Source organism: Echinococcus granulosus (assembly GCF_000524195.1).
Source record: "Echinococcus granulosus chromosome Unknown EG_S00008, whole genome shotgun sequence".
Taxonomy (NCBI): Eukaryota; Metazoa; Platyhelminthes; class Cestoda; order Cyclophyllidea; family Taeniidae; genus Echinococcus; species Echinococcus granulosus.
The window spans coordinates 665156-736076 of NW_020170388.1; the positions used below are offsets into that span (position 1 = coordinate 665156).

Below are 70921 nucleotides of genomic sequence, written 5' to 3' on the forward strand. Positions count from 1 at the left end.
AGGAAGAAGGTACTTGTGCAATCGTTTGTCATGTTTATGCCTTGTGCAAGTTTTAAAACCTAGTATTTGGCTCCTTTGCGGTCCACGTTGCTCACAAAGAAAGTGCAATTCCGCTCTACCTCTTTAAGCGAACCCCTTTCTCTTCCAAGGTTGCAAAAACACAGGCAAAATAACATTTTTCCATCTTTTACCCTGTTTTCATAAAGTATAACTAGCACATCACCTCTTGTATGCTTTTATGCCTATCATTAGTGAAAAAACAAATGCACACTGAACGTATTTTGGATTCGAAAGCTGGATATCCAATAGTTGATTTGAAACTTGCATGTGAAGTAAAAACCGATGTTACTAAAATGCATGTCAGGGACAAAGTGGAACCTCTAATTTGTAATACTTAATAATGGGCGTGACAGAGGCAGTAAAGCACCCATTGAGAGGTGGCAGATGCGTTCTGCTTTACAACAGTACTTTCTGTGCGTACCGGGTGTCAATCCAGTACAGTTTAGGTCAGTACACCCCAGCTCAGTCCAGTCAAGTCAAATCAAGTCAAATCCAGACCTGTTAATTAAACTGGCGTACAATGATAAAGGTGAGTGGGTTCATGGAACAGTGTGAGAGGTGTAAGATGTAGAACCCAAAATCATTCACATCAGCGGTGGACAACAATCACCGTAAGTTGATAAGATACACATCATGATTAAGATACTCGGGAGGTATCAACTTTTCAAAGACAACTCTATTCCTGTCAGTGCTGATCTAATTTGCGGTGAGTCTCAGCCCACAGCCTTGAGTAGTCACTCTTACGAGCATTTGATCCAAGTGCAGAAAGCCTCATCTTGGCCATCCAACAGATGCAACATCATCACTTACAAATTTGGGCATTGCCACAACACAATGGTCAGGGTGTCCTACGACAATCCAGAGGTACCAGCAAATTCCCACTGGCTAAGTTGCTTTCCAGGTATCAGCTGAAGACTGGAATGAGTGCATATACTAACGTAGAGGCAGGGAATCCACGTGTAAGAATACAATGTATTGATACCTCTTAAATTAATACTTTCCCGTTATAAGCTTGAACCCCTGACTTTGCTCGAATACTACTCGTGCGTATGTGTGATACCAAGATAGCATCAAAGGCTAAAGAAGTGTGTAAAATTCAGACCACCTTTGCAACATTAACAGATAAGAAATACATATTTGGTTTTGTTCTTACTCTTATGCTTCATTCCGTCGTGTTTCATAAGCAAAGTAGAGGCATTTCCCGACGCTGATGGAGAAGGAAAATTTAAGACACACAGACATTGGATCATGACACCATATCTTGCACATTAGAAAATAATTTAGCAAACACCCCAAATAAAATTGGGCAATAAGTTTGTAAATTTTGTCATATTAATCATCTGTTTATATTAATCTTTAGATTCACCTAAATACGTCACCCTCCAGATAAATAAAGTGGTTAAGGATATTAATCTCTATTACTTCTTCATATTTCCTCTCTATAAAGTCACCTCCCTCAGTAAAGAACTAGATCTCTGCTTCGAATGTCGAAAATGGCATTAAGGCTATTTATATGAGGCTCTAATTTCCGCAAGGTAGCTGTCATGATGTGTCGGTTACCCGAGAAAGCAGGAATCTAGTCCTACCATATGATTAAATTACCTCCTGAGGGTACTTTCGGGATCAGCATTATGTGAAAAACATGCAGCAATATTTACTTAATTATAATGAGTGGAAGACTTTGGCCTACTTTCGACTACTTTTCCTCTTATTAGAGTCACTACTTTGGCCGATAGGCTGTTTCAACATCAAAGGCGTCGACCAGTGTTGCCTGCTCCCTCCTGGCCCGTACCAATTTTCCGAGCCGCTTACAAGACTATTTTACCACTTCTTATTATTGTAACATCCTCATAAATAATTAAAAGGCGGTATATTTCATTATATGGCATAATGGAACTTACCGAGAACCAGTTTGCCTAAGGAAGCGCAACTTGTCTCTTGAATACACAGCCAGTTTGGACGACAGCATCCCCATTACTTCTATACAACTGAAGGACCTGAATACTCCATGTCCAAATGTTCATTTGTTCATTTACTGTCGCTACTAATAGAACAACGCTTAACATTTAGCCTGCAGACACTGGGAATCGCTTTTTCATTTTATGTTACCCGATGCTCAGGCAATGAGGTTAATATCTTATCAAAGTATTATCATTTGTTAACTTCTCCTTCGGTTCGACCTTCACTCAACGAGTTTCCTTTGTGATAACGCTACCACTTTAAGCATTATTGGCAACAATTTACCACTTTTATCCTAATGAAGGCAAGATCAAATCAAACGAATGTGATTAGCTCACTTACAAGCAACATTATTGAAAAATTAAATCGTAAACGCCGCAAAAGGAACAAAAAAGATTACAGGTATGTATGGAGTACGAGATAACGAAACTGTGATAAAGCTTGACTTCTGAAACGCTACAATAGCTCAATTGTCTTCAAGGCCATAGTAGGCATTATGACAAAAAACATTTGCTGTCATGCTCAACAATAAATTTAAGGGATTATTTAAAATAGGAAGAAATCCCTAAAACCGCCCGCTTTTATGAAAGAAACTTTTGGCCCAAGTTATAACAAGTACCATCAGAAATTATTATGAAAGACAACATTACAATCGAAACTTGTTCATCAAATTTAATTCCAGCTAATAAAGTGATAAAAGTAATAGTAGATAGTTGAGAGATAAGTATGTAACGGGATATGCAAATACCTGTAGACCCAACAGTAAGCGACAAAAACCGCGAAATTAGGTGCAAAATAGTCTTAAATAAAAATGAGAACCTACAGCAAATTTAGGTTTGTGAAGGCACAATACCCAAGAAGTCGCCACCTCAACCATTAAAATGCGACTGCATTACTAGGAGGAAATATGCTTCTAATAAGGCAGCTGAACAAAATAACTTCCATGGCTCTCCCACGGTTTTATTACCCTGAATTGCTTACACGATTTTACTCGTCAGTTAAGTCCTTTGCCCTGCAGTCCTTACACCGATGGCATAAAACTCTTCCCATTTTATCTACCATGTCAGTTTTCCAGTCCCTCTTACTCTAAATATAAAGTTACCTATGCCTGGCGGATCTACTAACAGCCTCAGGGTGGACTTATACTGTTCGATTTGGACGGATGCTCAATTCGCGACAACGAGATGCTAAGGGCAGGATTGGGAAGAGAATGGCGGTGGCAGGAATTCCAACCTGAAGCCCACATTAGAATCCCTAATAAGGTAGTTGGACATGATCAGAGGTTTGTAGAATCCACTTCCGTCCACGAAAATTAAAGCCTCAGGCAGTTGAACCACACAGTCACTTTCAATCTCTGTGGTATTTTCATGATATTTAAAGCCTAGGTTCTGCAAATAAGGCAAGAAAATTTGATTTTATTTTCCAGCCTTCAAATTAACATGATAGATATTCTACGAAAAATTATTTATCTTGTTGCAAAGTTTACAAGTAAACCACATATGAAACCTAAATACATGATTTGTATGAAAGGCAGATTTCTAAGTATTGACGTTACATGGATTTTAGATTTTTCTTGCAATTTGCTTATATAACAGTTTTAGTTTTTAATTAACTAATTCCAAAAATATCCAAATGACGCAATTTTACACCTTTTTGTATTTAAAGTAATAAGTTTCTCTCGGATGCTATGAAAGATCAGAGTCCAGTCATGGTTCTGCTACTCACTTCTGAAAATGAAATTAAAATCAAATCATTTGAGGGTACCACAGCCGAAGGTAGGCCAGTCACAGAGATGTAACTATGCGCCTGCTTGATAAAGTAATTGCGATTATTCATGGATTTCAAAGGATGTATGAGACACTTATGAGTCCTAAAACTCCTCCCCCCCCCTGTGTCACACATTCGTGACATGTATTTTTTGTCTAATTGCAATTACAGATTACACTAAGTCGTGCTTCTCATACAAAATAGTTACTTAAAACTACTGAAATGGACGGAGAATTCTTGTGGTCTCTGGATAATTCCAGGCGTTGGTCCTTAAGCAGTGCGACATTTGTGGGCTGTGGTGGCCGATTTTTCTCTGAGGTGCTAGCAGCTAATTCATTGTTAGAAAGACAGGTGGAACCAACCCAAATGAGGTGGCTTCACTGTAAAGTACCCACAAATTCACGCCTTATTTAGATTTAAATTGTTCAGCTATTTCGAAAGTTTGGATTGGATATGATAGCCGAATAATTGACTAATGTACGATGAGTGGGGTAACAACTACAGCTTCACCCACTTTCTCAAACGAAGAAACTATGGCATGGTGTGATGACCGTGCTGGAATCACACTCCTTGCCACTCGGAGTGATTCACGGATTCATTAAGGCTGACATGCTCAACTCAGCAGAAATTCAGTGAGTCACATCCTAGCACTCCAGTAACCTTAAAGTAACTTCTTTACAAAACAAACCCTCATCATGGATTGCGATTGTAAAAGGGTACAGCTCACCAGATAGAGAATTAGAGTCACTCGCCCTGTTAGAATGAACGAGGCAGATAGTGATTCATGGGTGCGAAAACACCTTAATGGCGTATTTAATAATCAGTCGATTAAATTTTAAAGTCGGTAGCTGGGGCTGTGGAAAATAAAGCTTAATGAAGTGAAGTAAACTAAGTTATCAGATGATGCAGTAGATTAGTAGCATTTGACTAGGATTTATAAAAACCAATTTTAAATTTAATTGGTGTCTGAGCAATTCATCACGCGTCTCATATCAGAATCCAGTTACGAATAACGTGTTTGCTGTTAAAAACCTCTCCTGAAAATTAACCTCTGCAAACTAAAATGTTTAGCTGCAATGATAATTTTTTGAAGCGTTTTAAGACGAGTCGTGTTTATACTGACAAGAATACCCACCCATCCCATCCCATATCCAGTTTGTACCCATCCATCCTTTCATTCATTATTCCTAGGTATTAAAGACACAAATTTGTATTTACAGCTCAAATTTCATCCACGTATGGCGCATTTTAGGTGATTAGAAATGAAATGTGAAGGAAAAAAGAAGCCTAAGCTTCCTTATGGTTTAATATACATTGTTTTAATAATAGTTTCGAAGCATTTTTTCACCAATTATACAAATAATTTTCCACCATTTACCGGAATGACCATTTCAAGTGGCGCTCAAAGACTAAGACGACTTAATTACCCTCAATTCAAAAAGATCTTTCACCCATGTAATCGTTTTGAGCTCAGCAATTCTAAAGTATGTCACACGATCTGATGCAGTCAGCATTCATAAACAGGAGAAGAATGCATACCACCACTTCATAGATAAGAATTGGTTTTAGACAAAAAAGTTGCCCAAGTGTCACATATATGTAACGCTTGTGATTAACAGTTTATGTAACTTGTCATCCTTTAGCAAGTTTAACAGGCAAAACACAAAAGCGGGTTTGCCGACTTTGAGTTATTTCGATCAAATCATTTCAGGAGCATTTGATAAGTGATAATACCAGCTTAAGTATTCAGTCTTTATTTATATATCCAGTGATTTTTTTGCACAGAACAAAGAATGTTTTACTAAAAAGCCACAGAGTACTTATAAATTGCTATCGAATAGGATTTGATAGGAGGAAGAGGAAGATGACTTTGAGAGCAGACCCGAGTTAGTCACAATGAGGTTTTGGGACACGAGGGCTCCCGCTTCCACTGAACAAAGGATTATAAAGTTCTTCCACGAAGAAGGTACCGGTCAGCAGCCAGTTCCCCGAAGTAGTGGTAAGTAATAAACAAACTTGCTTTTTGCCATTAAATTAAACAATTCTACTACTGGAAAGATCCCCTAACTCCCTCATTTAAATCATCCTCAAGCACGCTCTCCAAGCCCCTCCTTTAGATTTAGGTAACTACTGGTCTTCGACGAGGTCCGACCAGTATTAAATGAATAAAGAAATCATGCTGAAACATGTCCATTTCAACTATATACTTAGTAAGCTGTCAGTAAATTAAACAATTTTGATAATTTCCTATCCGCAACAACATTAAAACCAAATCATATAAATAATATCTTCCAAATCACTTTAGTAGAATGGAAAAATTATTGACATAATTTGTTAAGTTATTAAAAATGTACAAAGTTTTCTTTACTTGAGTCTTTAAGGAATTTTCAAAATTTAGCTTATTAGTTATTCTACTACAATTTAGCAACCATCAGCGCATCTGTAACACTAATTTTTTGGTGGGGTCTACGTTTTGGTCACACAGGCACTTAAGGCTCCAGCTACTGTAATTCTACCCACAGTTATAGCCTGCAGATCATGCTAGAAGCCTCAGCCTTTCCCTACCTTAGTAATATATCTCCTGCCATAATCGTTTTGCTTCTTCCAACTGCAGAGAAGATTTGCGGCGCTACACAGACTTATCGCCCCACGTAGTGTTCACTTCGGACATATCCATCATTTAGGAATCGTTTTTTTATCAAGTGTGTAGATTCTATTCCCTCGTTTCGATTTTAATGACTTTCTAACCATCACCCACTTTTAAATAAACCAATTAGGTTCCTGTTAGCGAGGGGAAAATGTTTTCTTCCAAAATATTTCGGTTCTCTGTTTTTTGTAAGCTCTCATTGAAATCAGTACAAAGGATGGCACTGTATAGGGGTTAAAAATTTTTAATAAAACGCATTAAGATAATGCCAACTGGAGTGATTTATTAAAGCAGTTGTAGATGGGCTATAGTCATTTCGATGTGACCGTGTTCTCACATACTCAAGAACCATTAAAGTTAATTCCAAACTGTTTCTTTTTACAAAATTCATATTTCACTTATTAAAGCCGAGAAACATCCATTTAAAGGATTTTTTCGCTCAAAACGTTGTAATAACTTGAAAATTCGAAAAAATAATTCTATTGTTCGATTGTATATCAATGATGGTAGTTTGTCTTGTAAATAAGAATAGTACATATTGTACCGCAGTGGCTTGATTTTAGAGGACTTCCATTTGAATATGCGGATAAGGGAACGTGGTAGTTTTCCGCTTATCCAAAGGAGCACACACGTAATACACTATAAACGGAAAATTCTTACGATAAATTCTTTGAGTTTCCAGTTCTGGCGATACCCCGGACTATCTCAGAAATATGCTTATTAATAGAACAGGGGTTTGTTTTTAATAAGCAGGTGATCTCTGTGTTCTGATCGACTCAAATGGGATCTCATCGGGATCAAAGATGGAAGTTATCTCATCAATTCGTCGCAGCAGCAAAACCCGAATACATACCTAGAAGCACTAAGCAAAGTGTAAAGAATGTGCTCAGTTATATCCACAAGAAATATGAGGAAGCGTTTTGCATCAGTAAAAATTTTAATTAAGCAGCTGTCTTGTTTTTACTTATTAAAGCAGGTAGCATCAATGACATTAAATTATCTGAATGGTGGTAACGTCCAGTTCCCGCAGAATAGTCGGTGGAGAGATCAGAAATTGAATATAAGACTCACACAAGCTTATTCAATTTTGCAACAGCTTTTTTGTGGATAAATGTGATCCCGCAACAAACTCTAAAGTTTCGTGCTAGTACAGTGTTCATCTCACCAATCGCTTTAAAGAATAGGCGAGTAGGAAAGCAAATGAGTGGGAAAAGTTTGTTGACCTTAATGATGACAATTTGCAATTCATGCAGTTAATTGAAGTTGAACTTATGAAAGTAAACTTATTGAAACTTGACACTTGTTTTTTTGTTTTCTTGCAACAGTGATAATGGCGAGGTATACTCGAGCTCCCAATATATCGACAAGAATTATAAAAATCAAAGCAAAAAGTCAGGTAAAGTATACATTGGTGAATATCTACTAGTGGAACAAAACAATTTAAAACTTTGGTATAAAGGGTTGTTTGGTGTTGATTTGCTGGTCTAATTAGAACTTACCTTCTGTGGGTGTGGTAAAAAATCACCCTGTTTTCAACATCAACGTCATTATCGTGGTCGAGTGCACTTTTGTCGTACCTAATTCATGAAAAAAGGGTAAGTCCAGCCCAGAGGCTCGATCCCCAAAAAAGGGGAGAACATTAGGAAGAGAGAAGAGTTGTTGCATTCTTCCGGTTTTGATAAAACATTGGAATCGCAAAATGCTCAGGCAGCGATGATGGTCGGTTGTTTCTAAAGGGGAACTTACTTCACGGTATACGGGGTAGAGGAGATTGTCTTTCTTACATTACAACAAAGTTTTAGTTGATAAATCAGCACTATTTTTGAACCCATTCTATTACTTCCCTTTAACGGGATGGTGTAAAATATTGTTTGTTCCAAATCTGGCTCCCAAAATGGGCTTAGTAATTTCAGTGAGCTACAGATTCACGAGGTCTCTTATTGCAAAGGGAGGAGGAAGCCGCTTTTATCTTTAGGATTAAATACTTACATGGTCAACCAACAGTGAAACCCATTCAAATTTCCAATTGTATTTTACACTGAAGAAAAATAATTTTGCAGTGTTTTTACTTATTAGGTTAATTTCGCCAAAACTGACCTGAGCAGGGCATCTGCCTCATTGAATTACCCGTACTAACATTTGGAGTGGCCATTTTTATTCTAGGGGGAAATTCAACTCGTAGTCATGGTTGATGGAACAATTGCAAGGCGAGAAGATATTACTTCATCCTCAAAGCAAACACCGTTACAAGGATGCCTGCTGCTAAATATTCTGACTACAAAGAAAAGATTGTTTTTGCATGACACATTAATTTTGGGTGAAAAATCGTGCTATTTACTTGGAAGAATAATGGTACGCGTAACTGTGCTTCTAGGGAGAAATACATACGCATGATCTAGAACCAACATTGAAATGATGTTGAAAAAGTTTTTTTTTCTGTAAAAATAACCTAAGTACAGCTGAAAGCAAAGTGGAAGACCAAGCGATTTTGTATTAGTAAAGGTAGTAATTCGTCGAAATGTCTGTCAGGTATTTTTGGCCAATGATTTGCCTGTAGTGTATTAATCAGACTGCTTTGCCACTCTACCTCCCTTGGTATAGACTTCCCATTTCATCGCATATGAGCAATGGTAAGGGAGGACGTTTTGTAGAAACGCCTTTTTAAATAACTACAAATATGACACACATCTGTATGCTCATATCATGTGGAGTACGAACTCCTCTACCTGCTCTAATTCCAGTGCATTCTCCACCACTGTCTTATGAGGTAAAAAGGCATCAAAACAACAACTGCATCTCACGCATTAGGCAAACTGAGAATGTTGAGGTTGTATACAGACGCAGGTTTGATGCACATTACATCACCAAAGTACTAGGTCTTCAAGTTTAGCCTTTGATCCCCTGCAAGACTCCTTCACATGTTCACTTCGAGTGTGTTTTAAAGGAATTGCAGTCCGGTTGGACCTCATGCTGTCGGAATGATAGGAGACTCGTTCACAATATGGGGCCAAGTACAGTAGGTGACGTGTCCCCTCGAATGCACTGGAGGTTTTATTTTGAGTTCAGCGGGAAGCACAATCTGCAGAAGGTAATTAGAGCGCGCAGATGAGAATCTAACTGAACAGTTTTAAAGCAGTTAAGTGCATTTCATAACGTTTCAATGTTTACGGTCTCAATGAGAATTTACTTCCGAATGCTAAGTGTGCATGGATTAATCTATAGTTGATGCAGTTTCACTCGTTGGTAATCAGAATATGTGCAACCATGTGATTAAAACTGCGCTACTTTTGGTCAAAACCCAGGCATTAGCGCGTATTTGAAGCAGATATCATTAACAATCAGGTAAGACTAATATCAAAATGATTTCCGTTGAAGTGCAATCAATGTGAAGGCAAAAATAGGGGTTCGGTGTAGGTATGCTGGTTAGACGTTGATGTGGTGGAGAAGATCTCCTCCATGCTACTGCCATATACTTGCTGAAACTGAAGTTCTGGTCTCTACAGGTAAACAGCTTTTGCACAACTATTTACTGAACACAGAATGAAGTTCGTTACGTTGTTGAGTCTCGGTGGCATAACTGAATTGGTGCCGTTGGTACCAAGTCGACAGAGATAAATTTGACTGTACTTCTTCGAAAGTCCAAGTTAGTGGATAAGTGATTCTTGAGAACCTCCTCATCATCGCTTTGTTGCTATTTCAATGATTCGCATGCTTTTTTTGTTATGATTTCAATTCCTTCGTCGAGTTGGTCATGCAGGAGATGTGCTGCGAAAACACGTGGCTCAGGCAACGTTAGCCAAGGTAATCCGCAAACGCTCACCAAGTCTATTCGTGTGCGCAACAGTTTACTATGTACTTGTTGCGTTCCTTGTTACAAACAACTTCTCCTCTCTCAAGCACAGGCATGTTGTCATAAGGTGACCTCACGATAAGCTGGTAATGCCCTTTCTGCCTGGAAGTCAAGGGGTATCTGATAACGATTTACAGGAAAGTCAGTTACCTTAATTTTGTGGGTCCCGAAGGAATTCGTGACATCGCCAATTGTCTGTTGCCCATTCTCAGGGCAGAAAGTGCGGAAAAATGCCAGTTTCCAGCAGAGGCATTTTCTAACTATAGTCTCGACTGCACAATATTAGAGACGCACTGCTTCATACTGCATCAAGAATGAGGGAGGATTAAAGAGTGGATTATATGGGGAAATCGTTAAAACAATCCACCAAAGAGGTGAAAGACAAATCGGAGGTGTAAAGCTTGTCCATCGGAGTCCTTCCTGTCCATTCATGTTGTGTGAATAACGTCTCATAATATTGCAGGCAACGGCTGTGAATACTGTCAGAATACCATATGAGACAGATGGAATGAGAACCACGTAGCATTGCAGCTTGGGTAAAGGATGGTGTTGCAACTTTCCTCATATTTGGAGCTTATAAAAATAAATAAACTTCCAAATAAATGTGAACCCATTGTTTTCTTTTTACGATGAGGGACATAACTGAGGAATAAATAATGCTGATTTATTTCCTCTGCTTTCGCAAATGAACCAAATGTCAATCTCATTTAACTGAAGAGATTGCATGATAAATGGGGTCTATGAGCACCTTGTTGGCCCATATACAATTCTTCTAAAAGCTCAATCCAATGAATTTAGTATTAAAGAAGTGGGCAACACATCTCACTGTATTTTTTGACTTTCTACGCAGATTCACGGGTAACTGATGTCACAAAATCGACTAAAGTTTTGACAAGATATGCGAAATTTTATCCGTCTTAATAAAGATTAGCTTTTAAAGTTGTATGACAGAGAGGAAAATTTATTAAATGGATGAATTTAAATGTTGGGTTTTATTAACCTAATGCTGTTGGTGAGATTATCTACATCTTTGCCATCTTTTCTCACTTGATTGCTCCCAGAGTTACACACCTGTTGGTAATGATGAATAAGATGCCACTCGTCAGCTTCGACTACTTTAAGTATAATTAATATAAATGGAACAGTTGTTAGGGATTCACATTGTCACCATCATCATTCACTAATGCCACCTTCTTTGTGTTTGTTCTTGCAAAATTTCACTTGTAAAATGAGGCGACAATTTGCAAGTTTTATTATTTTATTATCCCTTCTTCACAGTAGTTTCGTGTTTATTTAACCTTAGATGATTCGTGAGGCAAGTGCTTCGGTTGTGGTGCACGGAAGCAATCATTTGTCAACCGTTTCGGCTAGATTTTGGCCTCTCGTACCGATGAAATCACTTCCTCAGAACAAGTTAATTGGCGAACACATAGGAGAACATCCCACTAATTAAGCAGCTTGTTCTACTACATGTGTTACTGGGCTTTACCTCGCTTTGTGGAGGCAGATAGCCACGTGCTATTTGGATATTTATACTGCTTACCCTTGTCATTCCCTTCTTATTTATCACCTAGTAACTGCCTTTTTTTCTGAGGAGCAAGCCACGACCCCCTCATACTATATTTGTATCTAATAATTATTGTTGATGCACCTTCTACTGAAGTGTTTTTTTTTGATTCGCTTACGAGATAAAAACTGCAACCATAATTCCTTAATCGGTTTACTTCTCTTTTCTCCTGACTGACCGTTGGCGTGGCGGCCAAATCGCGAAAGGTTGGAAGGGTTTGCCAATTCTGCTTTACGATGGTGACTTACCGCGTTTTACATGTCACGCTGCTGTGCCTGATATTAAACATTGCCTATCCTCAATCCCCTTCATTCAAGCAAATACGGTTTCATTCGGATTTGTGCCCCATATCATCTACTAAGTGAAGTCTCCTCTTTGAACTTGCGGGAAAACAAACCTCGATACAAGATGCAGAAAGTACTAATCATATATCTATAATAGCGACGACACAAAAATATGTAGTTTCTTTAAAAGTGAGCGAGAAGGCCTCAATAATCACTTTGGGAAAGGTGTGGTTATAAATAGTCGGACAGAACACTTTTAGCAAAAGTGGATTTTGATTTGTATAAATCATTGAATGGGAACAAATTTCCTGCAAATCTAACTTTCGACTAGAGATAAGATAGCCTAACTTCCAATAAGCAAGAACTGAAAAAAAATGATAATCTACTTAAATAACTTTTGCCATTTGATAAGCAGTTTGTCTTGCTAAGAGGTTTAACAATGGTTGTTTATAATGTTGCCTTTGTTTAAACAACTGAACATCATGTAAAGGAGGCAAACATAATAAATAGATTTCTCAAAACAAATCCACCATTTCTTATAGTTTGTACAAGGAAAATGAAACCGTGATGCTATGAAATAAATAAATAAAAAGGCTTAATGGTAAATATATTTTCCCAAAAAAATAGATAGTCATTGCTAATGTGCTGTTCCTAAGGCAACATAACAGTGCGATCTAAAGCGACTTTTTCCATTTTTATGATATTTTTATGGACATCTAGCAGGACGGTTGTCAACTTTATCAGATAGGCGTCGTTGCACGGTGTATTGACCTAGACACATGGCGAGGCTTGTGACCTCATTATGTTGGCGTCACTTTTCCTTATAGCACAAGTGAATACCACTTCGAATTGCCAAAATCATCTAAATTTCTCTTCGTCCGTAGCAGAGTCGAATGCATTAATTCATCTGTAAAAATGTGAAAATGCGATTTAATAAATATTTCAATTCAGTAAAGACTTAAATAAAGGTTTAAGTAAATCTGTCGAATTATTGCCATGTTTCAATAACTTGTTTCGCGGGGAGAGATATTTTAAAAACAGGCCTTCATTTTCGGTGTTAAAACCATCCGAAAAATCATTTATCTACTTTTGATACTGATAATTTCCGCCTGCCTATATGATGGGTTTAAAAGTGGAAAGCGTTTTTTGTAAAAGAACGAATTCAGCTCCTTTAGGTTTGTCTGCTTTACAAGTATGGGCTCTATAACGTAGAAAAGATGGCTAATGGGGTGGTGTTGTCAAAAATAAGTAAGCAGAATAGTTAAATTATTAACAGTCAGGAAATAAAACTCTAAGTCAACAGCGTAGAAGCTAAATCTGCTGTGACTCTGGTAAATAAATAGACACTCCAAATGTCTTGTTTCAGCGTCGTTCTCGCCATCCCCCAGAATCATTTTAATTAGACTTTTACAACAGCGTTTCTTGAAAGGGTGTTCTTCAGCAAAGATAATATCTGATGTAGATATGACAATGGGTTGCATGATTTTCGGTGGATGAGGTCATTTGCCACTTCCTATTTGCAAATCACAACACTGGAATACATCCGGTGGATGTTTAGATGTTCTTGATGTTAAACGATAACCACTCTTTGTATTCCAGCCATTCTTTCGATAAATCTTTGTGCTCGACACAGCAGCACATCGAGTAAAACCCATTTATGCACACTTATAGAGTATGGTCTTTCATGTAGCAGAACAGTCTTTTTGTGCAAGCCCTTTCTACCTTTCCTTTGGGTATGATATAAGAATGTCAACGGCAACTCGAGATGTAAGCAATGGCTCTTCAAATAATGCGGTATACTTAGGATGACCATCGCTATGCGATGCCACAGTTTGATACCTTGTTTAATTACATGTTTAACCATCTGGACTATCCCGTATCTGTGGTTTGTATATCTGCTAAATTTATGACTCTGCCACCATGATCATTGTCCCTCCTCTCTGCTATACGCTAATTACAATCATTTCTCCATGCCATACCATTTAAAAGAAAATTCGTGATTTTATATGAACCCCATAACAATGTTTAACAAAAACCATCAATCTTACCCCCACTCTGTCCCTTTCAACCATTTTCAAAGAGTAAAATGAAGGAAAGAAGAAATTAGACTTTTATCAGTAGGAAGGTAGAGCAACTCCGTCTCAATCACCAGATTCCCTTTGCGATATTTCTTCAGATGTTGACTTTTGCTTTTTTTTGGCATCAGGATTGGACATTCAAATAGCAAACAGTATCAACAGTGGAGCAACAAGGTTTTTCATTAACTTCCATAGCCAAAACATTTTTCACGGCAAGTTTTACTGCAATTCTGTTTCATATTTGGAGAGAACCACGGATAGGGATTGTGATTACTTTAAAGGATAAAATAAGTGAAGGTTTACATAGTAAATAACTTTTATTTTAGAAACTATGGAAGGTTATCTAGCCACCTAACAGTTGGGAATGCTATCAACTCCTAAACTTGAAAATTCATTCCTTATTTAGTTTGAGGCCCGTAGCATAAGAATTTCCTGGGGTCACGATTTAAAATTCAAGCATGAAAATCCAACTTTAAGAAGCGAATCAAAAAATCGTATATCATTTCCACAAAAAACCCTTTCTTTACTTATTAAGTAGTAATCTGGTGGCAATGGCACGAAATCACCGCTAATTTGGCTGAAGATAGTAATTTCGTATAATCCTGTTTATTTGGTACAATTCTACTCGAATATTTTTTTACATGGGCAGAGTGACTGTGCTTGCCTCTTCCTTCTTCAAATTATCCACGTGGTGGGTGATCGATAAAAGGTCATTCAAACATCTGACTACCTCAACTCGGACAATGGCCTCCACTATACAGCGGCTAACCCGATGACAATGGCAGCACCACCAGGTCCAGGAAAACCCTTTCTCTTAACGCGGAGGGCCAACAATCCAGGCTACAACCTACAGTCACCTCGAGCGCATAACACATTTCAACTAGCACCGGTAAAGGAGTTTGCTTTTGCCACTCACTGTGGGGAGATTCGTGATATCATTCAAGCTACTTTGGACGAAGCACTGGCAGACAGTCGGCCTGACTTGCAACAAGTACTCATGGACGCGTTGGGCAAGATTAGGACGGATCTTCTGCAAATTCAGGCACTGTTCTTTCCGCGTCATCGCATTGTGGTTCATGGGATAATCGGTGGTGTAGTGCATAATCAGCCTTCGCTCATCTATGGTAGTCAATGTCTGGGCGAGCATGAATGTGGTGACGATGGAGTCAGTGTTTCAGTTAGGAGTCATGACAAATTTATCTGTGTCAGTGTGTACGGTTTTTATCAGAGTTAGATCTTATCAACTTACCTATTGCGATGTTATTCCTCATACACGTGATGAAATATAATAGGATTTGTGTATTCAAAACGTATCGCCATTTTAAACATTGATGAATTAATTTAGTTACCACTAGTAGGACAACAGCATTGTCGACTTTATTGGTGAGGTAGATTAGGGAATAATTCCTCAATTTTTGAATGCTTTCACGATACTTCTTTAGATTAGGGAAAATTTGAATACGTCCTATCAGTAGATGACTTTAAAAGATTTCATTAAGAAGAAAAAGTTTTATATCGAATCTGACAAATAAGGAACAGATGACTTTAGCCATTTTTGCCTGATGTTTGCATAATTCAAAGTATAAATAAATGGTTTTCTAAAAAGTTACAATAAAACAACATCTTGAGGGGCAAGTTATTTCATTTGTATACTTTGTCTGCCATTTAATGGGGCTGTAACAGTCTAGCAGCTAGCCTTAAAATCTGTGCTTGTTAAACTACAGAACTAATTTGCCTTCAACCAGTTCATATACTACATTTTCCCTGTCAATAGCTAGCAAAATGATAAAAACCATAAAATACCACTCATACGATGAAAAGTGTATTTGGGGTTCAATGTCGACTACGTAGGTTCAAAATCTTAGGAACTGAAACAAAGAATTCAATTGCATACTGTGATGGAAAAAACCGCTTTTGGTGCAAATAACTAACTTTTTCGCTTAATTGCAGGGTGAGATCTAGTTTAACCAAAGCCTCATCATCTATCATCATTTTCCAAAACGATAGACCTCTATAGCCAAAAGGGTATTAAGTTCTACCCTACTATCGGAGGATCTTTTAGGACACAGCACTTGGTTTAAGTTACCCTATTCTTAAGTAATCTCGATGTGGACAGAGATTTTATAACTAACAAATAAAGAGTTAAAGGAGTAATGTATTCATAATGCATGTGTACAACCCATTGTTTACTAATAAAATCTTAAACCGGTGGTTATGCTTTTCTCTAAGCCAGTTGTTTGCCAGTTTAAATGTCCAGCCCTAAGTAATGTAATCAGCTAAGCATTCCAGCCGCCAATGCATATCCCAAACCACTGCCATGCAGAAAATGGTCGTTACAATTAATAAACAATAGTAAATTTTTAGCAAAATCAGTCCCGTACACCTATAAATTTTTCATAATTAATGTAGGGCGAGTGTGATGTAAACTGAGACCCATTTCTGGGAGCTCATTGGATGTATGAAGGCTTCCACTAGCACTGTCCTTCTTAACTTCCAACGATTTTGCAGCTGCCTTCTCTGCGGGTAGCAGGTTGAACGACAGGCGTGGCACCCTTTCCATGGTGACGTCAAAGAAGGGATTCTGCTCCCAGTAGTTTTGCACATTCGCTAGAGTCTTCTCATCCATCAGAGGATACTTTAGGGTTGCCTGTGCCCGCAACACGTTAAGCACTGTATTTGGGTACTCTCGGTTAGCTATGTTGATCTCACTGAAGGCTCTCAGAATATCCATGTAGAGTACACTTGGAAGGAGTCGCCAGATATTTTCATCGTACATTCCCAGAACTTCTGCTTTAGCGGCCAACTTCTCTGCCTCCTCCTGAATTTCACTTAAGTTAGTGACGAGTGAGTCGAGAATTTGGAAAAGAAGAAGGCGTGCCATTTCCCTTCGGCGGAAGATTCGAAAAGTGAAGAATCGAATGAGTTCTGGCAGAGGAATGCTAAAAAGCACATCGGCCAGTGTGTAGTAAATTACTCCAATTAAGCGATGGGAAATTTCACAGTAATTGTAAGTCAAGGGTGGTGGATGAAAAATTACTAGGGATTTTTTAATGCTTTCACGTTCTTCGTGAATTTGTCGAGCCTCTCGATATGCCGTAATATTCTTCTCCCTAGGTATGAGAGCTCGTGACATTAAGCGTATTAAGGTGTCTATTAGTACTTCAGCTCCTCTCCTCATACTGAAATGTAACCGCCTGGATAAGATTGCGATCGTAAAGCAGCATTCCTGTGCCAATTCCTGACATTCCAGCAAAAGGCAACTGGCCAATGCATCATTCAATCTCTCCGAATTTGTCTTCATCCATTCTATAAATTGAGGAATCAAACGTTCGTTTGCCGATACCTTACACAAAGTGTGAAGTGATTCAACTTTCTCAAGGAAGTTAATATCCTTATCGCAAGGAGTGTCACAGGTCACGCGACCAAGGGTTTCATTGAGGAGTTTCTCAGTTAGAAGTACGTCTGCTTTCATGGATTTGGGAACAAATACAACTCGGCGCAGAAATGCTGATAATGGAAGACCATCGACGGACGTAAGGTGCTCTAAAACGGAATTGGATTCTTGCTTTTGCAAGGCTTCTACAAAGTCTTCCCGATGTAGGGTGTATCTAATGGGAGGCTGACATTGTCCCTCATGAGTTGATGAGAGTTCAGTGACATTTTCTTGACTTAGTCTGAACGACATTGGCTCTTAACTACACGTCACGCGACCGTGTGCGCGGTCAGACGCACAATGAAAATCTTGGGGCCTATCGATTAAAAGAGGGTGTTTGAATTTAAATTCTCGGTTGTGACGCATTTTCATTAAAATGTGGGTTTTTAGATGTAAACCTTATGAAAAGCAACTTACTTAACCATCATTATACCTTAATACGGAGATAACCAAAAAGAATTTGAAACCAATTACCTTTGGGCTGGCATTCTGCTCTTTTTAACAACAGAAGGCCACAGAGATACATTCAATTGGAAGTTTATATAGAAGTTGGCATATTGGGCTGACGTTTTCGTTAAGAAATTCGCCGCTCATAAAAGCTGAAAGATGATATTAGATCAGAACTAGATGGAATGGATAAGGTATAAAATAATGCAGTGTCGTCCTTGTAAGCTAGGTAAGTAACCGAGTAGGTGTATTTCTATAGCTTGTGTTCTAAAATGAAATCATACCAGCAAACTGCACACAAATTACAGGGACTCTTTTGTCCTATTAACACTGTGAACCAGTAAGTATCTGTTGCTCGAAGGAAACTTTCATGCATGAAAGCTGCCAGTTGTGACTGGATATCCTTAATCAGTCGTATTCTTCGTTTCAGCAAAAGCCTTGGCTACTAATCCTATCATTTCTGTTTATCTCTCACTGACTGAGAAAGCCTTACAATCAAACTTTGTCAAAGAATCTTGCTTTCACTTATGGTAGTATAGTCTATTTTTGTAAAGAACATCGTCATGAATATAATGTGCCAGACGATGAAATTTAAGACCACAATTTCCAAATGAAAAGCCCGTTAAAAGCAGGTAAATTCCTCTACATTTTAAGCAAGTAAGACCCGTGGAAATTTACTTTATCATCCCATTTGTTGTTTTACCTAAAAATGTGCAAATCAAAATCTAGGCATTGTGCAAGAACTGGCTCGTTGGCTGTCACAAGTTTGGCTAACATTATTCCACTGATTAGGGTCTCAGATATCAGATCTTTTAAAGATAATTGTTTCTGTTGCCATACTTTCCTAGAATTCTTTATAGAAATGATTATGAATTGTTTTAAGGCCTATAATTTTCCTTCCTATTTTTCCTGGCTGACTTATTTTAAATAAGTAGTAATTAACTTTTATCCACATAAATGGAAAGTTCAAATCTTTGAATAGCCTTATTCAGAAGCAACTTGTACGCAATTACTCGTTAATACACCTAAGGGCAAACAAGTGCCTTTAATTACTTTATAGCCTCTACCTCTTCAATTCTCCATGATGACCTCCCGTATATGCTAGTTTCTTTGACTTAAAAGGTATCATTTTCAAAGGCGAGATGCATGGCTAAATGGAGCATCTTTGCTAACTAACAAGCCAGTATTTTGGAAACAAGTAAGCTTACATCACTCAAAAAGTTAATTTATTTTAGAGATGATGTATTTTTTTATTTCTTGGCATATAATTTACAGCAATAACCTTTGTATCATGCAATTATTTTTTTCTGTTTAAGATGCTAACGTAAAATCTACCTGAATTTGTTTGGAAAACCCCTTCTCTCATTTCAGACACACTTTCTTAATCACAGTTGAGAAAAAAATAGGAAAGTGGGCCAGAAGTTTAAGGTTTGGCGAATGTTTTGGGTGCATCCTATTTTTGGACAATTTTAAAGGATAAACACTTTGCATTGAGATAGTGATACATCCGTTTTCTATTTTACTGATTGAAATCGCGGAAAGAGAATGTTATAACACTATGCCCGGATAGTGCTTTTTACTGTATCAATCCAACCCATTGCCTTATTTTTTAGGAAAAGCCATTTTTTTGGTCACATGGAATTGCAAAGTGTGTGGACTTTAAACTACTGAAATTTCATGCTATAACGACAAAGTAGTTTTATTAAATTGATGATTCTATCAAGTATGACTTGCATTCACTAGCATTTTGTTCTGTTAATTTATGCATTCTAGACCTCTTTTAATTTGAAAATTTTGTGATGGTTTACTATTCACTTATCTGCCCGTTTAATCATACAAATTATTCGTTCTCTGCGTTTCGTGTTTACGACATGGTGATGTAGTCTTTCGGTCAAGCCTAAAGTCTCTCAGCCTTTCTTTTGTACTGGTTTAGCTTACTGTTACCTCTAAGAAGACTCGTGGCCTTGGTTCCACAATGTCTTCTACAGCCATACTTCACTTGATCATATTACAGGCTGTCTAACTACGAAGTCTGAAAAAAAGTAAAAATAAAATAAATAAATAAAATTACATCAAGACACAAACTTATACTAGAATAAATTACGAAAGTTTGACACAGAGCAATTAATCTCGTGGAGTTGATTTATCACAATGACTCCGCCTGTTCCGACCACACAAAGGCTGACAAGTTAACATTATTTGTATCAAGTGCATGGTGCCTGGTGCATTAGTGGACACACTTATCCGCAGAATGCACCAAAAGACGGACAGATCCAGAACAATTCCCGGAATGTAAATGGGTACGTGCGAGAAATGCTACTCTGGCGGTGGATTATGATACAAGGATGTGATATTTAAGAATTGTGTTTAACACCAACCCCAGCATTTTGTTTGTTACGTTAGGAACCAAGTTTTCTGATCACTAAAAGGTTTTTTAACATAGATCGAATGAAAGTTCGTGCATCAAAGACTGTATTCGGGTAATGATGACCACGCTGCTCGAGTTATGCCTTAGAATTTCTTGGTTATTTATCCACATTTTTGTTAAATGGCATAAGCACTTGGGACTTTAAATAGCGATTGTACTGGACGCAAGTGCAGTTTTTAGTATGGTACTATGCATTACTGGAGTGAATCCACAATTTTTTAGCATTCACCTTCAGCTATTTAGTTCAAACCTTAATTTCTATATGTGATACAATTTAAAGGTGTTCAAGAAAATGAGAACGTGTTCTAAATTACTTGGCTTGTTTCTACTTAAATCCTCTTTTCCTGCATTATCTATTCAAGTTTTGTCTCGGCGAACTTAAACGATAGTGAATAGTCTTACGTCTTACGTTCTTACGTGCTTAAGAACCATGACCTAAAAGATAGAAAATAACTTTAAAATATCAGGCTCATTTGTAAATCACTTTCGAGACAAAAAAATGGGATTCCATAGTTCAACATTGCAAAATTTGTTTTTGACGGTACTTTCTTTAATGCTTGTGTTAGAATTTCTGCTTCTGTTTTGGATTGCCAACTTGAATATTCACGTACCAAAGGAGTCTCGTGCTTTTGTCATTCACTTTTGCGACACAGATTTTCAGTTATTTGCAAACCTGTAATTACTTGTCGAGAGATAAAACGCTTATTTACCGGGTCATTAGCCCAAAGAAGGAATAATTTTAAGTCAACGAATAGCCTTCACAAAATTTGCCAAAGAGCAAAGGCAGATTAAAGTGGTAAGAATTCAGATTTTCCTATTTTAAAGACAAGGAAATGCAAGTTTGGTTTCTGAGATCCACATCAAAGCGATGAGGTGTATCTTTATAATCTTCATATCAACTAATCGGGGTGAATAAGAGGAAAGTAGAATGCGGCGACATCAAAATAAGTAACTATCTCTTGCTTCACCACATTCAACGCATATTTGTAACCAATGCAAAAAATAAATTTGACAAATAAAAAACCAACTTTGAATCTAATTCAGAAAAAAACATTTAAAGCTCACAACAACTGTCTTAAACGTTCACATATTTGCATTCCTTCCTATACCGGGGTGATCGTTTTTTGTTCAGGAGATTTATGAAGCAATAGTAAGTATGTCAGATTCTAATCTGGAAATACATAACACGTATTTATTCGCAGGAAAGTTTTTATTGCTTCAGGGTTTAAAAGAGGAAAAATAAAAGGCAGCCAATCAATTTCTTGTGACACATAAGGGAAAAAAATAATAATGGAGAGCTCCTAAACTACTTTGCACATTGTATTGATCCCTTTCATAGTCTATAGTTCTGTTTCAATGAAATTTAGACTTGAATTGAGCTCTACCCTTGAAAATTCCCAAAAGCCAAGAAAGAACATTCCTAGCCACTATCGTTCCCTCACATATTAATTTCCCTTTTGCCCATTGCAGTTAGTATGTGAATGGTTAATGCTAACATCGTGCGAATTTGGAAGATTTTACTTGGAAGAATATCATTAAGAAGTAAGAAAGATTAAGATGAGGATAGAAATGAGCTAAATACAACACTTACATGAACGGCAAGTACAGACCTTTGAAAACGAAGCTGTGAGCGTCTAAGTAGTTTGCGACGGGTTAGATACAAAGCAGATTATGCAAGGGTAACCGATGCTATGTACGTTTGCTTAAGGAATACTCCGGTAAAAAAACCAATCTTCGCCACACGTTAGATGGGTAGTAAACAGTCCTATCCTTACATTTGAAAGAGGTGAAGTTAAGCAAATGGGTATATGTTAAAGCATATTATTGCCCACTGAATCATGACATGAGTGGAACCCACTTGATCTGTAGCCTCCACCACGATACTCCGTCCTCACTTAATGCAGGCGTACATCAACTGTTTTATAACCACGTTAAGCAGCATACTACCGAATGTTATTCTTGAAGAGTTAATCTCGATTAATTTTTATCAAAGGTAAGATGAAGTTTTTAATTATAAACAAGAAGAAACCATTTTCCTGAACGTGATACATTCATCTTTGAGTGACTAAGCACCAGAACCACATTTCAACGAGTCATATGATCTTAAGCAGCACACTTTTTGCCATTGCTCCTGCAGTAATAGTCACAGATGGATTTCACAATGTCCTTTATGCAGCAAACAGTATCAAATCACATCCATGGGGTTCAAATGACATCTAACAAAATGAGAACTGTTTTATGGCAGGAAAATAGTGTTGGGGGATGCGATAAGGCATAGGGTGTTGATTGCCTGAGATAGTTCCTGTGCATTTCATGATATATTTATATGAACAATCTTGTATATCTACCAATTACAGCGAGTCATTTTAGCGAGCAAAGCTAACAATTACAAAAATACTTTGGCTACATGATCTGTTGAGGGAAAATGCAAATGTAAAGGAAATCTAACCCTTTAGTACTTATGGAATTATCAAGTAATGTCACAAAATGACAGTTTAAATGTGAGACAAGGTAATAAGCTGACAAAGTGCAGGTGCAAGTGCAGCTGGTAAGCAAATTTTATCTTTCCACAATCACCATGATTCTATTAAAACTTGACTTGCGGAATAAAAGTACATTCAAAGCCCTTGAATAAACTTGCCCATGAGGGGTTCTACAACCAATGGCGTTTCTACAGACATAAATTAAGATCAAACCGCCGAAGTAAATGTCTTTAATGTTTAATTATTGTTGCATTGAAAGTTAGTAAACTCAAATTTTTTTTTTAGGGATTCGTATTTGTTTAAATTTTCGGGATATAAATTCAGTTAAACTGCCTCTAATTAGTGGAAGAAAAGCATCTCATTTTACCAAAAATCCTATTCGAGGAATGTGCTGCTGTGAGCTCCGAACCTGGAGATCACAATCATTATGCAGAAATAGTTTTGCGGCTGGAAAATTACTTTCACATGGAGGGAAAAATTACTGTTGCAAGTGAAGCCTCAGCGCCTTGTACTTTTGCCTAGCAGTTGTCCAGCCTGTGGGATAAACATAAGCATTTGCGTTACCAGGTTAAATATGCTCGCCTTTTGCGCTGTATTCTGGAAATACATTTATAATCCTGTCAAAATAATTTGGCTGTCATTGTTAGCAGATTTTTTATTTAATAATGCAACGCTTTTGTACAGCGCCAAAATTAGTGTATGTAATAATCGTAACATTATTTATACTCCTTTGTTTCCCTGCCTTTCTATAATTCGGCCATACAGATACTGCAATCTTACCAATTTCCATTGTTTTCGTTTGCCTAGTTTGAACAGTTTATTTACTGAGCCATGCAAGAGGAAAATGTTGTAAAATTTGGGTTTTTTAGAAGAATTTAATCCCTGCTTTTTAGGCATAGTAAAGGTAAAAGTGCAGGAGCCTCTGACTTGCAACACTATCATGGAGTTTCGTGGTGTCCAGATAATAAAACAGATTCTTATAGATATAAAAACTGTAGAAGCTTCCCGAAACATATATACTAAACTGAGAACAAAAGTATATTCATTTGTCAATTCTGCTTGCCTTTTTTGATGAATCTAAGAGTTGGAAGTTAAAAGCACCAGGAATATGCAATTATGTAAGACGTTTGCTTGATTTATTGCTTTTGAGTATATTTAGGGTAGAAAATTAATGCCGTATAGTTACGTAAGCTCCTTGTGGCATCTACAGCAATTTATAATACTTTATCGTCTTAGGATAGCACCATTCCTCTGTAATATTTTACATACCAGATAACGACAAAGCTCAATGGATTACTCATTTTTATAACAACTTCTCCTCATTTATTTAAAACAAGGAGTTTGAAAAGTTTTGGCGCATTAAAACCGCGCTATTTTGCTCAAGTTAAAATAAATGGGTCTTTAAAAAAATTAAAATATACTAGAGTTATTTATCTTGCCTTACGGCTACGTTATGGGCCATATTTTTATTCGAACTACAGAAGTTGACAATAACTCAAGTTTTAGGTGAGGAGTAGGCGAATATTTTTGCAGATAATGTATATTGTAAAAAAGCTGAGGGCTATATCTTACGAAAGCGAAAGAAATGCATACTATACATTCACCGTAATTACGAATTGTAACCTGTGTATTCTACTGAACAAACCTAACATAAACTTTGCAAATAGGTGTAGCGTTCCAAGTCTTCCCTGCAGTTGAAAGATATCATAATACAGGGGCAGAAAATGCATTACCGACGTACAGAAGAGTAGAAGGATCACTGACGTAAATGGAGGCGCAATTGCGAAGACTTAGGTGCCCGTCTAACCAAAAGGTAGCGTTAAATAACCTAATCCTTGCAATTGCATATACACTGCTGGCTATCGTTAGGTCGTAAGAATATTCAAGTCGCAGGTGGTTTTTGATTTGTTTTTCGGTCTCCTATTCCCACATCTTAAAATGCGACCAAGGCATGTTTAAGTAAAGCATGCTACATTACCTATGAACTGTAAGAAATACAGAAGAGCTTTGCAATTTTACTTATTTTCTTTCAATGGTTAATAATACCAGGAAAACAGTTCTTTGTAAGCATTGCATCCTGCCATTTTCAACATGCAATTACTTGATACTCTGGTAGGGCACTCAGCATTCCAAATATCAAAATGTCAGCTTTGAAGCGATCATAATTTAATAAATTTTGTTTCTCATGCTATGCATTGTAGCGAAAATAGAGATGCCATAAATGATGCAGCTGCAAATTTGTTTATTCCTAGCCTTCCTGCAGAGGCTTTGTGGTCGTTTATTAAAGGGTCTTCACTTCCCTTTTCTTCTTAATTAGTGAAGCCAGAATGATGTGTGATCTTTCCCTTACAAGACGATGAAACATTAATGCCGCTCATGAACCTGCAACGTGAGAAATTAGAGTAAGAATAAATTAATTACCTAAGAGGAAATATTGTATTTTATCTCCAACTACTGATATTCCCCAACATTAGCGTTTATTTTCCAATTTACAGTCCGTTTTTACTTCTTATTACAAGGGTATGTATAAATCTCAGATAGTAACAATTTCATCTAGATAATGATTGCTCATTGAAAATTGCTCAGCTTTGGAAACCTAAGCCTTTGGATGTCTTTTCCGTCTTTTTAAAAGAAAATTTTGATACGTGATCGGACATATTACAATACGATCCTCCAGTAACTGCTTGACAACATTTCCCTCGCAAAAATCTCTTTATTTAGGAAAGATTTAGACCTTCCCTCATTAACAAAAACTTTTAAATACCATTTGGCTTTTTCTGTCTTTGCTTATAAAACATATTTATGCATTATTTCACACAAAAATTTTATGCTTAAGTGACTTAAATTTATCGAGCAGAAAATCATGGGCACATGTTACCTCCCAATTGAGACAAGATATTGAAATTTGAAGTTGACTGCTTTTTAAGCGAATCGCGTGCACTCAGTATCCTCTTTAATGAGTAAAAAGGATGTCGAACCCTTTGGAAAATTTTAAAAATGTATTTATGTTTTTTTAAACGTTGAATTATTTGTTAAGGGGATTGTGAGGCCGGCCAAATTCACGCCAGATTTTCTATATGTTACAGCCCTAATCACATAATTTTCGCATTCCAAATGAATAATAAAGATTGTATACGGTCCATTTCCTGGCAACACTGTCAGTAGAATTGAATGGACAGAAAACGGAAAACAGTTCTCTACGCCGCAGAAAATAATAGCTGACATAAAACAAAAAATTAATTAGGAATTACGCTATTTGAGGAATTTAATTGTGGAAAAGCCATTTAGTTTTCTACCAGTTCCTAAAGCCCCAAAATAGGAGTGACTGGTTAACGCTTGGCGGGGTTCTAACTTCTGAGACAGTAGTGGCATTGTGTCAACAAATCTGGAGGTACTTTAATCGTATTATCAGACCTAACTGATTGACAAGGGTAATTAAAAAAACACTTTACCTAAGGTTCAGATAAGTTCATCCCACTGAAGGGGAGGTTTTTTGCAGCCAATTGATAATCACAGCTGATCAGCAATTTTATGATTCACCTACCCAAAAGTCCACGAGACCCACTTACAACTTTGTACTTTCGATTTAAGTACCTCTAAGATTGTGTTTGTTTCACACCGCCAAAGGCGAATGGTGACGCCAATCTAAAGAAAGCGTATGCTCTTTTGCGATCACCGACGGAATGCGATCCCCACAGCTCCTAAACAAAGTTTTGCCTGCGGCAGCATGAAGCGGTAACTCGGACTTCACACCGCGAGGGTGAATATGTTGTTAGATGGTCTTTATGAAACCTCTTACCTATTTTTTCGGTTTCAGCAACTTACTAACTCTTAGTTTTTATTTTATTCGCAAATCCATTTTTTTAAAAGAACACACAAACTTATTTCTAATTTTTTGAGTCCTTTGCAATTTTTTTGGGAAGTTATGCAAGAAGTTGATCCTTTTTTAGAATTTGCCAATTGCTGCAAAATTATGGAAATGTACAATATAGGTAGCCGCCAAACATGACCACAAAACTCGAATGACCCATTTAAAATAATTGCCTTGAGCAAATAGTAGCACATACAACTCTATTTCCACTTTTATCTGATTTCTGTCATAATTCCCTCCAGACACTCATCTGCAAAATTTTGAAGACTAATACAAGGTTTTATTTGAGGAGAGTAATTGAGGTTTCCATGCTTATGAAAAAAGCTATCTAGAACCAAACGCCTCAGATATACATAAATTTTGGTTCGTAGTGCACCTTAATTACTACAAGTCGCCCCTAAGACGGGCGGTAAATAAACGTTTGAATGTCCTACAAATTCGTTTTTGCCGTAGCACGGGGTCTGATTTGAAAAACAAATGCACAGGAAATTTGTAGGTAAACAACTTTTTAAAAACCCGGATAATATTTTAATGGAACATCGACTGAGGGGTATTAAAAATGTCACCTTTAACTACCCATTCGCAACGGTCTCCTGATTTTATTATTCATGCCATAAGTAATTATGATGAATTGCTATATGTATATGAAGGATTTATAAAGCAAAAAATGGATAAGAAATACACAAGGATCTGGACATTTCTAATTTTAATAGACAGATTTTAACTAATAATACAACGTCAATCACCTTTGCAAATTTACCAAATTTATTAATTTTACTAAATTTAAAAGTCCTTGTTGATGTATTAGTTTAAATATTTAGCTATGAGTTCTGGCGGGGCCAAATTGGGTGCTCCACGATTACATCTTCCTTGGGTGAGCTAGCCTCTGGGCCACGCCAGTAGCTGCAATCCCTTTCGCATGCCAAATATATGTATGTTTCCTTCGTCTTCAGAAAAGTCTTGGACCGCCACACTTTCTTTCCTAATCAACTGAGATGCTCTATCATCTTTTAAGTTACCATAATATTGGGGGCAAATCACATTTCCATAACATTTGCTAATTTTTATGAACAAATTGGTGCTTAAATGTGGAAGTATACTAAATGGCACGTGGATCAACTAGATTATGACAAAAACCACAGTCGACATCTCAACTCCACTAAAACTTTGGTGGTGATCGGTAGCGACTCATTCTCGTGTAGAAAGAGGGAAAAACCAGAGTGGTAGGGAAGGGGGAATGATTAACACAAAGTTAGTTGTACAGCGACAAAATGGAGTAATTTTTCTGTAAGAAATGGGCGTATTAATTAAAACCAGTGTAAGTATTAATAGCTGTTTAGGAGTAAAACACGCAAAAGTCAAAACATTGCTCAAGGATTATTTTTACGTCGTATCACTAATCATAAGCAATGTTTGAATGTCACCAAGCAGAAGTGTCAATAGAAAATTAGTACTTTTTAGCCAAGTAAAAGACTTGATGTCTTAAAAGTACGCTAGAAAAATATTATTTCATGTCAGATACATTTTAATTAAATTTCTTAACAAAACGCTCAAATATTGACACCGCGAAATACATGCGAGATTATGCTGATCCGCTTAGAATTTTCACCGTCACTGTAGAGAATGCGTTTGGTGTTAATGGAGAATCCCGAAATACATTCACACTGAAAGACTTTCAATAGACTCCAAAATTTTCAACAATCATATTATTAGTGCACAAAATTTAAATTCGGAGTGATAAAAAATACCTTATTAGCTCACTAATGCAGGTTCCTTTTTAGAGCTAAAAACAATGTGTTCTAATGCTCTAGTGGGTAAAACCGCAAATTTGTGAAAATTTTATTTCTTTGACAATCTTGATAAAGTATGACTACGTCCATTTTTCTGGTTGTGCACCATCATTTGATGTTTATTTTTTACGCGGAATATTTTTCGAGTCGAAGACTACCTAATAAGAACAATTTAACATACCAACATTTAATTTCGAGACGAGGCAATGTAGTCGTATTTGGCCAACTTCTGATAGTTGCCCTCTTATTTTAGTAAAAGAGATCCAAGCACATTAGCGCTTCTGCGTGTATCAGATGGAAGTAATTTACCTATAACCATCCACAGCATTAGTGTTATATTACTCTGAGCATTTGTATCTAGCAGATTATTAAGAAGTGAGATGGCTTTGTACACTGCTGGAGCTAGAGTAATACGCCTTGAAGGGGAGAAGTAACTTGGAATTCGCTTGTCATTCCAAAAGTTCAAACAATACAACGCCTGCCTCTGCCTTTAGTAGTATAAAGTATTTAAATTTATGCGTATAGTTTCATATGTATTCAGCTTCGGGCGACATTGACTAATAAGATATTCCTCAGGATCATAAAGAAGGAATGTTAAAGGAATGCTTCCTGTTTAAATCATCATAGCCATTTGAATTTTCGAGATTTTTAATGAGTCTCATCTTGTTGCAATGCCATTTTGGCTCCATTTACTACTTAAATAAGTACTTAAGACAGTTTGTGCACCTTAGGGTAGAACCGCAAATAGTACAATTTGTAGACGAGCTAACAAGTGTCATCATGCCGATGTAGCATTTATCACCTCCTTTTAAGTTCTCTCTCTTCATCTTCTCTTTTCCAGCCATGTGCTAGAGAAAACAAGCAAGCATGACCATTAGATGCTTCCTAGAAATCAGTACGCCGATCATTGTAGTGCCATTTGCAGTTTTCTACATAGAGCGTCTACTACGGCAATCTTTTATCCGTTGTTTTTCGTACTTTATAAAACGTCGTGGTGGTTGCTTGTTTATTTGTTGATAGCCTATGCCTGGGCATGTTTTTAAACTTGTTTTAGCCACTTCCAGGAGAAGTTATTTAAAAGGATTTAATAAGGATTATATCTTGTTCACAATGTTAAGTAAACACATTTATATTGAATACTTTCATAAACTACTTTTGATTTGTAGCAATGTTGAAGGAAGTCTGGTCAGGTGGTGAAGAGTTTAGGTTTAGGTCCACTTGCAAGTATTTCTGTTGTCATACAGGATCATCAGTAATGTATTTTACAATTCAATTTCCGAATTTTCTGACTTTGTTTGTTACATTTATTTAAGATGTCCAAAATAAATATTAAAAATTCGAAGAATGTTTGCTATTGATAAATTCTGTTCCCTAAAGAGAAATGACAGCTATACTACCACAATATGTACCTTTGATAAGTAATGACCAAGCTGAAATATATCATCCTGTTCTACAAAAACGGGAATGAAGATGCTATTTTATTAATGAAAAATGGAAGGCTGCTAAATCCATGTCCTTTGTTAAAAAAAGTTTTTTCCATCTGACTTAAATTTATCTGACGAATGCAAGCTGTGCTTAAAAGGGCACGCTACCGGTGTAGCTGTTTAGGAAATATCTACCTAATAAATGTCATGCAAACACACATGTTGCTGACACCAAAACAATTATCAACCACCCGTAGCTGACGAGAAATATACCTCGCAAGTGCATATATTTTGGGGCAAAGCATGAGGTTCAGCGGAGTCACGGGAAAAAAGAAGCAAAGTAAGCCTGAGTGTTCGATATAAACTTCCCTAGGCATTTCCACCATTTATTTTAGAGATTAGTTAGTCAACAATTAGTAATCTGAATGAATTAATGAGGAGGAACTAAATAAGAGCTTCTTCCAACTTGTATTTTGGGTGCAGGATGCAATAAAATTCTTGAGATACCCCACTATTAAAATCAATGTAAGCGCAACCAGCTTCACTAATCTGCTCTATGAAATGTAACAGCATGCTAATGCTGATTCGGAGCGGCTACGTAGTTTTATCTCTCTATGCTAAATCATACACTCTTTTAGAGTTTATAAGTCTAAAAGTAACATTTATTAGAAAGCGCTTCCTTGTTGGAATTTCAAAATGGATTGCTGCAATCAGTGAGTCAAGTAAAGGTCCGAGATTTTTTTAATTTGTAACATGTATTTACGTTGTCTTTCCGACAAGTGCAGCTAATGGCCAACAAGCGTAAAGGTTTCAGAGATGTCCCTCAATTCAACGTCTTTAAAATGGCCAGATAAATGGCAGTGAGGTCGAATAATTCACTTTACATAGTTATATAGTCGCGACACATCGTTTTGATAGAGACTGCTAAAGTAACAATTATAGATCGCCCCAGCATTGGTCATTATTTAAATTTTTTAATCATTTCTGCAAATCATAGGGCGAGATCATCATTCATTTTATGCCTGCGAATGCAAGGATAACACACTAATCCATTTTCCCCTTAATTTATGTTTTTACCAATGGAATTCGAAGGTGACACAGAAAAATACACTCTTATTTTGGCATATATATAGCTCTGAGATCAAAAGCAAATAATTTCTCCATAAACATGACCTTTATTCAAACAACTATTCAAATTTGCACTTGAAATTTATGTAGACCTCCTTAGTAGAACAAATCGACTTAAAATAACTTTTTTTAAAGTCATCAAAGTATTTTACGCATATGAGGGGCTAGGCTTGTGAGAATTCTTGTCCATCTCGATAATGAAAATAAGTGTAATAGTTTTGTTCATATCCTTCTTTCGGAAAAAAGTATTACATATATAGCAAAAATTTTAAAAAATGTCACATATTTATTTGCTAAACACTTCAGTAAGGGATTTTGCTTTGCCTTTGTTAACTGAAGAAACCAAAACTTTTTAAGTGAAAATACACCACAAGTTTTTTCCACAAAACAGATGATAAATTTTGAGCAACCCATTTTTACTAAAAAATTATCTGTTCTCAGTCGCAGTTCCTCTGCTACTTAAAGCAATTGTTGATTCACCCAATCCCAGAGCTGACCGCTAACGCGAATAAACAGCTAAACGGCCGTATATGAAACTGTTACCGCTTAAATAGACACTAAAGAATGCATTTCGTGGGGCGTTTGACTAATTTTCCTAAATTGCTAATTTGCTGGCTCTAGGATGCCGCTTATTTCACGTCAAAACCGGTGACTTATCGTATCCTGAAAGGATGACCAATCAGCATCGATATCAGACACTGACAACCAAAAAGTAAACACTCTTGGTCAGATGATGGCGTCGGTTGAAATAAATACATTTAATCGAAAGCCATAAAACCCTTTTATTGCGCACATACGCATACAAGCGCACAAGAATACGCAACTGACCGTGTCCACCAATCCGCATCCAGTTTGCGGCTGGACCAATGGATGCAGCATCAGCTGTTGTATGATCGTCGGTCCGTCCAATTGCATGTGGTGAGCAGGCTTGCATATGTGGTCCTCCAGATCATACCATCATAGACTATGCTCGTATAAAGCCACCGGTCACAAGTGTATCAACGTGCCTACTATTGTGTCTGTGTACATACATCCTTCTCATATGTATGGGCACTGGTGATAAGGAAGACTTGTAACTACACACAATGCATCGAACTACTAGGTTTTATTTTACACGACCACTCAGCTTCACTCTCCTTCTTCTTCTTCTTCTTCTTACAACACCTTGCCAATCACGCAGTCAATACTCCACGCCCAAAAGGGGGATTTTTGCAAATGCTTCGTCCGCAGCTAGTCAAAGCACTTTCCCACAATCTGTTGCGTCTATCATGGAATTCGAGCCGGAAAGAAGTCTCGAGGAATTATATCCTACAGGCAGATATCTGGATCCCTGTAAAGCAAGTGAGGTTCATGAACAATTTATTTACATTTCGTTAAAATGGTCCCTCTATCAAAAACCAATTTGCACACATATCTGTGCAAGGTTGTTATTCGTCAAACTTCTCTACATGATTCCTGTCTTATGGAATCACCAGTAGCTTTATTTGTGGATTAAAATCCCCTTGTTGTTTTTGAAAACCCCTATCTTGTTTGGCATAACAAACTTCCCAAGACATTGCTGGTTAGAATGCGAACGTCCAAATACAGATTTTCGAAGTTTTATAATGCCTTACCTTTCATCATGGCCATTATTTTTCATGAATATGGTCCTGAATTTCTTACGAAAGTGGAGAAAAATGCTAAAAATGGTACTCTTACGCGACTCTTGAAGATAACGTCTTAATACAACAGGCCCATAAATGTTATTTTGTCCATATTATCACGTAAATGTATTTACACCGACTGCCTGTAAATTTAGAGAGGTATTTGAAAATTGGTAAGATACGATTTATCGAAGGCCAAGCAGAGGGCACTAGGCCAGTATAAATTTTCCATCAAGGAGTGTTAAATTATCGTCCTTTTCCCTTTTACCACTTGCATTCGTGAGGTCGTGTAGCAGATAACTTGGCTTTTCACTCCGCGCTTTTTACCGACATCAGCTTTCTTCTTGCCTTAATCATTTGATGGCAAAAGTTCACTCAAATAATTGCCACTGTATATCGGAATTCGGATTTTGAAGTGTAGATTCCCAACATAACTACCGAAAAGAGGCTTTAAATCGTGTGGCTGAAATGGCACAAAGTAAAAATTTGCATAGGTTCTAAGCAAACAAGCTGATTAATCCACTATTTTGGAAATATTTTAATTGAATAATTTTTCAGATTTGTGTTATGGTAGGTTCCATTGAAATGAAAGTAATTACAGGGGCAGATCGTATAATTAGTGAAACCATTTCCCACATCTTTAGGTCATGGCACTATGAAGGGGTATGATTAAATTATTGTTCCCCATCAATTTAAAGTCTCGGAAAACCATGACCTTTAAAGGGAATAGGTTTCAATCGGTTAACGTAAATTTTAATGCAGTTACCTCCGCACATCATAAGGCATAGCATCCCTTAGAAAAATATTAAAGCCATACTGTTCTCTTCCATTAGAGACCACTGAAATTTTTAAGTTTTTGGCGCGTCTTTTCATCGCAATTTCCCCTCAAACAAAGGTTTGCAGCCAGGTAGGCAGGCAGGGGGTTGGGGGGCTGAGAAGCCTAGTTCCTGGCGCGACCGTCTAGAGATTTGGGTATAATTTATCATAGAAGCCGATAGACCTACTTTGCAGTCACGACTGCAGGGTCATTGTGGCCCCCATTTTAGCCCAAAGGAATAGAAGGGAAGACATACGCACGCCTACCCATGCTTCCCCCCTGGACAGGGATTAAACCATTATCACGGTCCATGCAGTATCCAGTTTTATGATAGGAAGGCTGAAAGATGGCTTCTAGAAATGTCCTTCATCAAGTTCTCAAACCATACTATTTAAACTTGTTTCTATAAAGGAAAAATACAAATGACGAATTAAGATGTGCTACAGGCTAAGCATCATTTAAACTTGGGTTAGCGCTTTCTAGATCTTTCACAGACTAGTTCATAACCGGCGTTATGGTGGATGTCTCTACAGAGGATCGCGGTGATAACACCTTTATTCGAATGACACAATCCCCTAAAACATGTAAAACTACGGAATATGAGCTGAAGGCAGGATGTTGATTATACACACTGCGACACACGCGGAAATAAACTTAGCAGATGATTGTCTAGTGCAGCATCCTGTTCCGCTTTCATGTTTGGTGTTGAACCAGAAAATTTACAGTTGTAGTGATTATGTTCTCTTGTGTCATCATCATAATCACCAGAAATAGGAGTTACAGTAGGACACATCATAAATGTTTTTTTGGAATGGACAATTAGTCATGCGCTGGGCTATTATGTTGAATCATTTGGAGATGTCCTAAATACCGTCAGTTTGAAACAATGTACGTTGTAAACTGATAACATAAGCCGTCCTTTGGATACGTTATGTACATAATAGTTTCCCGTTGCCCTCACCACCTATTTTGGGTGTTTGTTTACAAAAATCTTTAGTTACTTTTAAACTGAATCACGGGATCTGAGCTTAAGACGGAATGAATAAAACCAAAAGCGAATGAAACCATCTCTAATATGCGCGATCGGAGGGCAAATCTCCCCATAGCTTTCTCTCCTTCTTTTGTAATCCCATCAAAGTTTTCTTGATAAAAGTGTGAGCGTGCGTTACGATGGTCATCTTATAAAATAATGCACTATAACGTAGTCCAATGCATAATGTTTGCCTAGAGGTTGATGAATGCATAAAAGGGGGACCATTTTTCAGATCATTTTTTGAAAAAACATGGAGTAGTCTACACGAGAAAACTAGTTTACTGCACAACACCCAGAATCGTGTGACTATAGCAGGAAAACTAATATATGATCAGGACGTTAATCATCGTTAAGTGACTAACGTACATGCGACAATGGATTTCGTAAACCTAACTCTTGAAGTCCTAAACACAATTGATGCGCCAATTTTGCAAAATAAGGCGTATTTTTCGCCCTCTGGACAATTATTAACATTTCCCCATAGAAGTCTATACCTGATGGTTTAACTGATGTCAATGGCGCTGGGACAGTTAATGGGCTTACTTAATGGAACCTCAAGGTGACTGATTCATCCGCCTTAAGTCATGTCTTTTTTGTGTCCAGCTGCTGTTTCCTTTATGTTCTGCCTCTTTTCAAGTAATGTGCCTGTCCAAAGCAACCTATTCTCCCTGCATCACTATTAACCAAAGCTTACTTTTTGCAATCCGAAATGCATAATCGACAGCGCCACAAACAATGTATGCATCAAATGTACCATATTGGGTATGGCTTGGTTAATCAGCAGTGTAAAGAGAAACCTACTTCAGATTTCGCGATGCATGTGTTCACTTTGTGAAAAAAGGAGATGCGGACCATCGCACAGGTCAGGACAATTGATAGCAATCCAGTGTATGCAAATTAGTTTGCAATTTTTTTATTGCGGTCTCAATATGAAAAAAAAAACATGTTTTAAAGAACGTTTCTCATATTTCCTTCATGCATCATCTTCTATTTTTGCATGATAAGCACCCAATTCCCGCTAATCTAGTCATACTACTCGTAAATATCAGTTATTCAATAGCCAGGAGCTCCTGGTACCTGGAATAAATTAAAGTAAGTGTTATTTCAAGAAAGATCTGTTCGTTATCAGCTGTTTAGACGACAAACTTGGCCAATGTGTAGGATATAATTCACTTATTTGCAGAGATAAATGAATATGTATTTTTAGGGGCCTCGAAACGAAACCGAAGTCTAGATTGGGCGATACCCCTAGCAGGTAACTTAGTTAAGCTGCACGATACGTCATGCTAGCCAGTCGGCTGAACAGCTAGCCGTCGTGACCCCGAGTGACCTCAATAAAATGTTCAGTTGCATTTAGGCCCACAGGAGAGCGAAAAATTTAATGTTCTTGCTTGTCTCAAAACGACCATGAGTAATTAAAACTACATTTGGTGTCCAATGCCCTGGCATTTTTACGTCTGCCAAACGATGTGGGATTAATTTCTGTTGCTATAATTCCTCTGTATGCATCCAAAATCCTTATGAAAAATATGCTTCACACCTGAACGAGTTATATTGCTTTTAAAAAGTCTTCCAATTCTATATAGCCACACGCTTTTAGTTGTGTTTTTGAAAGAAAAGCACAAGATATGAGGTATCTACTCAAACTCACAGAGCAATATCCAAAAGACTATTTACTATATATATATACTATTTCTCCATCCCATTATAGTTGGCTACACGGGAGACATCGCCTTATCAGATGCCGAGGCGGAAAACATGGTTAGGCGTTACGGAAGCGTCGCCGAAAAACCGCTCCAACAGTGGATTGAACACTCAGACACCTACGCCTACCATGGATACCGCGACTCTGCTGATAAGTCTGTGGGGGATGGAGAAAATAAGTTCAAAACCGCCACCGAAAGCAATGTTGGGAACAAGTAGAGCACTAGCTAATTTAATGGTTTTGCGCTACATCTGAACTCAAGTGTACATATGATAGAAAAAGATCTAGTCGAGAAAGAAATCGCAGATTTACTATGAACTGATCCCATGATTTTAGCCAACTCTTCCATAACATCCGGGAAGTACATGAAATGAAGCTCATAACTCCATGAGAAACTGTTAGGTTCCTGACTTACTTCTATAAATTTAAATATTCCAAATCATTTGCAGAATTCACGAGGAAAAATGAATTAATTGCTTGATGGGATAGTTATGGCCTTTATAGCATTTTCATTGGTAATTTTGTGCCTTGTTAAATCTCACTACCGCTGTCGGTGATTCGAAAAGTGAAGTGATTTATTTGTACTGTGTTTAAACCTTTAAAACTGCAAACATCTCTCCTGTCCTTAGAACTTTACAAAACTTGATAGCACTACTCTTTTCAAATAATCTCCTTCCACGTAACTGTTCTTGAGAAAAAGTCTTGTGGGTATTTAAAAATAAATTCGCAATGTTAACTACTTGATTATCTGAAATATCCCACCTGCGATTCATTTAGTTTTCCAACTAGGAAACAGGATCCTCTACTTTGTTTCTGTCATTCTTAACTTTTCTTATTTGAACTGCAGAAAATTTTGCCAATGGATTTCTAAGCAGGGCATTTTATTTAAATTCATCCGCACGTCTGAAAGTACTCTACATATATAGATATCGGTTGTATACATGCACAACGTAAAAAAGATGTCTACTGTGAATCATCCATGTGCACTGACAAACCTAGCAAGCATCACTCAAGATCGAGTGATAAAAAATGCCGATAGGCCATAGAAACTTCACTTTCTCCCTCACCAGGTCATTCGCCCAAAAACCCCTTTATCTCGCATCCAACTCGCGAAATAAAGCCACGAAGGGTGCAAACAAACGCCAGCGTGAGCGTCGTCGCCACTTTCGTCGCAAGCGGCGAAGGAATCGAAAGGAAGCCTTGGCAGACGATGCTCCATTGAGACGAGAACAGTATCTTCATCGATTGCAACGAATTGCTGAGCGTCAAAGGAACCTTCAGGCCAAACTCGCCATGCTGTCACGTAAACAACAAAATATTCTTGAAAGAGTAATACAGTCAAAAGAAGTGAAATCGGTCGTAAGAAGTCGGCGCAGTGTCAAGCAGAGTCTGAAGACACTCCAGGAAGTGGATGAGGAGGACCAAGTTGGTTTGGCTGAGGAAGACCGTCCAAGGCGGCGGGTTCGGAGAGCTGCAACGGCGTACAAGTCGAGAACTTGGCCCTACGGTGTCATTCCCTATGTAATACAGGCAAACTTTACAAGTAAGTCTACGCGGCTTTGTGTACGTCTGAGTGATCCCCCTTGGGTGGAGAGTCCAGTGACTTGCGTAAATAATACCCCAGATTGTCCAAAAGCTGTGCTTCTCATGTGGGTGCCTTTCTGTGTTTTACCAAGTGAACAAAATCTCACTTATCTTCAATCACCATTACGAATCCCATCCACTACCAAATTATCAGGTAATTCGATGGAGCTATGAAAAATTCAACGATTGGACCAGAATAAATTATGTATTTCTTTGGTAAATTAGATGCGGCTAAAATGAGTTTAATCGGAATGTATGTCCGCGAAAAAAAAATTAACGCACTTCCTATATTCATCTCCCTCTCTAAATACAGTAAGTAGTTTCTGAGAAACGTGAATAAGAATGTTGAGGATGCAAGAGGAAGTTGTTGTCAAACTCTTTTTTTCATTTACTTTATTCTTTTAAAAAAGTTGTGAACCAATTAGTATCCAATTACTTAATGGAGCTCAATTTATAGATCGCTTTCTGTAAACAGCTATATTAGGTGCCATTTTTGCGACGCTAGTGTCGTAACAGCCAAAAGCTCCGTTTAGGTGATGTCAATCTGAATACGGATTACCTTTTTGCATTTACCATCATTCCGAACTGTGAAGTTGTTGTAGAGCTTTCAAGAATTCCCCACACACTTTCAAACACACAGGAATAGAAATTAGTTTACCATTTAATGTAGAAGATGTGAAAGTTTCATGATGTTTAGTACTGTGTAGTTTTGGAAGAACTTTCTTTGACTGGATGCTCTTGGAAATGATAGAAATTGCAAGTTTCTGAAGCAGTTCACTTAATTCCCAGTGGTGTTCTAATTTTTATAGAATTTTCTTCGAAGATGATCGGTAGTAAAACTTTCTTAAACACTGGTGACATGCAGATACATTCCCCTTGCTTAAGGCGGATGTACAATGAAACTAGGGTATTCAGTTCTAAAAGTGTTATTTGGTGTCACAGTGTTCTAAACGATGGCTAGTTTCGTGTCAAAAAGGTAATCTGTCACCCACTGGACAGGCACTATTGATAAGGATACATCTATTATCCCAGATTTAACGATTCCATTACCAGACTCGGATAGGTAAACGCAGACACGTTCTGCTTAAATCCATGCTACTCGAAACCGAAAAGTGTAATCATCCTTGGACCAAGGAAACCACTCATCTCTTTAAACCATCTATTCGAGACCCAAGATTCAGTAGATTAGAATAGGACACAAAGAATATTCCCCGCTACGAGACCATTTCTGTGTGCACTGTTTACAGGAACGGGTTGCACAGCAAACACGTAAATCCGTATATCCGGAAGTGACATGCACTTGTCATGCACGCACGTACACACACAGCTGCACACATCGGCGACAAAATACGTCTTGTTTTTGCTAATTTGCCAAGCTAATTTTCGTAGATTTTAAGGATGCTAGAACGAAACCGGTTTCTTATTACCTGCGTGTGTCACATAATTGATTTAAATTACGACGTGAACGTTATCCACTCGTCAAGGTCACTTTTTAAGTCTCCTTTTCTGTGTGTCTGCATTTTATTGACCTTGTCAACCAGGCAGCGCTGGCAGCCAGCCTTCAGATGACCCTCTCTTTCGTTATTTTTATCCACCACTACACGTTTTTGCATGATATGGCTGATGAAGGGATTTCTAGGCCCCAATTGAGAGCGAATTAAAAATGTCATTGAAGCTAATCTTTCTACATCAGTTAAGGTGATATTGAAACCTCATGAGATCAAGATTATGCTTGGAATGATATGCACGATCTGATATGCTAAATAATTTCTGTACTTTTTATTATGTTCTACCGAAATGTGCTTAAACGCTGAAGACTTCATAATTCATGACTTCTTATGTCACACCATGGAAAGGTGAAATCTAGAATTAGGCAGAAAGCCTTGGCGCCAAGAAGAAACCGAAAAATGGGGCGACTGAAGGCTCTGCAAAGTTAAGTGTGTTAATAAAACAAATATTATCCTTTTACAAGCTTTCAGAAGCCTTTTCCCTATATTACGTTCAATGTCTTGATTCAAGTAACTAATTGGAAATTCAAGTTCCTTTCGAATGCCAAAATTTACATGAGAAAGTTTTTCATTAAACTTTGTCCACCGCAAATGTTACAAATTGGTGAATTTGCGATTACACATTAGTTTTTTTGATGACTTTTTAGGTGAAACTAAAGCCACTATTATGAAAGCCATGAGGCATTGGGAGAATCATACATGCCTGAGTTTTGTTGAACGTGAACCCCAGCACAAATCCTACATCATCTTCACTGTCAAGCCATGTGGGTAAGCTGCCAGTCAAATGTGTTTTAAAGGAATCAAAATATTGCCAATTTCTGATTAAAGGTAAAGTGCAATCTTTGAGGGAATAGAGCATTACAGAGTTACAAAAAAGCTTGTGTAATTTTTCCTCAAGGCTAATCTAGTTGATTGACATCGGCCTGACCTTTACACCAAATTGACAGGTAGACCGTTGCCTTTAAATCCTTCCATTTTTTTTACATTGGAGGCCATCTGTCAAGCATAATGTAGTCGAAAGATTATGGGAAAAATCGTCCTGACTTACTGTATTCGTTTCATGTAAGCCTAAATATTAGCTGGCTGATTACCACACGAATCTTTGAAGGTATTCAGATTTACTCTAGTCCCCATTGGATGGTAGAAGAAAGTCAAAAAACCTTCATTAAATTGAGGGCCGCTTTCTTTTTCAGATGTTGCTCTTACGTAGGACGCCGAAGTGAGGACGAACCGCAGGCTATATCAATTGGCAAGAACTGTGACAAAAAGGGCATTGTTATTCACGAGTTGGGTCATGTCATTGGCTTTTGGCATGAGCACACCAGGCCGGATAGAGATGGTGGGTTAAAGTTCCTCAGTTTTCGAGCTGAAATCAAGCGGATTTTTTCACAAGTTTAGGTGAATTATTAATTCCGGTTTAATGTATTAACTACTTACTATCCATAGTTAACTAAACGGGTCTCTCTAGACATGCTTGCTCGACTTTTAGGGATATTTCAGGAAAACTTTGAAGGGGAATTGTTCTAACTATGGGCGCAACCTGGATTTAAGTTCACGGCATTCTGAGGTAGCTGCTGGTGAAAGGGAAGGACAGAAATTGCGACTTCCCCGGTCTGTGTTGATTACCAACATGAAATTAGAACTAATTTCAACTGCCACTTCTATGCTTTAAAAGTCGGTTTTCTTTGGTATTTGCAACGAATCCATTGAAACGGAGTTAAATATGTGTGATGTATGCTTCTCGAATCCCTGGTAAGTAGTGACCTGGTAATAACAACTGACGTTCACACAAAGTTATGCTAGCGCAGCTGCGTTTGTGTACCCATATTTGATGCTTTCCTTGGTTTTTACTTTCCCTCTCTCCAATTTTCTGCCCATTTAAGTAAAAAGTTTGGTTTCGGAAATTTGAGATCAGGGCGCAGCAGTGCGAGGCTGTATGGAGAACTTGCATTATTCTGTCCGTTTTTTAATTTTCATGAAATAGTGGACCAAAATTCTGCTGTAATTCCTTCGAAAATTTACTAGTAACCTTCTGAAATGACGGGAACAAATTGTCATTATGTGTGCAAATGGGTTGTGTTTGCAAATTCTTAGCAAGTTCGCTCTTCCCACCTGCCTTTTCATTTTACGAATAAACATCAGCGAAGTTGCACATTCCACCGCTAATGGAATAAACAAAGTTCAAGAGGACCTAAGAATAAGTCTTTTTCTTCTTCTCCTCCTAGATCATGTGGAGATTCTGCTGGAGAATGTTGTAGAGGGACAGGACTTCAACTTTAAGAAGATGGACTCGGGTGAGGTGAATTCGCTGCGAGAGCCCTACGACTATAGCTCCATTATGCACTACGCAAAGGGCACCTTCGCTAAGGCCAATAAGGATGAGACGATTCGACCCAAGGCCTGCTGCCCTCGTCCCCCCATTGGTCAGCGTATTCAACTCAGTCCGGGTGACGTCCGACAAACCAACAAGCTCTATGGATGTCCATGTAAGCTTGCACCGAAAGCAACCCTGTAAATAACATAGGTTTCAAGTGGTGAATATGCCCATTATGAATAAAAATGTCAGTAAGCGAGTGACATTTCAATATTGCGCATTAGTAGATATTAGGTCTTTAAATAAGTTCGGCCTGGAAGATTATCCATGTAGGTCATGAAATCTTGACAAATAAGCCAGTTTAAATCCATGAATAACCATTCAGGTGTTTTGTTTCTTCAACCTTGCGTTTTTCTTTTGAATGAACTGGTAGCCTCATAGTTTTTTCAAAGATGCATGGTTTACGATGCAAAGAATATTCGGCCACAGTTCACGTATCCCCTTAAATGGACCTTTAAAATATAGACTCTCTAAACATTGAATAGGCCATTTCTTCCTAGTGAATTAAACAATGAGTACAAATTGTTGAAAAACGGTGAGATTGTGCGATTTTAGGCAGTCAGTGGAAAGTTAAGCTGATTTAAGAAATTATTTTCAAATTAAGTATACTACCTGTTAGTGATTTGAATTTCGTACGCAAGAAGACAGAGGTCTACGCTGAGTTCCTTATAATACAGTCAGTGTTTCACACACTGAATAGTCTGTGCAAAGTCAAGCTAAGAGACAACTTTTGGTGCATCATTGATAAAATAAGTACTTTTTTACCCAGTAGTGTCGTAAATTAAAGTTAACAGACGCCTTACCTCCTTATTATCTAAATTTTCCATTTCGTACGTAAATGGTAACTTCGTGCACCACTAGTTAGCCGAGTAAACAGTCTCCATAGGACCACGGCATTTAACTTCTTAAACAACAGTCCTTTGTATGAATTCCACAAAAAAGAGGGTAAACATACCTTCAATTTTGGCTTGAAATGATGTAACTTCGGGGAGAGTTGAAGCGTTTTTTTTGTGCAAGACTAGATTTTGAAACAAATTCTGCTCACAAAAGTAGGTTCAAGCCTAATTTCGATTGTTTACTAGAGTGATGAACTTAGCAGCTTTCTTTTGTATTTAAATGGCATAAAATTATTTCTGTCTCAAGTGACAAGATTTTCTGAAGTGTTGAAAACTTTAGAACTTGTCTCAGAAAAAACATTGTATGGCCTTACGTACACAAATAAAATTTGGTTCGAAGTATTAAGACTCTCAGGGGAAAATTGACCTCTGCATCCGCCTACTTACTTTGGCTTCCTTTTAAGTAACGCGTCACACATTTGTGACGTGAGGACCTAGGTATAGAAATTGAGGTGTTGCATATATGTGTCACACGAGCTGCGAATGTGTTAACTCATACAGATTTTCTAAAAGACTAATATATATAAAAGTGCTAAAATTTCCTTTAAATGTCCATATCATTTTGGGATTACAAATTGACCTTCTTCTAGATTGTTCTAATCCAACACTTTTAGAAAAGTGTTGCTACTAGAAAATCTTGTAAAATACCAAAATTTTGGACATTTGAAATTAATTTGTTGAATATCATTTCAAAACAGTATTGATACGTGTTCTTATATCCGCATAGTTGAAGAAAACCTGAATGTTAATTTTTGCATTACTTAAAAGTCAGTTCTTCAAAAAAAGGAACAGTCTTAGCGAAATACTTCTAACTGTATGAAATGAAATATGGGTAGATTTTGAACAAGCGAGTATTGCCTTGAATTGCAGCCTGCGGTCGAACCCTAATGGAGCCATCAGGCACATTCGCCTCGCCACAGATGTCATGGGTCATTCACAACAGCCACGACTACAACACTGCCTCCGTGCCCGATATTGATTTCAACTCACCCGAAATTCTCACAGACCCTGCCTCCTTCTACCACCCTCTGACACACGAACTGCCCACCGCCCATCGGCTCTCGGGCATGGTGGGTGATCACCAAGGTCGAATGGTCTCTGACGATAGTCGATGGGCAAAGTTTGCCTCAATTACAGAGAAATTGCATGATCAAAACCATGGTGGCATCGAATCCGCAGCTCCTTCTTCTTTGGAATTTGCTTCCGTGGGACCTCTATTCTGCCAGTGGCGAATTATTGGCGCAATGGGCGAGCGAATTCATCTCAATTTCACTTACCTTGACGTTTTTCAACAGCATGATGATCTGAAATCGGTGGTTGGGGGAGGAGGACTGGCGTTGAGTCGGGGGTCTTCCCAACTGGCTTGTGCCAGTGACTATGTGGAGGTTCGGGATGGATACTACTCGGGATCTCCATTAATAGGTGAGAGGACTTACCATTTTTATAAAATATTTGTATCTTAGGGAGGTACTGTGGAAAAACCCTTCCATCGATGATAATATCCACGAAGTCAAGACTTTGGATAGAGTATAGACGATCTTCTGGTTCCCTCAGTACAGGATTTGTAGCTGAATATCAAGGTAAGCGTGTACTAAAACTAATGCAACTCTCCTAGCCGTCTGTGGAGGTGAAATTGTACAGGAAGAAGGTATTATTACAAGTCCAAGCTATCCGGAATTTTACAAACCCAACAAGGAGTGTATTTGGAAAATTGTCGTTCCTACTGGATTCTCTGTGGCTTTGGCATTCCAATCCTTCGATGTAAGCGCCTTAATGCAGAAATTGGCTTTTTTGGTATAAAATCACCCGCTATTTTTCGGAAATTTCTCCTTATAAATTCATGTTTTAATAAATTTGCATTTTTGGGGCAAGTAATTGATGATAACATTAGCCCTCTTTCCAAGATAATTCTCACGTTGGCTTGCAGACACTTTAATAGCTTTGGTTTTGTGGAATTTTTACTTGCAAATTGTCTGGCAAAATTATTTATTTCATAGATGATTAAGTGCCTCCACCTTTACGCTTTTGTTAGCTACAAAGTCTACTTTGTTATTAATTGTTGCTTTTAAGTCTGTGTTAGTTCTTTGCTTAAACTGTCATAATCAAACCGTGACGAAAATGGATAGGGTGGATTTAAAATGAAAAAAATATTTGCGGGTTTTTAAGATGAAGGAATAATTATACTTTTCACCTAAAAGTTTAAAACCACATCTAATAAAAACTGATGACAAATGACACCAGTAGTGGCCAGAGGCAGTCTCTTGTATTCACCGTACCAAAGAGGGTATCTTAACACAGCGGTATGAATGAATGTCATAAATGACCTAGGCGTCAATTGCATGAACATTTCGTTTAAAACATATTTTTTTAAAACATAATTTTGGGAATTTGCACCTTTTAAGGCGGGCCAATGCAGTCTGTTGTAAAAATTTAGAGTGGTAAATACTCTGAGCATGATTGGATCATTAACTCAGTGGGAAAACTTTTAGACTTCATTGGTCTATAAATGAGAGCCCAATTTATTATTTGAAAGACAAGATTTTTCTCCAATTTGTACAGAATATGGACAAATTTATATGAATGTAAGTTTAAGCACCTCTAAACAGTGAAGCCGACGAAATTGGTCCTACGATTTAAACGGCTTGAAGTGTAGGTTTGCGGCTTTATGACTACACCAAAATGCACACGCATCAATCGTACAACGCGCCAAACTTAGTGGCTAAAACGTTCACAAAGCAAAATGCGCATGCGCCTCTCCACGGCTTTGTGGAGCCACAAACTTAAACGCCCTGTGAAATAAACTACGTATGTGGCAGCCGAGTTGCGTAACCTGAAGATCTACTTCTCTAACCCTATTAGGCTGAAAAATCAACATCATTTTATTAATTATTACAGATTCTGAGCTATAGCTTGGAGTAATGTTGACATTGTGCTTCATTTTCAAGTAGATACGAATCGGAGTTCTTGAGTTCCCTTGTTCAAAATAAATATAAATTTTGAGCATAAAACTGAGATTGGCAAAACATCCAAAAAGGTCATTTTATGAGTAAAAATACCTATATTTGATGGCTTGCTTAAAACTGAAAATATATTTTTGTCTAAAAAAATGTTACTCGTGAAATTGTGCAATTTTGAAAAAGCAGACACTATATAAGGAGGACTTAAGTAATATAACTGCATATGCAATTTTCATACCATTTCTACTGCTTCTCTCTATAGCATGGGCATAAAGCATTGTAAAAGTAATAAAAATTGCCTGTTTTTCGACTTGGAAAACATTTGTTTTTTATTTTGGAGGCTTTTGGTACTTTTCACCATTGCTATCAGCGTCTTTCTAAGAGAAGAATCGGTCATTACAGTCTAGAGGTTTCATAGCTTGGAGACGACATCAACTATTTCCACTCCTATTCATTCTTCCAAAGTCCTTTACATCCTTTTCAGCAGAGATGCTATATACACACATAACATGCGGTCTCAAGTTTGAAAACTGATGTGTCACACATGTGTGACGCCGAAAGCAAGTATTAAAATATGTATTCACTGCATAAAATATTCTATAATAACTAAACAAACGTAGTTCTAAGGGATAAATTTCTCCCAAGATTATGAAAATTAACTTTTTGCAGACAACAATTTTACGTATTTAATGGAGATTTTCAAAATTTGCTGCAAAAGTAACTTCCTGATTTACCTATTCAAAATAACGCAAAGACTAAGGACTGCCGTTGATTATCTAAATCATTTCAGCTTAACTATTCATTTGATATTTGATACGCATAGTCTCTATTGTAAAAATACAGGTGAGCCGAGGATATCTAGCTCCCCGAGACTTACCTGAAGGTGGAGGAAAATACAATACTCGAACAGAACATATGCATTCGACATTAGTAAAGCAACTGGCATAGCAAAGTACCTAAGTCGTCCCTTTAACAAAACCAAGTGTAGAACAAACAACCAATTTATCGCATAGCCCTTTTTTGAGCGTTGTCCACAGCTCTTCCCTTGGTCTACATCCCGCATCAGTCGCAAAAAAATGATTGGTGCAGTAAGAAAACACCCACGCGTAAACTGTGCCAGTCACTGAATTTTCATGCAACTGAGGAGCTACTTGACTGCGATGTAACTGATCCCTCTTGGCGATTCTACCGAATGTGGAATTTCATCCTGTATGAGAACTAAATTCGGGGACGGGAGACTGTACCGGCCATTGCGCTTGTCCATAGGTAGTTGTGGAAACACTGGCCTAAAGGCAGAGTCGTGCATCAAACGACGGGTTTTAACATAGTGTCGTGGTGGTAGGGTTTCACGTCAATTCTTCCTTGCCACGTTGTTCTCACTTCAGTACTGACCAGCTATACCTACTTGGATTTAATCTAGGGGGTTGAGAAGTGGAGGAGCTATTTCGAGTTCACGTAATTGATATCACCATGCAGGTAAGGTAGACAGCTCCGTAATGAACTTTTCTAGATAGTTCATGGATAGCTTTGCTTTAGGTGTTAGTAGCTTGCCTGCAGACCAAGGGACCGGGCAGCTGCCGAAGGTTGATGCCAGTTTCAGCCCTTCTGTTTGGGGCCGCCAGCGATTCTCCCGTTGCAGGATATAGACTTCTACCCAGCTAAGGTTTATCACCTAGCGGTGTAAATCAGGGCATATGTCATTTAAAATAGAGTTCGCTTTTCGCTGCCATCAACGTAGTGCCCTGAGACCTTCCTTAAGACATAATACTTCGACAGAATATTTTATTCAATGTACAGCAGGGCCGGGACTGCCGGCATGACTTAGAGGCCAGCCCACCCGATGAGAGTACAACGGCAGAGACCCAAAATGGCCCATTTACTAAGATTGAGAGTTGAAAGAACAGCTAACACAATGCAGGTATATTGACAAAGGGATGAAATAAATGTTATAATGGTCCGCATCCATATAAACCTTCAGGTATAGATCCCTCACTAGGTGATAAAGTGCTAACCTCTACAAGGCAGAGCTTTTTCAATAACTTTTTTTGCATGATTGTTAAATTTTAGATAGAAAAGCATGACAACTGTGTCTACGATTACCTCGAAATTCGAGATGGTCTCTCCGAGAGTTCGCCAGTTTTAAAGAAGCTTTGCGGTTCCAACTTACCAACTCCAATCAAGTCGACCAATAACATGATGTACATCAAATTCGTCTCTGACAGTTCCGTTGAAAAACAGGGATTTACTGCCGAGTTTCAGAAAGGTATGTTCCAATGTTGCTTCAATAATAAATTAGGACTTTGCTTTTACTCGGTAAATGACCCAATTCCAAAGAACACGAGCGTCAACTTGCTCCTTCCAAGTAGTTTATCAGATGTTCCTAAACAAACACTGTAGGATTCCTCATGTTTTGCTCAAATTAGCGTAAATCAACGGTTCGAATATTTCTTAATCAAAAGAGCAGAACAAATTGCTGGGCGTAGATTTTACCTTGGCAGAACATTTAGTAAAATTATTTGTGAATTCTGTAATTACCCTTGACCACAGTACACATTTATTTCAAATTGGATTTTGTGGATTACAAGATGTAGTACTGATTTAAAGAGTTTTGCAAAAAAAAATAAGTGATGATTGCCCCATTAACGGCATTACATCTCTGCCGGAACACCTGAGAATACTTGAGAAAATGTGACTTTTCTCTCTTTTTCCTTGTAGAATTTGACGAATGTAAGACGAATAAGCATGGCTGTTCCCACATTTGTGTTAACACCCTTGGCAGTTACCGGTGTCAATGCGAAATTGGCTACGAGCTACATCCCGATGGCAAGAGATGTGAAGGTAGGCAAAAATCTTTGCACAATCATTTTATGTTTCTTTTTCGTGAGAGTAATTGCTGTTTTTTAGAATTTTTGCAAAGCAACTAGTTTTACATTTCATTAAATTCCCACAATATTGAAAGAATTGTTGAGGGCTCCGTGGATAGGCTCACTTGTTTATAACTACACCAACGGGGTGGATGTTTTAGGTGAATTTGACCTACGCCAACAGTAGAATTTCTTATTTGTAGACAACAGCAAGTTATTAATATCATGAACATACTTGCCTAATAATCCCTTCAGCGTCCAGTGGGTTCATACCGGAATAGCTAGGGGGAGAATATCACCAGTGGAATATTTTCAAAAGATCATGTAACTTGTCTTGATGAGACACGTAAGATGCCATAAGGCGACCTTGGTAGCCATATTTAGGTTCCGGGTACAGACTAGCACAATGACCCCAAGAGACCTTGGGGAAAAAATTGGGAACCCACAACAAGACCTCATTATCTCCAGACGAAAATCAGTCATCCAAAAGACTTGCACTTTGTATGACTGAGAAAGTATTCTGATAGAGAGCTGAAGCTGTTTTCCAGATTTTAAAAATGCCGAATCGGACTAGGTTGAGGAAGGAGAGCATTTTAGAACCCTTGTGAGACGTGCATTTACATTATCAGGATTCGATTTAAAGCCTCTGCGCCGAAACTGAATAAAAAGGAAACAACTAATCCCTTATCACTCATGGTTGATGTCAAAGAATTCATGTTTCGTTTCCTTGTTAGTGGGTTTTCTTGCAAATTCAACTTTTAAATGTTCAATGTTGAAAAGCCATGAAGGGGCGTTTCTTGAAATTTCTTATTTATTTTGAAATACTCCTACCCTTTCCTTCGGTCTCAAATTCTCCCTCCCCACTTTGGAACCCCAAAAATTCAAAGACCCACATACTCCAAACAGTTTCACTCAAATACAGTTGAAATTTAACAATTGATTAATCCAGCATATAACATGCACCCTACTACACTTCAAAAATCATTTTAGATGCCTGTGGTGGAGTGATTAATGCAGCTAACGGAACCATTCAAACACCAGGCTTTCCAGCCGAGTATCCACCCAACAAGAACTGCATTTGGAAGATCGTTGCAGCGCCCAAATCCACCATCTTCCTCAATTTTACTCACTTCGACCTTGAAGGCAAAAACGTAAGTATTTTACAACTTTGCTTTTGGATTTCTTCAGTAGAGTGACACAGAAATATATTGATAGTGTTGTATACTATCTGCAGCCTAAGTAATCCCTACTTCGAGATTGGTTTGTCATTCAAGCGGGTACTGCAAATTATTTAAACTCAATATGCTATCGCATATCCATTACAACGCAACTGGACATGTAACATTATGCATAAATCCACGCAACCGATGCTGTCGACAGGAAGGAGAGCTACTTTGTATCCATTCTCCACTTGCCTTTCATTTAGCTTCTCCCGTCAACACTGACACTTTTGACAGACCTCTATTGTCTCCTCAGAAGTGTGCGTGATAGAGTAGTCCACAGTGGAACACTAAATGAAAATTTTTTTGCCAGAGGCTGCCCATTACCCTCGCTCGCGCAGTTAGTCAATCGCACATCGCAGATATTTAGCGCTTGCAATTCGGGTGAAATGATAACAGTGGTAAGAAGCCAGAGAGTGTAGTTGATTTACCGTTTAAGCGACGTTTACCCGGTCCAATTATCGAAGGTACCGGTGATGTTAATACTAAAGCATTTAGGTGTCATCCGGTTCTAACTGAATATTCCATTACCTAACATTCGCGTGAGACTTTTGTTTACATATTCACTTTTTAAGCTTTTTTAAAACTAGTTTACTTAATCCGTTCCTTGCCAGCGTCAAATATGCATAACGCGCCGATTTTCTTAGCTGAGGTAGGTGGTACAATCAGGTATCATTTATGCCTTACTAGTTTGCAAAAAAATCTCGCGAAAAATTGTGATTTAAACAGGTTGGTTGAGTCTCAAATGATAAAATGGACGTTGGATGTTCTCGGTCTGGGGACGGTAACCTCAAATCTAGCAGTTTGTGCAAAAAAACCTCGAGTTGCCTTCGAGATCCCCGTTTTTAAACCTGTTAATAATTATTCTTGTAAATTTGCGTTTCAAAAGTGGGGAAATCCACTCCCTTTGCCTTACTAATTAATAATTCCTTCTGTTTCGAAAGGATATAAAGTGCTCTCTGATTGGTCCTTAGCTTGGGTTCATTTTACCAGCTTCTTATGATATCTTCAACATGCACATCGGCAGTTTTTCGCCGACCAACCGTTCTATTGTTCTTTTGACTAAAGTAGATAGGAGGAAGTTTTTCCAACTCCGCACTACCGAAATACAACTAATTGCTTCTGTGAGTCACCAGAAGTAAGTTATTAACCTGAGTGGCGTATTTCAAAAAAGTCTTCGCTAGCAGGTGATGAGATGGAGATAGTAGGTCAGGCTACGGCCATAAAGAGTTGCTTATCATTTAGCTGCCCCAAAATCTCCCGTGATTAGCAGAACATGAGTGTTTTAGTTCTCGGAACTAAAGTGACGAATAATGGTAAGCCGTGTTTCAAAATTTACGAATATTAAGCAAAATTTGTGACTCCTTCTTAATCTGAGACTGAAAGATTGAAGTTTTCCACATTAGGGTATGTGTGTAATGAAACAGAAAGTAGAACAATTAAAAATGTGGGCTGTGATATAGTTTTGCCGTCTCCAAGGTAACCTGACTAAACAAATCCTGATGTAGATAGACGATGAAACCCAAGGTGAAATTCTTGAAAGCTTGTTGATAAAGAACTGGAAGCTCGCAAATAAATATTAGTGTTCAAGGGTTAGGGTAGCCAGCTAACACGGTAAGACCAATTTGCTGCGATTGCCTGTTCAATATTGTGTTGGCCCTTGCAAAAACAATCTCCTCTCTCAACGACCTGAGGTCGGTCATCTCAAATGTTTTTAGCAAATATTTGGGTGAAGTAACAGAAACATCCAATGGGTAGAAACTCGACTTGTTTTCGACAGAGCTCAGTGGCACATTTGTGCGCTTGTTCCACCTTCTAGCAAATATCTGGAAAGCCTCGATATGGAAAGATTTAACAGTACAACTGTATCATCCTAGGACTGCTCGCCTGTCTTGGTACACAGCGTCCGCTAACTTCTTTTTAAAATTGCAACTATTTCCGAATAATTGTAGTTCCTGTTCTTGCGGAAAGATTGGTTTCGTGCAAGTTTACGATAGGTAGCATGCTGATTATCCAGGTCGAGGTGTTATTTGGTGAAAGCGCTTAATAACTGCTACTTTGTAGATTAGGAATGAAACTACTACGACCGAGATCGTCATCGACAGACATGTGGGGATGTCTTTGATTAGTTACCGACTTTTAGACATCTTATTTTCACTGAGCGTCCTCTGCCTTTAGGCATCACTACACACTGTTGCATTCGCGCAGTACCTCCACTGCCTGTCATCCGGATTAATAGAGTCTTAACCAGCCCAAGACAGGTGGGCTGGCTATTGGCAGTGGGAAGTACTTGGTGTTGTGCAAGGAACGGGCACGGCAGCATCCTCATCAATACCTACAATGTTACATTTCCCGATTTTACCTGAATTGTCTTCGTATAGAGGGGAATTTTGATGCTTGATACCAAAATATCCGTTACGAAATCTTTCTACTCCAGAAAGCCTGCAACTACGATTTCATCAATGTCTACAGTGGTCCGCAACACAATCAGCAGAAGATTGGAACATTTTGTGGCAATACGCTTCCAGCACCGATCACTTCTCATACCAATGAATTGAATATTGAATTTTACACCGATGGCTCAGTGCAACGGACCGGATTCAGGGCAGTCTTCTTCACGGACCTAGACGAATGTGCGGACAATAATGGCGGTTGCCAACACATCTGTCGAAACACTATCGGATCATACTACTGCGAGTGTAGGCCGGGGTACAAGGTGTATGGCAGATTTAATTGCAAGGAGAGTGAGTACTTCTGTCCTGTTCCTACCTTGAGCTGTAATGTTGTAGAAATTTGAACAATAGCGTCCGAGATATTTCTAAAGCCGTCCAGTCATTAGTACCTCTATGAGCATGACTTGATGTCATTAACGTGGCAGTCAAATAGTGGGAGATCGCAGTCCCAAGCAGTAAAATATGCAATAAAAATGCCATTTACTACAAAACCCCTCGCCCATTTTAAATTCCATCTTCGAAGTTACATAGCGATCGCGCCTTGCACACCAAACGCTTTTGCCTAGGAGTAAAACCATTTCAAAAATGCTTACCATATAGAGCTCTAATGGAGCCGTTTTGTGCATCCAAGCCTCCACTCCACCTTATTGCTTTTGCAATACTGTGCAGCCACCTGGGTCGTTTCACACTTCTTGAAAGTGAAGCGATATTGGGTTAATGTCGTAAGCGGTTCTTCAAGAATCTACCTTGCCAAAATATGCCTTTCATTGCATGAGTTCTATATTGTGGGGGATTTGTCAAAAGTTGGCACCGTTTCGGTAGCACTTTCGTTAGGATCTCTGCAGAATTAGTTATCCTACTGTAATATTTTGGTGTAGCATCTTGTCAATGAAATCGAAGTTGTTATTGCTGTGGAGAGGGTTTACTCACTGCTGTCACCAGTGCAACATCCGAGCTACCTGTAAAAAAGGCATAAGGCGTACGAGTCTCTAAAACGATGATAATGGGTGACCCAGCATAGCCTAATGTCATTAGTGCGATAAGGGAATCGCGGGAGGCGAAAAAGATATTTTTTTAATCTGATACAAATTAAAATGAATAATATTTACATTATAACATCGCGGATTAAGAATATGAGCAATTTAAACACCAACCAGATGTTCCATCTTCACATGAAAAATAAACCTGTCGATGGAGCTACGGGTGATGGTGCGAAGATAACTAATTCCTCCGAGTTGGCTTAGGCTTCTACAAATCATGTTTCGATTTATAATGGTAAGTTGAGGGGTTTGGGGTCTAACAAAACCGAGTTCACTGCATAGGAATATCAAGCTCCAAAACAGTCCTTGGACTGTTACGAAGACTTCACTTTCCTCACAGTCTCTTCATTATGATATTCGCGATATCCATTATAACGGAATGTGACAGTTGGTTCTCATTGTCAGACGGCTTTCCGAAGGAATGCCTTGAAATATTTGTTCATCCTCCTTTCATGGTGAAAAAACCTGATGGGCTTCCGGACAAGTTTTTTAGCGCAATCTCGTTCGGTAGCACATATGGAAAGGCAAATCGGTCGAGTGAGGGCCTAGAAAGTTTACAAGTGTTAGGATTTGGCTGGTTCCTCAGGCAAGGTCGACAAATAGAAATTCGGCTGTCTGATTGAATTTCATTAGTTTGGAAAGTGATATTTTTCACCCACAGGCAATGCAAAAGAGGTGCAAATTTTCAAGCAGGGCACCCATTTGCTTAGTCGCTACCATCACTTATTCCGAAGGTATGTAGCCAAACCGCCCCATGGAAGTGAGTATATAAACGAAAAAACGAGTAGTTTACCTGATAGTTGTGCTTTACAAATAAACGGTTGTACGATTGTTATGAAACATTGTTAATAATCCGTCAAACTTCTTTGAAAACTTATTTTTGAGTAAATTAATTGGACTTTAGACTGGAAATAAATACTTGAGGTCACAAAAAGAACAATTTACTTTAATTTCTTTGCAAACTCTCGACGAATGTCGATTGTACGCGACAGAGTAGGCTAAAAGCATTTCAATCCATAGGAAACGGCGTTCAGTAGGGGAGTATTACAGTCTTATAGGACACACTTCTCCTTGCTCCATATTTATGTCTACTTTTTAAAATTATCTGCCACTTGTCAAGTCCAGAGCCATGAAATAAGTAATAAATACTGCTCCATGTTTTTTAAGTTGGAATAAGCGCCGGTTGTCAACAAGAAATCTCCTCACCGGAAGGTGAAATTCGAACACCAAATTGGCCTAGTGAGTACCCAGCAAGACAGAGTTGCCAATGGAAGATCACAGCAACACCGGGACACCGTGTCAAAGTTGTAAGTCTCCAAAAATCTACCACTGTTATTTCATCCCCATGTGGATGTAAGCCACGTAATATACCTACTGTAATGGTACAAGTAGTAAGATTTTCCAACCGCATGCAGGTGTTTGACGCATTCGAGGTGGAATCACATCAGCAATGCATGTACGACCGAGTGATCGCCTACGACGGCTTGACTACCGATGCGCCACAGCTAGGGCGCTATTGCGGTAGTCGTAAACCCGCACCAATCATTTCAACTGGAGCTACCCTTCTCCTCACTTTTAATGCCGACGGATCGGTTCAGAGAAAAGGTTTCAGGGCGCAACACTCAACGGGTCAGTTCACAAATCACACTCCCAGCCGATTCGTTCATTAGTGGGTGGAATTATCTTGATCCTCTCACCCTTCACATTTGTAGTGTGTGGTGGTGAATTGAAAGCAGACATAACATCTCAAAACCTCTTCTCTCATGCCAAATTTGGTGATTTGGATTATCCCGTGAACCAGCAGTGTTACTGGACCGTTCATTCAAATCTCAAGAATTATACAATTCTCATTCGTTTCCTATTTTTCGAAGTGGAAGAGGAAACACTTTGCACGTAAGTGTTCCGTTGGTTTTCATTTATTTGCAACGGCCATTTGAGAGGTTTTCTTCTAATCTGTCATTGACAAGTTCTTTATAAAGGCGTAAGTTGAATACCCCACTTTATAAGTCGATTGTCGTCCATGCACAAATTTTCACTTTGAAGCACACAAAGTAGTAACTGCGTCCCTCCACGCAAAGCATAAAGCAGGGAGTGTAAAGAGCTTGAAACCACTTCAAACTGTTCAAAGAGGTCTTGAGAAAGGGGAAATTTTCAAGTGATAAATCACTGCAGAGACAAAAAATCCTTTTTTATAATGACATCGCAGTTGAAGTTGGTCATGTAAATTGGTGATGAATGCTTAGTCACTTTCAAGTTTTTTCTTTTTTTTCAACTAGATATGACTATGTGAAGATATTTGATGGTCCGGATGGAACGGCTCAACGCTTGGGTGAATACTGCGGTCGGAAGGTAAGCAAAAAAGCAATCGCAACTGGAATTCTAGAAAGTGAACCTTAGAAGTTTTAATAATCACACTTGCAAACGCGAAACCACTACCAGCAAGCAGACGACTTAAATTTAAATGATTGCACAGGCAATGAGTGATATGACTAAACAGGAGGCTCCAATACTGTGGGACGATTAATCTTCAACTGACCAATTTTCTTTTCAGTTGCCCCACGATTCCTACGCTGCGTCTGGAAGCATGCACATCCAATTCTACACTGACGATACCATCAGTGGCAAAGGATTCCACGCGCAATATCAACTGGTTCCCAACGGGGCTGTAGCTAATCAAAATCAACTGAGCCTTTCACCAATCGTCAAGCTGCCTAACTCCCCACCCTCCTTCTATCGCTCCGAACAGCCTGCCTACAGGCATCGACGCCAGTCGGCGGTCACTCCTCCCCGAGCTAGAGCACCCTTCCATGGAAGCCGCTATGTCTCGGGCATCCATCGCACTTCACCTTGGGTGAGCCAGAAGACTCTCTATGGAAATTACCTGCCACCAGCCGTTGAAACATCACGTCAATCACGGGCTTGGAGGGTGCCTTATCGACCGCCTCAGCCTCCGACACAATCAGTACGGACTCGAACTCGGATCTACAATCCCCACGCAGCTTGGAGCGCCAATGGTTATCGTCGGATGCATCCACAATTAAGAGCCGATGTTGAATATGGGATCCACGAAGTGGGAGGGTCAAAGAGCACTTATCTCCCGGCTGCTGCAAGCCATCGAAGTCAGCAACAGCAGAAAAGACCCGTCTCCAGTGTCACCGTGAATACCTCTTATCGTCGCATTTCTGCACCCTGATAATAGGAACGTACAAAACTCTTAAATGACTTCAACAACGCGAAGCAACAACCAGCACGGAAATTTCACACGCGTACACATCTTAGGTGACGTGGTTTTTGTAGTCGACCTACTGCCCTGCCCCCCCCCCCCCCTACCTCTACCCTGTTCCGACCCTTTACCTCGCCTGCTACTTAAACATGGTTTGAGCGCAGTCAAAGGCAGAGGGGGTTTGACTTGACGCTCGAACTAATCACAAAAAAACAAGTAAAAACTGAAACGTGACATGTTAATTTCTTAGGGAAAAAAGGCGCTTTTTGGGGCGCCGTTAAATAAAGAGATTTAAATATGTTTATTAATATATCTACATGCTAAAAGCGCATGTGTTAATTTGCTCCTAGTGGAAGAGGCCTACCTTTCCATACTGGTAATGAAAGGGTAGTAGTTATTGTAAAGTCGGGATTCATTCAAATTATCATCAGCGGATTAAAATTGTACGACATTTCTGCAAACAGTATAACTGCGCGGCATAATTTTAAATAATACGATTATTGTGGAAACTGAAGGTAAAAAAAAATTAGGAAAACACCAACACCAACAGACAACATGCAGGTAGCTTTTTCGAAAGCTATAATATGACATTGGAGTACCCTTGAAAACCGACAATAGATCACTCCAAGAGGAATGCAAATGTCAGATTGGAAAGACTCATCCATGCCACTCTATCCTGACGGCTGAGAAATTAAAAGATAATGACCAACTACCAGGTGCCCTAGGAGAAGTGTGTGGGATTTGACTGGGTTACGCCTTTAAAGTTGGATAAAAATTCCTTACCTGTGGTGCTCTCCCTCCTCCAGGCATAAATGAAATAAGTACAAATTTAGCACTAGATAATGTTTCAACATGACAAACTTATCAGTTATCCGATTACTATGAGCTATAACGTAATAAAAGCTGCTTTAACTGCAGATGCATTATTCCACTGAGCATCTCAGTCTGACAATTCCACTGCCACGCTGGTGGCAGGACTTCAGAGCAAGTCACTTATGCTACCAACAACTCAGTGCTTCTGCATGTTGATGACAAAGGGGATTCCAGTTTTCCACATATTCAAACGAATTCTAGGAAGACGTTGACTTCAATTTGGTAAAAGATGTAGAAGCCCGAGTAGTCTGGACATTATGCAAGAAAGATGAATCACTCAAACCCCCAAATCCCACTTCAAGACACCACCAACTATTAAAAAAGAAGGAAAGCTAATATTGCAAGGGACGGGGTCAGTCAAAATCACGTATATGATAAGATGAGTTTGGCAACGCACGGATAGAAGCCGCTTCCATCATCATCCTCTGCATCATCGGCAATCATTTTGCACAACTGCACCTCTTCGAATCGCCCATTTTCGATGAGGTGGTGCGTCTCAAAGGCGAGGAGAATGCCCATCGTTGAGAAGGATTCCGAAGAGCATTGACTAGACAGAGCAAGACCATTTGTCTCAGCGGCGAGACGCAAAGCCTGGCGCTGAGCACGCAGGCGGGAATTGAGCACTGTCATATGGAGTTTCACGGGGTCACCCACACGACGGCAGCCGCTGTGCAGTCCACGGCGAGTAAACATATCGGCTAGACCGTTGGCAAGGGTCTGGAGACGACAGCTCTGGACATTTTCTTTCAGCTGGAGCGACGAAACAAAAATTCAACGAATCGTTGATTTTACGAGCCAGGAGACCTTGTAATAACTCCCACTTTGATACTAAGGTTTAGAGAAAGATTTGTTTGATTAGCTGAAGGTTTTCTTGCAGCTACATTGGCGGAAGATTTAGCGTATCTACAATTTATGGTTGAATACTTAATTTTTGTGATGGGCATCTCAAACTACTAAAAGAAGAAACGAACTCCGAATGGAGAGACCATCAATAAACTGGCCAAATTAAAAAAATAGCTTTGATACAAAGAGAGGCCATTTGCAAATGGCATAAACATTACATGGAAGTGAGAAAATTGCAAGTTAGGGAATAACGTATTAAAATTTGGGGAAGATGATTGACCATGAAGCAAAACAAATGGAAGAAGCATTCTTCTTAGGCTAAAATGCAATTTTATGACGTTGAGGAATTTTCGTATGTTCAGTTTTCATTTCGTTGAAAGGAAACAATAGAGGATTTAGGAGCATAAAATGAAAAAATGAAATTGAATTTTAAGGAATAAGAAACGTGGAGATTGCCATTTCCCATTTTAATTACTCTGGTAATAGAATCGGTATTTATCGGTAAGCATACAAGCACCACACCTGAAATGCCAACGATAAATCAAATATCACATCAAATTAGCTTTCAAGCGTCAAAATGGCTCAAATATAAAGGTTTTAAAAAATGAAGTATAGGGTAAGAATGTTGAAATTTTCGTGGTCCAAACAGTGAACAGAGTTGGAAATTCAAAATTTCGGGAAACAAATCGCCAACTGAATATGCAAGAAAGCAAGTAGTACTTGAAAATCATGAACAAAAACATTGCCATTTTAGACTTGATAAGAGGCGGAAATTAGCGCTAAAGTGTATTTTCTCAAAAAAACGATGAAATGTTAAAAAAAGCAATATGGAAATAAAAGGTGAAGGTTCCATTTGCTTAAAAACGTCATAAAAAACCTGAAAAGAGATTTGTTACAAAATCCAACCGAACTTTCGTTAGTGCATGAGTCTCACTTCAAAATCGCTTTGAAATATGCTAACTTCTGGGAAAGAAAACCACCAAAATACTTCGTAGTTAATATAATCCCTTCTCAATTACTTTACCCCCGCTAAAGACGGTACATATGGATTCACTATAGGGGTAATTATTATTTGTTTCTACCCAAAAGTAATGTAATACTAATTGAATCTGCACAATGGAAATTGCTGGTGTCAAGGCATGTAGAGGGGGAGAGAGGAACAGTAACAGAAGCCTTGATAAAAACTTACAGACATATAGAGAACTCGCGCCGACCTGGGATCATCATTCATACAATCAATTCCGCGAATGGTTAGACACAGTGGTGAGCGATCAAACGCCCTACCCTCATCTGTTTGATCCAGAAAAGAGGTTAACAACTGTGAGGCCAGTCTGACTTCCTTTTGATCAGCAAGGAAGAGAGTCGCTAGGGTGAAATGGAGTTTGTGTTGGGAGACAAAGAGATCGCCATCGATACCACGGAAACTTCCTTCCTTGTCGTTTTCAACGTGTTCCAAAATATCTTTTTTGAATGCCAAATAAGACTCTTTGATTGCATTGCTAATGACAGGTAGACAAACGAGATGGGTGGGCTTCATTTTTGGTCTGGATTCAGCGACAATCCAAGAAATGCGTCGAGCCACATTATGAATGTTAGCCACGGACTTAGCAAAAATTTTGATATAAGAAAGGGATGACTGAGGGCCAGGAATATCGAGTCGACAGTGGAACTGGGACTCAAGCTCATGTCTCCTAATTTGCTTGACACCAACTATGCGGGAGTAGAAAATTGGCGGGACAGAGAATTTCGCCACATAACCTCCAAAATCAGACTTAATTTCTTCCATAATGTGACATGTCTGATCTGAGTCAAAATCATTGTTAACGGGTTCTTCGACAGGTTCAAAGTCAGTTTCAAGACGTCCAACCGGAACCATTGTGCAGCTGGTGGATTTGATTGGATTCTTGCGATAGAGCTTGTCGTCGATTTTTATCAGAGGTGGCGACAGGATGTCGGCGGTGCGATCCATTACGAATGAATCCATACTTGTGCTAGAAATCACACAATATAACCCCGGCTGTTTATTGTGAGCTCATAACTAATAAATGATTAAAACAAAGTGGTTGAGGTTTAAAAACCAGACGGGTGTTTTCACATAAGGTAAGCACAGTTTATCATTGCGCTTCTGTGCAATTGTGTTTTCACAGAAATAGAATGAGATGCCTTGTGAAAACGTGCAATTTGTATAAATATGAGGAGAGTTAAGACAGTGTTAACCATTTATACCATGAAATATTAATATCTAAGAGCTGCATTGTTATTTTGGCCCTTGCATAGTTAAGTAAGCATTGATAGTGTTTGTGGTAGGCGAAGTGTGCGCACAGGCCTTCGCCATTGCATATATACAGTTTAATTCAATTACTCATCTAGTCATTTAGCTCCCAACTTTTTTTCGAAGTTCTACTGTGGCAAACTAGTATAAAGATGGGCTTGTCGTTAACACATTGAAGGAATGTGAGCTACGGAATGGCCAGAGGCCCATACTGCCAAACGCTCACAAATCCAATAGAGGCTTAAGAGCTTGTAGACTCACTCATTCGACCATGTAAAGTGTCGAATTGCTCCATAGCCCTCTTACCCGTTGAACTTTATCTCCAGCAAGGACAGCTATAGCACCCTAAATATTCTCCGAAGTCGTTAGGAGTAACCGTAGCATGTCGGAACATACTGATGTGCAAAAGAGCTGAAGCCACAGGCAGGTCCAAAAGGCAATGTCGCCAAGTAGAATTACGATCAAGGGGACCCAAATATCCGAATAATCAAGTGCAGGGTGGAACAAACAATCTGGGCATTACATTAGTCGTAGGAACTTTGTGACGACAAGAAGGCATATACTCCCCCTGCAAACTCGAGTTTGTCTGCAACTTCGTCCATCTCATGAACCACGCTGGTGGAGAAGTCTAACCGACTCCTTACTGCTTAAGGCCTCAGCATGCTCCGCAAACAACACCCCTCAGATGGCAACTGCCATTTGTAGAAATATTTGCCCAAAAGTGAAGTCATTTCAATGCTACCCAACCGGCTGCCTTGGCTTCGCTCTGCTGCTAGTCGATAACGCACAATTACTTCACAAATCTCCATATAAATGCCCTTAATAACCCCCACAACACACTCAAATCGCCCATCCCATGTGTGTTCTAAATTCACTTATGAATTACTCTCTTGTAGAACACGAGACTGGAGTGACTGGTAAAAGTGAACGCAACATTGACAGCCCTCGTTGTGAGTTACCGCAGGTTTTTACAATGACACTCAAATTTGACAACTGATTGAAGAAATAAGGATTGGTCCTTACTTGGATCGGATTCTCTTACCGTTGTCACCAATGCAACGCCCGGCCTTCCACTGAGGCCGCGTAAAAAAGCAGACATGTCCAGAAGGTCAGGTCGGCAAGAGTAGGGACCTAGGAGACTGCAAAGCCTGCGCAACAAAACGTACAGCTAAACAAATGGCAAACCAGTTAATCAGTTATTCATCCCATCAAAGGAATCTACCCTAACTTTTACTATATTTTTTGATGGATAAATAGCATTATTTTAAGATGAAATGCCCCCCTCAAGTAAGAGTCAATATCATACATAGTTATATGTGCAACGGCAGAAACGCCCTAACACCGGATCAAAACACTCTGGTACTAAACTTCGCCCCTGTTAACCTCAAGGGATCATTAATACCTAACCTAGTACATGGACAGACCTGAAATGAGATCTTAGCTCACATCTGAATATCCATACGGATTATCACCTAATATTGTCGTAACCTTAAAACCACTCGTGTGTCTCGAGCACTTCATATGACAACAATGCTATAGTTCGAATGAAAAGTAAACCACTACAATAATAAGTACTACAAGAGTTCAATTTCGATCATTACAACGAGCATCCTAATGGCGAACACCTCCCCGGCAGACCAGTCAACATATTCATGCACAGCATGTCACTGCTGAACCGACATGATCCGGAAGGGCTCATTGCACGTTAGACGTAGGAAAACTTGGACCTAGAGAGCAGCCTCGGATCACTATTTTCTCCAACTTCAATCAGGCATGTTCACAGGCAAAATATAACTTTGGGCAGTAACCACGTTCACTACAACAGGGATTAATGTTGCACAAATGGGGTGCACAAGCAGAACAAATTAGCAGTACCCGTATAAAAAGTGGGCCAGGTAATCTGCCAGTAATGAAAAACATACTTTGACCAACACAAGGTACACCAGTACAATTAATCACAACTTATTCCGAGTTTTCGATAGTCTTACCGAAAAGAACCCAAAGAAGTAGAAACGAATTATAAAAAGCGGGGACCTAATTAAATAACTTTTCTGGCAAACTAAATTGGAAGAGTTCGCAAACAATGCGGACGCAAAGCTTACGAAGGGACATCTATCTTGCAAAGGAAAAAGAGATTTCAACATCAGAAACCGATTTTCCAAACCAATCCACCTGTTTACAATAGGTGCAAGAAGTTGAAAGTCAATATTAATACCGAAGTTGGTAACCGCGTAACCTACTACCCAACTGCAGAAATACAAATTAACAAGTTCAAAGCTAAAAAGGCCGACAGACCTGGTAAATTCATATGTACAAGACAGCATAGACACCAGTGCAAAAGAAATATCCATTCACGGGAAGGAATTATTACTACACGACGATCCGATAGGTGATGTAGCGACCAGCCGTTTCTGATGGTCGGTTGATTCGCACTACTTGACCGCGTTTCAGACCGTAATACCTCGCCACGGGATCACTCACCTGCATTTTGGGGAGCTGGCTTTCCTTCAGACGACTAAATGAGGCGTTACTAAAAAAAACTGAAGCCTTACTATCCATCCAAAAGTTCCTTCTTTTCCTCATTTGTCAGAACACTGTGCTTGGGAACAAGCTGGTGTTCCGTTATGTTGACCATGAGCTCGTTCTCATAGAAAGACTCTAGCGTGTACTTGTGAGACATCTCGGCAATGGCCTACAAGACTCGAAAAAACCAAATCCTTACCGTCTTTGCAGCTGGAGTCAGACCACCATCCTGAAGTACAAGGATGGCTTTGTAGGTGTGATCCTGTTGCATCTGATCAATGTACGCACGAATTGTTTTCATGTTAACCTTATCCTCTTCGGGGAAAAAGACGTAGAGCATATCTGCTGGATCCTCTTCGTGATTGACAACCATAAGTAGGTCTTTCCTACTAGGTGGATCACCAACAGCCTCCTTAAATTCATCTAGTGTTTGGTCCAATTCCTTTTGCATAACAAGGTAGCCTCTATCATGACACATTTGCAAAATGGTTTTCTTAATTCGCCAGAGTTTGTAGGTCTCAAAATCGTCGAGCATGCTGTATACCCACAAAGAAAGTAAAGAGGCGCAAAGCAGAGAAGCGATGCCTTTAAAACCAATATTCCTATTAGTTGCTTTAAACAACGAACAAATTAAACCAAATAATTACAGTAAACAAATTTTTTGAATTAATTTTTCTGAAGAGATAATTAATTATAATTTGCACAGTTATGGTCAGTGCACCGAGGAGATTGTTTAATACCTTCTGTTTATCAGGTTTAAGCCACAAGTAAATAATACGACAAATGAAAAAAGTGTGCCTAACATACATGATCCTGAAACAGGTGATTTTTTTATTTATCGCTTTGTTAAGCACTGTGTATCAAGTCCCAAACATTGGTTCCTTTGCACACCTTGCTACTGTTATAAACCATTGCATTTCTAGTCGGTTCCCCGTCTTCATCTGCTTTTCCATCAAAGGCTAGGAACCTTTTTTTAAATCTGCTATGCTTTTTCATGACAACTTATTGTAGCCTCCCGAGACTCCCTGAAGACGAAAGAAGACACAATACTCGGGCAGAATATAAATTCAGCGCAGAGAAGGCGTCTGGGCTATTGGCATGGCCCAAAAGGCCAGCCCACCCAGCGAGATACAAGGGGGCTAATTCAAAGTACAAAAATGGCACCTCACCAGGATCGAGGGATAAACCACTATCGTATTACATTATTGACTTCAATTTGTATCAAACATTTGTCTGCCTTAAACTACGTGTCAATTCAGTTACCACATGGTATGCTTCCACTCTACGGCATGGCCTTCGATCCATGCTAGCGGCTCTCCAACTCCTCTGTACATTAGTGTCAAAACCTCTTGCACTGTGCTGCAGTGTTTTTATTGCTAAGTAGCACGCTCCATACACTACATGAGTACATTAAAATAGGGCAGCTGTTATGTAGCAGTGTGGGTATTTACTGGTGTTGTAATAATCCAAAATTGCACAGGAGAAAATATACCACTAACTACTGGCATGGTCCTGGGGGGACGACTTGTCTGCCCCGGAACTCTCTGCAGTCAAGCCCCTGCGTCGGCCATTAAAATGTCGTCAGAGGCTTTAATGCCCATCTGCGAACCAGCAACGTCAGTAGCTGAATGTTTCTTTCAGATTGGAAGGCGTATTATGCCAACGTCACTGACGCATCTCATTAATTTTACTGTACTGGAGTTTCGCCCCATTTGCAAGCTATTTTTGATAAGGTAAATACACAGGTTTTTATGGGGCTCAAGACCAGGCCATGGTTAACACAGAGAACCTCAAGTGCGTTAAGTGCCGGTCATAAGGAAATTGACCTAGCTGCTGAACCATTTAAAAAAGACAATAATTGAAATAAGTTCACAGGCTAGCATACCGCATCTATTCTTCATACATTTATTCAACTAGCATTGCTATACAAAAGTCATCTTGCATCACAGCACAGTCAATCAGCCAACCATTTATCCAGCTAGTCGGCAAAAACTCCCCCCGCAAGCACTCCATTTTATAACTACAGGAGAAACAGCAAAGTGATTGTCTTCAACGCAGATGCGAAACTTTTACATGGTCGCTTCCGTCATGACTTTTCTTCTCCAGTTGGTGCAGGTGGTGTTGACTATCAACCACACTAAGCACTACATTGCTAAAAGTAAAAGGGAAGAACGTCGGATACCCAAAAGATTTTGGAATAACTCATTTCTTCACGGAAGTTGGTGGGCAAGAACCATCTCTTGACATTTATTTGTTGGAAATTTTAGGGAATCGTTTTAAAAGAAGCCATTTACCAACTTGTCGAGCATTCAGGAAAGTTCTTCTGCACCATAAGATCGCTGTTAAACTTTTTACATTAGAGAAGTTTGCAGGGGAGAAACGTATCTCAGAATACCATAGTTTTATCCATTTGATTATTTTCTTGCTATTATAAATTTACTGACTGCCTTATTAACTAGGGCTGGTGATGCGAAACATCTTTTATATGGCAATGTTATCTGCAGGAACATATTCCACCGATACACCCTTTATCCACTCCACACTTCCAAAATGCGCATAATTTCATGGTTGTATTTTTTGTGTGTGTGGTTCACCGAAGACACAGGTACTCATTAGGATCTGTTAATTTACCAAAGACCAAACCAGAATTGCAGCTATGGTCCATCTACCTCATGTATAACAATTCAATTTGAGGGCGAACGAGAACAACTTCTCCAGGGAGGACCGGGACTATTTAATCAGTAAAATGGTATTTTCATTGTTTTCCTTGCAAGGTTGTGCGAGGTAGCAAGGCTTGTTCTGCAAAAAAACTGATCCTATCGAAGACTTGTACTTGTGGAGGTAATAATGTCGTTTCCTCATCTTTTGTATCACTTTGACAGTCCTCCAATTTATTGCCACCACTTTGCTATTCGACATTCCCATGCCGAACACGACAGGCAATTAGGGTATAAAGGTGAGATTTAAACTATTTAGGGTTTTTTGGCTTCGAAATACCTAAGTATTTTATAAGAGCGCAATTCATTACATCCTTGTGCCTCGTTGAGAAAAGACTTGAGATTTTGAAGGTAAATTGTATTGTAGGAGATCCTTACAAACTTGCCCAAATAATTTTCATTAGATTCGATTTTTCTCGAAATACCCACACTTTAACTCTGCTAGTACGCTCTCATAATTTTGGTCTTTTTGTTCCTTAAAGTTGCTCTAGTATTAATAAATATTATAATGACTTAAGAGATGGCTCGGACTCCACGTCATTTTACGGTGATGTTGTAATCTCTCAGGTAGAATGGAATGTTTGCCCTTACTTTGAGGTGATAAAAAACACCAAAAGTCATGGATAGACTGTGACGGATAAAGCCAAAATTGTTAACAAAAGTGATAACACACTTATTTGGTAGAACCGTCTCAGAATTGTGTTGTCTTATGCACTGATAGACATAACCAAATAGGGTCAGCCTACTTCTACAATTAATTTGCGCAGCATCACAAAACATGGATGGACAATGTTTAGTCGTCACGTTTTCATGAGGTCTGGGGGACATGAAGGTAAAAATAGCGTAAACCAAAAAGTAGATCCAGTGACGATAGACTGACGCGAACCTAGGCCTAGTGACGCATATCAAAGTGACAAGTTGTAATTTGTCATTCCAGCGAGCTATACCAAGAGCCACCTACTGCTGCGATGCGATTTTTTATGCCTGTTAGGTGAAAAAGTGCTGTTTACGCTCAGCATGGCCCCTGTCTAAACACTACCCTAAATTTCACCGTCAAAACTCCCACAACATAATTGTGAATACCTCAGGGTCTTGTCATTTTTCCATTCAAAACCCAAAGTAGAAAGTCTGTACATCAAACAAATTTGTCAGCAAGTGTAAGCATGTCAATAGAAAATTTATTGCTATCCTCATATCGGTAATTTTGAAGTACGCAAAACAGGAATAGCGTATAAATGAACCAAGCTTTGGAAAGGCTCACAAATAATTTGAGTATCTACTGCTTTGACAGCCCGCAGCAATTTGAATGATAACAAAAATTAAGGGAGATAAGGATGGACAATTTTAAACATAATGTGCATAAATAGAATACATTAGTTGATTGTTTGACCCTTGGTTTATTAAAAAAATGCTCCCCTTAGGGTCTCCGTCATTGTACTGTCGGGGAGGAGGCAAGCCTCTGTATCATGTCAGTAGTCTCAAGCCCAAATGTATGTTGAATACCTATGTTCTATCCTAGTTGTATGTCCTTTCCCACCTTCAGATAAGTTTCGAGACGCTGCATTGGAGGCGACAGAAAGCAAACATGAACCCAAAGGACAGGTCCGGATTTCTACTGCTGAGTGATAAATCAGAAGTGCATATGGTGCAAATGGGCGAATCGGTGATGAACATTAACAGAAGGGCTGAAAATGACACCTGCCTACGGCAACTACCCCAATCTCGTGGTCTGTAGGAAAGATATTAACAACTAAAGCTAAGTCATCCGTGAACTATCTGGAAAAGTTCGTTACGGAGCTATCTGTCCTTCCCGTATGGCAAGATAAATTACGTGAAATCGCAGTATCTCCTCCGCTTCTACTCCCGCTAAATCAGACCCAGATAGACAAAGCTGGGCAGCGCTGAAGAGAACAAAATGACAGGGAGGCATGGACGCTGAAACCTATTTCTACAAGACTATGTTAAGGTCAGGTATTTTGTTATTTGACTTTGCTGTTAGGCCTGTGTTCATAGGACTAACCCTGGACACACGTGATAGCCCGCACATTCCCCTGTCCTCAAATCCCGTTCCTACACGCAATAAAGCTCTGGGTACAGTAGAATTGCCAAGAAGGAGCGGTGGCGTTGTAGTCAGGTATCTCTTCTGTTGCGTGGAAATTTGGTGACTGGCACGGTTGGTTCGCGGGTGTTTTTCCTCTATTACCGAATACGTTGTGGTGGCTGATGCGAGAGATCGGCTAAGGGAAGCCCTCCGGGCCGTGTCAGTTGCCAACAGCCTTACTGTGTGCCAAAAATACATATTCCGCCCGAGCAATATTTCATACATCTTCTGAGAAGTCTCGGAGTGTTACATTAATATATTTGGAGTTTTATCAAAATCTATTATGCTGGTCAAAGGTGTTTGACGCAAGCACGTAGTCTGTGCAGAATCTAAGGCGCAATCTAAACAATTTCGTTAATCACTGGACTAGTGTACCCATCGACTTCATCGGCCATGGGAATGTTTATTGTTTACTGCCATCATACGCCCCTTCCTATCGTACTGAACTGTTTATTCCAGTGGAACCTGTAAATCCTAGCCTTACGAGGAAAGCCATCCGACTTATTCATGCATCGCATTTTGGTGATTTTAAACAAAATTTTGACTATCTGTTATTCGTAGCGAATAAATAAACATCCACCACAGGGTAAAGTTTTATTTGCTACTAAATGCTCTAAATCCCACAGTTATATGAAACCTTGATAGATCTTGTTCAAAAACAGAATCACCACTTTTTGGTACAAATACGAATTACATTATGTGATAAACGAAATAAAAGCCATTGTTTTTGAGAACTAATCTAATTTTCATTCAGAGTTTGGCACCGATAGAACAACAAAAAGCCTAACTGTTTAACCAAACTCAATAAGGTGGCCTTAAGGTCTGAATTGCAATTCTACTAATCTCTAGAATACACACCACTTAAGTGAAAAGATTTATTTCTGACGTAAAAGTGAAGACTAAGTCAGATTCCCATTTTGCTTATTTTAGTGTCCAACGTTATTTAAACGAAAATGCTTTACTAGTTGGATTTTGGCAGCTTAAAATGACTTTTATAATGTCGTAAATTTAGCATTATTCCATGGAAAATGTCTGACTGGCTAAATTAGTCGACTTTTTGACGGAAATGCACAAGGAGTTTAGGTTCAAGACGAGTAAAACGAGACCTGCAGATTCGGTTGTATGTATGTCAAATCTTGGGGTCCGTTAAAGGGTAACTTAATATTTTTCAATTTTCTTAATGCCATTTAGTTATGTACACGACATGAGCGCCACAAAGGAGGGCAGAAATAACAGAAACCAAGAGAACAAAGAGCTGCTAGCCGCAAGATGAATGGCATAATTCAAGTACACATTCAATCACAAGGTCCCAATAACCAATGAGAGAGAGGTTAAAAATAAAGCCAATGGTGGGACAACGGTGGGTAATATAAACGCGGATTCATGGCTATGCCACGCCCAATTCAACATGCGTGCATTGGCGTGCGCACTAACAGCGCTTTTGTGCTTTGTCACAACAGCTTTCATCGTAGGTCCACGAAGACTCCCTCGCTTCCTTGATGCCAATAACACTGTCACCATCTCCTTGCCTCAGGAACTGTTTGTCGATCTCCCTAACACATTTATTGTTCGCTCACTCAAACCCCTCTCCAACGTTGTGGTTTACATGACAACTTATGGGCTCAACACGCAGAATGTCGGTCTGGTGAATTTCGACCAATTGCATGTGAACAAATGCAGAGATGACGACATGTACACCTACCACTTGAAGTACTTTGTGCCGATTGAGCTGAAACCTGGCACCCGAATCAATCTCAATGTCACCTACCTCTACTGCCCGTCTAATACCTGCAAGGATGCAGACGAAGTGACAGCTGGGAATGTTGACAGGTCTGTTCAAATAGTGAGCCGATTTGCTGTGATTATGGGGGAGACTGATAAGCCACTCTACCGACCTGGTGATCAGGTGAGATTGCGCTTCCTTGCACTTACTAGTCGTACCATCTTGCCGCAAACTGAACCGCTTACATGGCCAAGATATCGTGCTGTTGGTGAGTACTGGGAAGAGAAGAGGCTCGAAATCATAGAGCCAAGTGAACGCGAGAGACGGATGAAAGCACCGTTCTTTGATTGCATTGAAATAAAGGACCCACTTGACAATATTGTACAGCAGTGGAAGGATGTCAAACCATTGGAAGCTCTCAATCTGACCTACCATCTCATTAGTGACGCCATGGAAGGTGAATGGAAAATAGAGGCCCGTGTGAAGGATGAAAGTGAGGAGATAAGATTCCAAGTGAGGCACTACGTTCAACCGCGGTTCCAGGCACACGTAGAGATGCCGAAGGCCATTCAGCCAGCAGATGCGGAGATAATATTCAAGGTGTGTGCTGCTTACACCAATGGTCATGCCATGATGGGCGCATTTGATGCTCAAATCTGCGTCTGTAATCAGAATGTATTGGAGCTCCACCAAACGTCAAAGCAGCTCATACCGAAGAACCAATGCCCTGGTTACCACAATTCAATCACGCGCACGTGTATGCGCTTCAACGGTGTCATAGACAGCCTCGCTTGCAGTACTATTACAGCCAATATCTCACAACTGGTTGGGAGCCAACCACCAAGCTGGATGGACAAACTTGGAGTGTTTGTAGAGATCGTGGAAGAAGCTACCGGTTCCTCCATTGTGGTCTCTGGCATCACTACCTTCCGAATGTGGCCCGAGCCCAAACTAGAGCTGAAGATTCCCAGTTCGTTTAGGTACGGTATCCCAATCGCTGGTCAGGTGCTATACAGAAGCGTCTCGAATGAAAGAGAAGAATTGGAAGTCATTGTAAGGGAGGTAACTGATCCTTGCGGTGGATGGATGATGCTCGCTGATAATAATCCGACTCGATTGAAGCGAATCATCTCCGTCACACCAGGAAAAGAAGCACACAATTTTGTGTTGCCACCGCTAAATTTCAAGAATAGCGCTTCAGTACTGGTGCGACGGATTTGCAAGAGTAATTGCACTGACGAGAATTCATCACCAAAAATTAATCATCGCTATTTCGGTTCGTGGCAGCTACAACGACCGCGTCCCGTTTGGGACTTAAGTGCATCCAAACGAATAG

The 70921-nt window shown here is 39.0% G+C and overlaps 7 protein-coding genes across 7 annotated transcripts in view; 4 read left to right on the forward strand and 3 right to left on the reverse strand. All coding sequences in view use genetic code 11, as the record gives it.

Annotated features, from left to right (window-relative positions):
• Nucleotides 1-5682: 5682 nt before the first annotated feature.
• On the forward strand, nt 5683-6441 carry EGR_01958 (hypothetical protein; the record flags this gene model as incomplete). Its single annotated transcript, XM_024491207.1, has 2 exons — nt 5683-5785; nt 6401-6441. 2 exons carry the CDS (start codon nt 5683-5685, stop codon nt 6439-6441), a joined length of 144 nt encoding a protein of 47 aa, XP_024354350.1.
• Nucleotides 6442-14990: 8549 nt separating this feature from the next.
• EGR_01959 (hypothetical protein) lies at nt 14991-15446 on the forward strand (the record flags this gene model as incomplete). Its single annotated transcript, XM_024491208.1, has 1 exon — nt 14991-15446. The coding sequence occupies one exon, from the start codon at nt 14991-14993 to the stop codon at nt 15444-15446; it is 456 nt and encodes a 151-aa protein (XP_024354351.1).
• Nucleotides 15447-16595: 1149 nt separating this feature from the next.
• On the reverse strand, nt 16596-17897 carry EGR_01960 (hypothetical protein; the record flags this gene model as incomplete). The annotated part of the gene is made up of 1 exon (XM_024491209.1): nt 16596-17897. One exon carries the CDS (start codon nt 17895-17897, stop codon nt 16596-16598), a length of 1302 nt encoding a protein of 433 aa, XP_024354352.1.
• An 18570-nt stretch (nt 17898-36467) lies between these two features.
• EGR_01961 (Tolloid-like protein) lies at nt 36468-56503 on the forward strand (the record flags this gene model as incomplete). The annotated part of the gene is made up of 17 exons (XM_024491210.1): nt 36468-36628; nt 37485-37957; nt 40154-40274; nt 40700-40845; nt 41732-41992; nt 43647-44198; nt 44240-44356; nt 44392-44537; nt 47801-48095; nt 48449-48571; nt 49588-49748; nt 52255-52561; nt 54478-54617; nt 54726-54939; nt 55023-55203; nt 55587-55659; nt 55862-56503. 17 exons carry the CDS (start codon nt 36468-36470, stop codon nt 56501-56503), a joined length of 4113 nt encoding a protein of 1370 aa, XP_024354353.1.
• Nucleotides 56504-57769: 1266 nt separating this feature from the next.
• On the reverse strand, nt 57770-60218 carry EGR_01962 (Activating signal cointegrator 1 complex subunit; the record flags this gene model as incomplete). The annotated part of the gene is made up of 2 exons (XM_024491211.1): nt 57770-58156; nt 59439-60218. 2 exons carry the CDS (start codon nt 60216-60218, stop codon nt 57770-57772), a joined length of 1167 nt encoding a protein of 388 aa, XP_024354354.1.
• A 2673-nt stretch (nt 60219-62891) lies between these two features.
• On the reverse strand, nt 62892-63579 carry EGR_01963 (DNA-directed RNA polymerases I, II, and III subunit RPABC1; the record flags this gene model as incomplete). Its single annotated transcript, XM_024491212.1, has 3 exons — nt 62892-63036; nt 63074-63213; nt 63244-63579. 3 exons carry the CDS (start codon nt 63577-63579, stop codon nt 62892-62894), a joined length of 621 nt encoding a protein of 206 aa, XP_024354355.1.
• A 5691-nt stretch (nt 63580-69270) lies between these two features.
• EGR_01964 (Murinoglobulin-2) overlaps nt 69271-70921 on the forward strand; it is a gene marked incomplete at both ends in the record, with an annotated part of 4819 nt that continues 3168 nt past the window's right edge. The window contains one exon of the mRNA XM_024491213.1: nt 69271-70861. Coding sequence (XP_024354356.1) covers nt 69271-70861 — 1591 coding nt within the window. The remainder of the gene's footprint in view (nt 70862-70921) is intronic.